A 72,089-nucleotide genomic window follows, 5' to 3' on the forward strand; every position below is an offset into this window, starting at 1 on the left:
CCTTCTCAGCATCTGTGCAACCTGCGGTGGTCAACTCCCTTCCAATACAGCATAGCCAATCATCAGCAACTATAGGCTCGGTGCTACTGGAAAACACCGGCGGCTGCAACCTCAGAAAGCGAGCTAAGTTGTCAACTGGAGGTGGGTTATTGTTGTTGTTGCCTTGGTTCTGGACTAACAATTGCATCAAGGCATTCTGCTGCTGGATTAACTAAGTGAGCTCTAGCGGGAAGGCAAATCTGGTGTCACGTCTCGGAGGCATCTGGCGGGTTTAGAAGGGAGAGATTAGAATAGAAAAGGGGTCTAGTGAGAAAGCACTACCCATATGCACATGAGACAAACACAATCATTTCAATCAATCAATCAAGCAAGGGCATACAAGCGGTCTAGAACTATTGTTAAAGTGCTCAACTACTACTATATGCATGGGGGGAATACTACTAACTATTTGGTGGTCATCTAGAAATTTTGATCGGTAGAGGACTCCATGATGTCTGCTCCAGCTTCGTCTTCAAAGTCATCTTCACTGGGGTCGGAGTCGGTGTCGTCGATGATGATGTAGTTCTCCGGTCAAGTGGGATCGTCATCCTCTCCTCCCGGCGCGGGGTCTCCCATGAATATTCCGATCTTCTTTATCAGGTCGTCATTCTTCTCCAATAGTGTTGCAATTTCCTCCTCATATCCATCACGTGTAGACTTGAGTTCTTCTTCCAGCTCGTTCATCCTTGTCTTCGCCTTCTTTAATTCTAACATGTCTATGCACATCTGATTCTCCTGGCGTCGAATGTGCTGGTTTAACTCCTGGATAAAAGCTGCAATGGATCTGTCCTTTCGGGTGCTAACTATCTCCCATTGTTCATCTCGGCTCCCACATATCTGATAGATAGTATCCTTAAGATCCTTGTTGTATACTTCTCCAATGCGTCCCATGGTAATGTGGGCTGCCATGCTCTTGCCTAGACTCCAGGTTGGTGCATCAAAAGAAAATTCTATGGGCTTAGTGGTTGGCGAGAACGTCCTTCCTGGAACTTGAACTTGAATCATCCAGCGCTCCTCTTCTGGTAAGGTGGTGTTGTAGATCCCGATGAAGCTTGGTATTCCGATGTTCAAGTACCTAGTAACTTCCTTCAAGTGGCATCCAAAGGGTGTGTCTTCATCCGGTTGTGTGAACTTGATCCTTGCATCCGCCATCCTAAAGAGTAGAAAGTAGGAGAGGAGTCAGAAATGAGTAGAGAAGAGTGACCTATGGCTTATCTTAGTGGTCGTGCCCTACACTCAGCGTGTGCTCTGATACCATCTTGTAGCGACCCGACCTCAAACGGTCAAGTCTCTGTGCTTCAGTGTCATCCCTGGATCGGTAATGCTGACACACACAGTACTCGAAGGATTTATAACAGATTAGCAATCACACACTTATTACATCGAATGTCTCAAAAGAGAACTTGTTACAATAAATATGGCTTAAGGCCATCTAATACGATAACAGCGGAAGGCTTGGAAGATAAAGTGAGTCCATCAACTCCAACGGCATAGCTGAGCTGCACGGCAACGACCTAACGAACCTTACTCCTCGTATGAAAAGTCTGCAACATAATACATTGCAGCCCGAAAATGGGTCAGCACATGGAATATGCTAGCAATATAAAACAGTAGAGCAAGAACAAAATAATACTATCACTACATGCATATTTGGCTGGTGGAAAGCTCTATGGTTATAGTTTTTGCGAAAAGCCAATTTTTCCCTACAACAAAGGAATAAATTTTATTTAACTATCATGGTAGTTGAAAGATCATTGAGAAGGTTCCTCCAACTCAATCCCAATTAAAGTAATTATCAACCCAACAATATTAATTAATAGTGATGAGATACTTAGGATACTCCAAGTACTAGATACTCAAGATTGTCCATAACCGGGGACACGGCTAACCATGATTAGTTTGTACACTCTGCAGAGGTTTGCGCAGTTTTCCCCACAAGACTTGATTGCCTCTGTTGGATTTCTCGCACTACATGGTGTTTGAGAAACGGATGACCAAGACATAGTCTTTCAGAAACATTAACTCTTTACTCCGGGCAGACCATACCAAACCTACATCCCTCTACCCTCTGATCCACCTCTTCAAGAGCTCATGTAACTTACTCAACTATGCTAGAGGCCATAATAGCTTGTGGCTGCACACGAAAGTTTCTAGCATCAAAATATCTCAGTTCCCTTTGAGCCTGGGTGGCAGACCTTAGGATGATCACACGGGTACTCTGGGATATCCTAGGGCAACACTGGATTCTCCAGGTGCCCGAGAAGCAATCCACCCAGATGTGTATTTAAGTTGCCACCTTAAGTTGAACCATTAATTAACAATCTCACAAGTGTCATGGATACACTCACCCAATCCACGTCTACGAGCATAGCATAGCAATATAAGCAATACGCAGAAGTAACTCCCAAGGTTTGAATATAATAGGGCAATAGGTTCTACCTCATCAACTACTTCCCAACCCACATGTTAATCACATCCTAATCATGCAATGTTTGAGGATTGGAACAAATGCATAAAAACTGGGTATGAAAGGAGTATGATCAATGTGTTACTTGCCTTGCTGACGATCCATAAAACCTAGGGACTCGTAGTAGCATGCTTCGCACTCTGGGAATTCTATCGCAAACAAACAATATCATACATAAGCAATCAAGCAAAGAAAACGAGTAAATCTCAAATAAGAAGATCTAACCAGAAAGTTCAACTTAAGAACTCCGGTTTACAAAAAGAATCAAATCAAACGGAGTAACGAAACTCAAACTGCGAAAGAAACAAGATCCGTTTACTAATATGGACTAAAGTCAAATGTTACAGTACGAAAATCATGTTCAAGTTGGTTAAATAGAAAGAGGGTTTCGAGACGAAGATCTAGGCGCTTGAATCGCCTGATTTCGATAAACGAGCGAAAAGATAAACTGAAACAAAAATCGGATCAGAAATCGCGATCGAAAATAATCGCGGAAAATCCGAGAAAAAGAAAACTGACGAACAAGCTAACGAACGAACGTTCGTTCTCTGTAACTAACGAGCGAAAACCATTCGTTAAAATGAACGTACGGACGAACGTCCGCTATAAAAACTAAACCAAGAAAACCGGTGAACCGGTCTAAAAAATGAACTAGGGTTTCTAAAAAAACTGGATCGGTTTAAAAAAAACCGAACGACAGCGAGGCGTATACCTCCGGCGAGGCGGGGCGGCTCCGGCAGGGTGGGGATGCGGCGGCAGGGTGCGCGGGGCGGCGACGAGCGGCGGCGCGGCGCGGCAGAGGTGGCGGTGGCGGCGCTGCCGTCGGGGCGGGGCAGGCGGTGGGGTTGGTGGCGGTAGGGTGTCCGATGGCGGGGTATTTAAGGAGGGGGCTGCTTGGAGGAGGGGGCAAGCGGCGCAGGGAGGTGGAGTCCTGGACGGACTCGAGGTCAGGGCGGCGGCAGCCTCCCGGTCTCCTGGAGGGAGACGGCGGCGTGGGGCTAGCGGGCCGGCTCGGCTGGGCTTCGGCCAGTCGGGCGCTGAGATATTTTTTTAAAATCACCGGAACTTAAATAAATCCTAGAAAATAAAATAAAAATATAAAATGCCAAAACAAAATTTTCACCGTCTAAATAAAACATTTAGAACAAGATGAACATTTTCTTGGCCCTAAAATGCAATTTTGAAAAACGTGGAATTTTTCTAATGCAAATAAAATAGCAATAAAATCCGAATAAAATCAAATATTTGATTTTAATATTTTCCTCCAATATTTCAATTATTTTGGAGAAGTCATATTATCTCCTCTCATATAATTTAATATGAAATATTTTCGGAGAGAAAAATGATTTAAACCAAAATCCTTGTTTCAATATTTGATAAAATTCAAATATGAAAACAATGAAATCCCCCACTCTCTCCGAGGGTCCTTGAGTTGCTTAGGATTTCGAGGATCGCGGAACGAAATGCAGTAAAATATGATATGCATGGATGATCTATGTATATCATTCCAAATTGAAAATTTGGGATGTTACAGCAAGAGTGTGCTTGCTTCTTGTCAGGTCCTGGAGCCTATGGGTTATGGTACCTCTCCTCACTTGTAAACCTTGAACCCACCATTCGGGTTCCAACTGATCATTATTTTAACCTCCATCTTAACTCCATCCTTGTTGTACTGTCTCTCTTCCTTCCATTGGTAAAAAACTAAGTTGTAATTACTCAGACTCATCATGGAGTTACAATTGCTCCATATTACCAACATTATACCTCCTTTATATCCAATAGTACTTCATCCCTCCATATTCTTGGGGTATCCCACACATCGAGATAAAACTTGTACTTATTTTCTCTAAAGTCCACTCCGTGGATTATCATTATCTTTTCCAGGGGTCAAGTGTCCTCACAGGGTACTTCCACCCTTGAAATGCAAAATTCTTCCATAGACCATATTTCTCATATCCTCAAAAATGGTCAATATCTTTCTTCATAAAGTAACAACTCATAAAATTCAAAATCAGTACCAGCGATGCTAACTTTATTGATTCTCAAATTATTACAATCTCTTGCATTTTCCATTACATGCCTCAACTCAACACCTTAATAATAAAAATAAATGTTCCCACTACTACTACTATATTTCTTTTTCGGCTCAACTATTAAGCACAAGTCTCCTTCTGATTGGGACAATCTCTGGCAAGGTGCCCTGCTTCATTTCAATGAAAACATATTACTTCTGACAAGTCTCGAGGTTTCCTTGTGATTATATAGCCTCTTTGGGTCCTCGGCTTCCTTTTTGGGCAACTGCTGAAGTAGTGCCCTGAATCTTTGCACCTAAAACATGTTATATGACTCGTGTCCTTCTTTGTAGAAATTGGGTTGTTCCTAGAGTCCAATCTATTTCTCTTCCTGGACTTTTCCGTGCCAATCAGGCCTTCTATTTCCTGTGGGTCATACTCTACTTCCACTGTCAGAAATGCTACTAGATCCCCCTTCAGAAGATTCTGGGAGATGTGTCCTTCATCTCCACATGAATAGCATGACTTGGTGCAGGGTTTAATTGGGTCTTCTTCGGGTGTGTCCTCCACCTCTTTCTTCATCACTGGTTCTTCTAAAATTTCCATGAGGGCTCCTTTTATTGCTTCTTTCTTCTGCTAGATGGTTTTTTGTATCATGGGGTAAATGTGACACTGAGCAAGGTAGTAGGTAGTCCCTTCACACAAGGAACAAGTAATCTGCCTAGCTGGGCATTCTTCATCTGGGTGACTTTCTTCACAATGAGGGCATTCATCCTTGTGTTCTTTATGGTTGTTTCCTATTTCTCCATAGAGCTTGCATGCACAAGGTTTCTTCATATCATTTCCATAATGCTTCAATTTCAGGGACACAAGACGAGACTTTAGCAATGTCAACTTAAATTCTTCCCAAGTGGTTACTCTTTGCCATCCATTGATGGTTTGGTACATCCTCCACCAAGTAGCAGCACCTCTTTCAAAGCACTGAAGAGCATGCTGGGCCATATCCTTTCCGGCTATAGTGTTATTCTTCATGTGACCTTCCATGTTCTGAATCCATCGGTTCGTCTCCAATTGACTCATCGGTCCACAAAATATGAGTTCATCTCCATTCATCCTCTATTGGTTCCAAGGGTTTTGGGGTGAGATAAGAGAGATAGAGAGGGATGCACACAATACAAACAATAGTTTTGAAAAGACAGATTTTAGTTTGTGGCTGTCAGAAAAACATCAAACAAATGACAGCTCACAAACGTCGCATCTAAGGTAAATATATAACAGGGGTTTGGTCTTCTTCTGATTGTGCTTGCTAATCTTCTCAAGTTCCTCTGCCAGGTCATTTTTGTTGACATGAAGTCTCTCGTGGCGTCCTTTAATATTCTGGAGTTGTGTTCCAAACTTCTGGGTTTCAACCTCCTTGGCATGAACCATGGTCCTACTGTCCTTCAGTTCCTGACGAATCTCCGGTATCTCGAGGTTTTGCTCCTCCAACTTGGCTATTTTCAGCTTTTGGGTCCTGAGTTCTTCACGAAATGCTTACTTGTCTAATATGGCTTCCTGAAGGTCCATCTTAAAATTCTTGATGTAATACTCCAGATCCTAGTGATACACCAGCTAAGGTTAAAACTTCATCTTTTGTTGATAGGTGCTCCATTATCCCTTTTGTCATCCAATCCTTCCGAAGAAAATCATGCTTAACTCAGCACGGTGACAATAGTATAAGCGGGTGATAACCTCATGGATAGTCGTGTTTATGCCCATGTCATTGCCATGAGCTATCATTCCATAGTTGATATCTCCTGCCTTAGGGTTTTCTTGACAAAAACTTTGAGTTTTAACACTCCATGCTCCGGTCTTTCTCCGACACACCTTGATCTCAAGTATTAGCAGCTTCAATAGTCTGACAAGTTCCATAAGGGTAGCTTTCCTAGGGCATACCCATCTAGGAATTCTTTAGAGCCTTCAAATTCTCCTAGTCTTTGGAGTCTTCAACCGTTGTAGTTTCCATTAATATAATGCACGGTAAAATCCTCTTCATTCTAAAATGGTCTTAGTTGTCCAATATCTTCTCGGAGTGGTCTTATCAGCTGAATCCTCGTGTGGTCAAAAGGGGAAAGGGTATAGTCTAACTATTTCAGGTGAGAGGAAATATTTGATAAAGAATAGAAAAGATGAGAGTTAAAGAATCCTCTTGAAAAAAAACTTTTAGAGAAATCATCTCCTAAGGGCTTGCCAGTTTCTAGGGGTCATGTCCTACAGTCAACATGTGCTCTGATACCATCTTGTAGCGACCTGACCTGAATGGATCAAAGTCTCTGTGTTTAAGTGTCATCCCTGGATTGGTATGCTGACACACACAGTACTCGAGGATATATAACAGAGGTAAATCACATGTATAAAGTAACTTAAATACTATTACCTCAATCCATATAGCGGAAGAAACAACAAAGTTATGGAGTCCCAACAACACCAACGGCAAAGTTGAGTGTAGACATCTTAACCCTAATGTATCACTTACTCGTCGTAAGATGCCTGCAACATGAGACGTTGCAGTGATAATCCCCAAGTGCAGGGAATCATCGTAGCAATTTCCAAAGATGGAAGTGATAAGTATGGAGTGTCGAACCCACAAGGAGCTAAAGGTAAGATCAAATTCTCTCAAGCCCTATCTTCCACTGATAAGACTCTACGTACACCGAACGTTTGCTTCCAACTAGAAACGAGAAATAAAACTACATTGTGGGTATGAAGTGGATAACTTTGCATGATATCAGAAAGCTTAAATATGAAAGTAGGTGTTGTTATCATAATTTAAAATATATTACTAAATATTATAAATAGAGAGTGTGGAATAAAGGTGGATCAGTGTGCGGAATTGTCCTAGGCAATTGTTAACAAGACCGGTAATCACTATTGTAGTTTCATATGAGGGAGAGCCATAAGCTAACATACTTTCTCTTCTTGGATCATATGCACTTATGATTGGAACTCTAGCAAGCATCCGCAACTACTAAAGATCATTAAGGTAAAACCCAACCATAGCATTCAAGCATCAAGTCCTCTTTATCCCATATGCAACAACCCCCTTACTCGGGTTTGTGTTTCAGTCACTCATGCAACCCACTATAAGCGAAGCATAAACATATTGCAACACCTTACAGTGGGAATCTCTCATGCTTGCGCCACACGGAGGGCACCATAGGACATCACCAAAGTAAAACATACAACTCATACCAATCTAGATCATTAATCAACCCAAAGACAAAGGATATCTAATCAAAACATCATAGGATGGCAACACATCATTGGATCATAATATGTGGAATAAAGCACCATGTTCAAGTAGGGATTACAGCGGGGCGCGGGAGAGTGGACCGCTTAAAAGAGATGAGGATGGTGATGATGATGGTGATGTTGATGAAGACGATCACCGCGGTGATGATTCCCCTCTCGATGGCACTCCAGTGCCACCAAGAGAGAGGAGGAGAGGTTCTCCTCCTTGTGCTTCCTCCTCCATGGCCTCCCCCTGGATGGGGAGAGGTTCCCCCTCTGGTCCTTGGCCTTCATGGTGATGATGGCCCCTCCGGGATCCTCCTCCATGCCCTCCGGTGATGATGGCCCCCTCCAGCAGGGTGCCGGAGGCCTAGATTTGTTTTCAGTGGCTACGGAGGCTTCTGGCGGCGGAACTCCCGATCTAAGTTAATTTCTAGAGGTTTCTGTATTTATAGGAATTTTTGGCATCGGTCTCACGTCAAGGAGGTGCCCGAGTCGTCCACGAGGCACACCCACGCGCCTGGGGGGTGGGCGCGCCCCCACCCTCATGGACGCCCCAGGACTCTTCTGGCCCAAGTCTTTTACTCCGGGGTCTTCTTTTGGTCCATAAAAAATCGTCAAAATTGGCACGTCCATTGGACGCCATTTGATATTCCTTTTATGTAAAAATCAAAAACAAGGAAAAAACAGAAACTGGCACTGGGCTCTAGGTTAATAGGTTAGTCCCAAAAACCATATAAAATAGCATATAAATGCATATAAAACATCCAAGGTTGATAATATAATAGCATGAATACTTCATAAATTATAGATACGTTGGAGACGTATCAGCATCCCCAAGCTTAATTCCTTCTCGTCCTCAAGTAGGTAAATGACAAAAGAAATAATTTATGAAGTGTGAATGCTAGCAAGTGCACAAGTTCCATCAATGATAGTTCCAATCACTTTTTCTAGCATCATTATATATCGTAACAGTAGCTCATTTTCATAAAGCTTTTCATGATCAAGTAACAAGTTATTCACATGTTAAAGTATAGATCATAAACTTTCTTGAAACTAATAAACTATATTCTCAGTCATGAAACAATTGCAATTCATCTTGTTTCCAGGAAGGGTCTATGTTAGAGCTTTGATTTAGCAAACTCCACATACTCAACTATCATTTAATCTTTCACAATTGCTAACACTCACGTGATATTTATGGGTTCAAAGTTTTAATCGGACACAGAGAAAGATAGGGGCTTATAGATTCGCCTCCCAACCTTTTACCTGAAGGGTAATGTCAACAATAATAGTTCATGATAACTTACATCCAATTGGATATATATATATATACAAATCATGATCTTTCCAACACAATGTGCTTGCCAAAGGATAAAATGTAAAAAGGAAAGGTGAAGATCACCATGACTCTTGCATAAGGCTAGAAGATAAAAGTAAAAGATAGGCCCTTCGCAGAGGGAAGCAGAGGTTGTCATGCGCTTTTATGGTTGGATCACAAAATCTTAATGCAAAAGAACATCACTTTATATTGCCACTTGTGATATAGACCTTTATTATGCAGTCCATCGCTTTTATTTCTTCCACATCACAAGATCGTATAAAGCTTATTTTCTCCACACTAATAGATCATACAAATTTAGAAGGCAATTTTTATTGCATGCACCAATGACAACTTACTTGAAGGATCTTACTCAATCCATAGGTAGGTATGGTGTACTCTCATGGCAAAACTGGTTTAAGGAATATTTGGAAGCACAAGTAGTATCTCTACTTGGTGCAAAGAATTTGTCTAGCATGAGGGGGGAAAGCAAACTCAACATGTTGGATGATCCAAGACAATATACTTTATTTCGGATATAAGAAAACATAACCCATTACGTTGTCTTCCTTGTCCGACATCAACCTTTTAGCATGTCATATTTTAATGAGTGCTCACAATTACAAAAGATGTCCAAGATAGTATATTTATATGTGAAATCTCTCTTCCTTCAATATTCTTTCATGAATTGTTCAAGTGACCAATTCTACGTTTGCTAACTTTCAATAAGTTTACTACCTATACTGATTCTATGTGAAGTCATTACTCCCCATGGTATAAGCATATGAAACATATATAAATTCAGATTTATGATATTCAATTTTTCAACCATACTCATAGGATATACGTGAAGCACGTGAGTAAATGACAAACTACTCCAAAATATAATAGTGAAGGACACCGAGTAGTCAAATAATTAACTAGCCATGGGCGGATTCTTTTTCATTTAATAATTCAGATCCAATGATTTTATTCAAACAGCAAGTAAAATTTAAAATATGCTCCAAGCAAAACACATATCATGTGATGAATAAAAATATAGCTCCGAGTAAGGTATACTGGTAGTTTTGAAGACGAAAGAGGGGATGCCTTCCGGGGCATCCCCAAGCTTAAGCGCTTGAGTCTTCCTTGAATATTACCTTGGGGTGCCTTGGGCATCCCCAAGCTTAGGGTCTTTCCACTTCTTATTCTCCTCATATCGATATCTCACCCACAGCTTGAAAACTTCAATCACACAAAACTTAACGGAACTTCGTGAGATAGGTTAGTATGATAAAGAGTAAACCATTCGCTTTGGTACTGTCAAAGACAAGGTTCATAATTGTCCTCACACAATTCCTACTGTACCATATCATTTCTACAATTTATATTGAGTAATATAAGTCATAGAAACTAGAAAACAAGCAAGCTATGCAATGAAAACAGAATCTGTCAGAAACAGAACAGTCTGTAATGATCTGAACACTAACCATACTTCTGCTACTCAAGCAATTATGAAATAAATTTGTGGACGTGAGGAATTTGTCTATTGATCTACTGCAAAAAGAATCAGCACCAAAGTGCTCTTCTGTAAAAAATGGCAGCTAATCTCGTGAGCGCAAAGTTTCTGTTTTTTACAGCAAGATCACATTAACTTTCACCCAAGTCTTCCCAAAGGTCTTACTTGGCACTTTATTGAAACATAAGCTATAAAACATGATTACTACAGTATCTTAACCATGAGAACACACAAAAATAGTAAGGGTAAATATTGGGTTGTCTCCCAACAAGCGCTTTTCTTTAATGCCTTTTAGCTAGGCATGATGATTTCAATGATGCTCACATAAAAGATAAGAATTGAAACATAAAGAGAGCATCATGAAGAATATGACTAGCATATTTAAATCTAACCCACTTCCTATGCCTAGGGATTTTGTGAATACATAATTTATAGGAGCAAGAATCAACTAGCATAGAAAGGCAAAACAAGTATAACTTCAAAACTTTAAGCATATAGAGAGGAAGCTTGATATTATTGCAACTCCTACAAGCATATATCCCTCCCTCATAATAATTTTCAGTAGCATCATGAATTAATACAACAATATAACCATCACATAAAGCATTCTTTTCAAGATCTACAAGCATAGAAAATTTTCTATTCTCCACATAAGCAAAATTCTTCTCATTTGGAAAAGCGGGATCACTAGTTCCTAAAGTTGACACTCTTCCAAACCCGCTTTAGATGATAGTATTATTCATACTCCAAAAGATATAAGTGAAGTTCATGGAGCGTTCTACAATTAATATAGGCTAACCAATATCCAAGCTCAAAATGTATAAGTGAAGCACACGAAGCATTCTATAAAGCCATACTCAAAAGATTTAAGTCAAGCTCAAAGAGCAATTCTATACGATCATACTTAGAAGATATAAGTGAAGCACATGAAGTATTCTATAAATTTATGAAGGGACATCTCATACTAGCATGGTTCTTAAAGAAAAATAAAAACACAAAGGACACAAATCATGTGAACAAAACAAAAACCGAGGTATACCGATAATTGTTGAAGTAGAAAGATGGGATGCCAACCGGGGCATCCCCAAGATTAGATGCTTGAGTATCTTTATAACATTTACTTGGGGTGCCTTCAGAATCCCCAAGCTTGAGCTCTTGCATCTCTTTATTCTTCTCACATCGGTAACTCCTCGTTCTTCCAACACTTCATCCAGACAAAACTTTAACAAAAACTTTGTGAGATCCGTTAGTATAATAAAGCAAATCATTCCCTTTAGGTACTGTTTCAAACTCATTACAATTTCATATTAGAACTATATATATTGTATTACAACTTCTCTATGGTTCATACCCTCCGATACAAGCCATAGATGCATCAAAATAAGCAAACAGCACACGAAAAACAGAATTTGTCTAAAACAGGACAGTCTGTAGTAATCTGGAGGTTTAGTAAACTTCTGTGGCTCCAAAAGTTATGAAATAAAATGTAAAATTTGAAAAAATTTATACATAATTAATGTGCAAAAAGTTTCATACCCATTTGACTTTCCAGTGAAAAATGTAAAATCACGCGCTACAGCCAAAGTTTCTGTTTTTGTTCTGCACAATCCAACAAGCAATGTAAACATCCTAAAGGCAAATCTTGGCACATTATTTTTATAATACAATGGATATATATAAAGGGATAATTATTTACAGAGAAACTTCCATGAAAAATTCTACATTGTTTCCATGAGCATGAACACAAGTGCTCAAGGTCGACCCTCACTTCTTCAATGCATAATTTTCCAATCACTTCTTTTTTTGAAAAACTTTTTAGGCATGAGAGGCAATTAAATTATTATTTTTGGATTTTCATTCTTTTTAAAAAATTGTATGTTTCACCCACAAGTAAACAGAAACAAGAAGGAAAACAAAATCTACTTGGTGTAGAAAGCAAACAAGCACACACGAGAATATCAACCCCACGCTATTGCTCCCCGACAATGGCGCCAGAAAAGAGCTTGATAATCCCCAAGTGCAGGGAATCATCGTAGCAATTTCCAAAGATGGAAGTGATTATATGGAGTGTCGAACCCACAAGGAGCTAAATGTAAGATCAATATTATCTCAAGCCCTATCTCCCACTGATACGACTCTACGTACACCGAATGTTTGCTTCCAACTAGAAATGAGAAATAAAACTACATTGTGGGTATGAAGTAGAAAACTTTGCATGATATCAGAAAGCTAAAATATGAAGGTAGGTGCTGTTATCATAAAGTTAGAATATATTACTAAATATTATAAATAGCAAGTGTGGAATAATGGTGGATCAGTGTGCGGAATTGTCCTAGGCAATTGTTAACAAGACCGGTAATCACTATTGCAGTTCCATGAGGGAGAGGCATAAGATAACATACTTTCTCTTCTTGGATCATATGCACTTATGATTGCAACTCTAGAAAGCATCCGCAACTACTAAAGATCATTAAGGTAAAACCCAACCATCGCATTAAAGCATCAAGTCCTCTTTATCCCATACGCAACAACCCCCTTACTCGGGTTTGTGTTTCAGTCACTCACGCAACCCACTATAAGCGAATCATAAATGTATTGCAACACCCTATAGCGGGAATCCCTCATGCTTGCGCGACATGGAGGGCACCATAGGACAGCACCAAAGTAAAACATACAACTCATACCAATCTAGATCATTAATCAACCCAAAGACAAAGGATATCTACTCAAAACATCATAGGATGGAAACACATCATTGGATCATAATATGTGGCATAAAGCACCATGTTCAAGTAGGGATTACAGCGGGGTGTGGGAGAGTGGACCGCGTAAAAGAGATGAGGATGGTGATGATGATGGTGATGTTAATGAAGATGATCACCGCGACAATGATTCCCCTCTCGATGGCACTCTGATGCCACCAAGAGAGAGGAGGAGAGGTTCTCCCCCTTGTGCTTCCTCCTCCATGGCCTCCCCCTGCATGGGGAGAGGTTCCCCCTCTGGTCCTTGGCCTTCATGGTGATGATGGCCCCTCCGGGATCCTCCTCCATGCCCTCCGGTGATGATGCCCCCTTCCGGTAGGGTGCCGGAGAGGGCCTAGATTGGTTTTCGGTGGCTACGGAGGCTTCTGGCAGTGGAACTCCTGATCTAGCTTAATTTCTTGAGCTTTCTGTATTTATAGGAATTTTTGGCGTCGGTCACATGTCAAGAAGGTGCCCGAGTCGTCCACGAGGCAGGCCCATGTGCCTGGGGGGTGGGCGTGCCCCCCACCCTCGTGGACGCCCCAGGACTCTTCTGGCCCAAGTCTTTTACTCCGGGGTTCTTCTTTTGGTCCATAAAAAATCGTCAAAAATTGGCACGTCAATTGGACTCCGTTTGATATTCCTTTTCTGTAAAACTCAAAAACAAGGAAAAAACAGAAACTGGCACTGGGCTCTAGGTTAATAGGTTAGTCCCAAAAACCATGTAAAATAGCATATAAATGCATATAAAACATCCAAGGTTGATAATATAATAGCATGAATACTTCATAAATTATAGATACGTTGGAGACGTATCATGCAGCCATGTAGGTCAGTACATTGAATGTACTGGCAATTTCACACCATAGAATAATAGTGAGAATATCTATCTCTATATGCATATTTGGCTGGTGGGGGCTCTAAGTTTAATTTTGCATAAAGCTAATTTTTTCCTACAACAAAGGAATAAATTTTAATTACTACTAAGTTAAGTTACCCATATTAAGGGGGTAACCCCAACTCAATACCAAAATTACCAAATCATTAATAACCCAACAAATTCATTAAATAGAATGATGAGATCAACCAATAATTCACTTCCAGATACTCAAAATGTCCATAATCGGGGACACAGCAAATCATGATTTGTTTGTACACTCTGTAGAGGTTTGCGCACTTTTCCCCATAAGACTTGATTTCCTCCGTTGAATTCCTTGCACTTCCTGATGTTTGAGAACCGGATAATCAAGACATAGTCTTTCCGAAGAGGTCCCCTTAACCGAGAGACAGGCCGGTACACCTACAATCCCCCTACATCTGCTAGCCTATTATGGAAAGGTTTCCCATAACTTACTCAACTATGCCAGAGCCCATAATGGCTTGTGGCTGCACACGGAAGTTTCTAGCATGAATAATCTTATGATCCCTTTGAGCCTGGGTGGCATTCCATAGGATGACCACACGGGTACCCCGGGATCTCCTAGGAAAACACTGGATTCCCCAGGTGCCCACAACCAATCCACCCAGATGTGTATTAAAGTAGCCACCTTAAGTTTCCCTTAGTTATTATCTCTCACAACTTGCATGATTCTCACATACCAATCCCCGTCTACGAGCATGGCTAAGCAATTTATGAGCATAACGTATATTCCCAGGGTGATAAAAGGTAAAAGGTTCCTACCTCATCAACTACATAGCAATAACCACATGTTCCCAATCCCACTCATGCAATGTTTGAGGGTGACACTAATGCATAAAAACTAGGTATGAAAAATATGATCTAAGTGTGAACTTTCCTTGTACTATTGATAAAGATTCTTCGCACTCATAACTCCTGATAGTTCTACTCGTCACCCTTCGATCAATCTATTGTGAGCAAGCAATTTTAACCACACATAAGCAATCACCCAAAGATCCAAAAGAACGAAGAAAACACTTCTGAAAACTTAAAAAATCATCAAATAAAGCTTCTAGATAGAAACATATTTTTAATAGCAGCAAAATTATGTGATTTTGATCTAAATAGAAGGTACATGTCAAGAGCTTTGATTTGCAAAAGGAATCAATCAAATCTGAGTTATAAAACTCAAGTTATAGCCGGAACAAGTTTGAATTCAAATCTGATCTAATTCAAATTTTAAAACCACAAAAAGTCGATTTTATATGTTATCTGGATAGAGGAGATTATTGTAGCGACCCGACTTGGTAAGAGTCGAAGTCACTGTGCTTACCATGCTAGTCCCTGGATCGACTTGCTAGCACACACAATACTCGATGAAATAACAGAAATAACACATATCTCCTTATTACATCGATAGTACAGGAGCAATACATTTATTACAAAATAGGGCATAGAGCCAATAAGAAAATACTGCAGAAGAAAAGTAGTAAATGAGTCCAACTCCACGCACAAGGTTGAGTGTAGAACATGGACCTATCGCACCTTAATCCTCGTCAGATATATCTGCAACGTGATAAGTTGCAGCCATATAGGAAAGTACATTGAATGTACTAGCAAGTCACATCATAAGTGTAATGAACCTACTTGTACATGCAATTTGGCTGGTGGAAAGCTCTAAGTTCATTTTTTGCATAAAGTTAGTTTTTCCCTATTAGAAAAGATGTTATTCTACTACTACACATTTGCATAGGATGATTTGGCAAACCCAACTCCATCTGTTCCCAAGTTTCATTTAAACCCAACTGTTTAATTAAAGGTGAGGAGATCTCCCAACATTTCCACTACTAGATGCTCAAGATGTCTATAATCGGGGACACGGCTAATCAATTAGGTTGACACTCTGCAGAGGTTGTGCACTTTTCCCCACAAGACTCGACCACCTCCATGTACGGAAGATTGAGACATAGTGTTGGTGTCAAAACCGGCGGATCTTGGGTAGGGGGTCCCGAACTGTGCGTCTAAGGCGGATGGTAACAGGAGGCAAGGGACACGATGTTTACCCAGGTTCGGGCCCTCTCGATGGAGGTAATACCGTACGTCCTGCTTGATTGATCTTGATGATATGAGTATTACAAGAGTTGATCTACCACAAGATCATAGAGGCTAAACCCTAGAAGCTAGCCTATGATATGATTGTTGTTGTCCTACAGACTAAACCCTCCGGTTTATATAGACATCGGAGGGGGCTAGGGTTACACAGAGTCGGTTACAAGGGAGGAGATCTACATATCCGTATTGCCAAGCTTGCCTTCCACGCCAAGGAGAGTCCCATCCGAACACGGGACGAAGTCTTCAATCTTGTATCTTCATAGTCCAACAGTCTGGCCAAAGGATATAGTCCGGCTGTCCGGAGACCCCCTAATCCAGGACTCCCTCAGTAGCCCCTGAACCAGGCTTCAATGACGATGAGTCTAGCACGCAGATTTGTCCTCGGCATTGCAAGGCGGGTTCTTCCTCCGAATACTCCATAGAAGATCTTGAACACGAGGATAGTGTCCGGCTCTGCAAAATAAGTTCCACATACCACCGTAGAGAGAATAATATTTCCACAAATCTAATCTGCTGACACGTTTAGCAACATGACATCATGTCATGGCCTGGTCATTATTCGAACCGTTTTTCTCAACCAGCACTGCACATATCGCGAGGCGGGTTTCTTGACACGTCTTGTCGAAGCAGAGATTGTGTCCCCTTATCACGGGATTCTCATCAATATGGATGTGGGTAACCCAATCGTGCCCGTTGGTATGACTTCTCGATTTTAGGCAAGTCCCAAACGGCCACGAGGAGGACGCTTGATATTCACCCTCATTATAAAGAGGCCAAGGCATGTCCTTTTTTTCCCTCTCGTACTCAATCGAATCCTTCCCCCGCCTCGAGTTACAACACCCAAGGCTTAGGTCAGGCGCTTCGGACCTTCAACCATGTCCGGATCCAATCTTCAAGGTTGGTGGATGCCTTCCTCTGTCACAGAGGAAGACATCAAGAAGCAAAGAGAGGCCAGGTATTTGACCTTCGAAATCTCGCACAGGCTGCCTGCTCGAGGGCAGGTCATTCCCACTCCCGAACCAGGCGAGAGCGTTGTATTCATCTCCCACTTCCTCCGAGGGCTAGGCCTTGCTCTAGATCCCTTTGTTAGAGGGCTCATGTTCTATTATGGGATGGACTTCCATGGCATGGCCCCGGATTCCATCCTTCACATCTCGTCGTTCATCGTCGTGTGTGAGGCCTTCCTCCGCATTACCCCGCACTTCGGCCTATGGCTCAAAACTTTCAATGTGAAGCCGAAGATGATTGAGGGGCGACACGCAGAGTGCGGAGGTGCCGTAATAAGCAAAGGCACCGATGTTCCGTGGCCAAAGGGTTCCTTCCCGGAGGTGTCCAGTTTATGGCAACGGGAGTGGTTTTATATCACAGCTCCCCGGGGTACCAAGTGGGTGGCCGCATTGCCTTTCGCTCGGCCCCCCACCACAACTGACGTCATGGATCAACAAGGGGCTGGAGTGGGGGCCAGTAAATGATGTGCCAATATTGTAGAGTCGCATCTGAGATCTCCTTGAGAGAGATGTTAGCCTAGTCATGGTAATGCAAGTCATGCTAGTTCGTTGAGTCCCGCCTTGCAAACGTCGACCCCTCCGTATGTGGGAATTCAACCCAGAAGGACCGCGAACTATTCAGCACTTCCTCGGCATGACGCTCGAAGAGATGTACAAATTGTTCTTCGGACCACAAATAAAGTGTCCGTACACCACCGAAGATGCGGGTCTGAGGTGTAATCGCCCAGATACCCAAGTAAGTAATCATGTGGCCGAACACGCTGTCTACCAAGCTATAAGTAAACAAAAAGTACTTGATAGTAAAAATATCCTACATTACTTCTGAAGACAATAACCAAAGCATATATCTTGTAGTTCGGATCGTAGCCCTTCTCGACAGAGTTCGTCTTCGGGGGATCTTCTTCCGGAGATGATGGAGAGCGAAACACCTCCCCATGCCACCGCGCCTTGTGAGGCGGGTGACCCTGAAGTGTCGTCGCGGAGGGTTTCTCCAGATCCGCCAAGGCCAGAGGGTAACCTTCGGCCACCCAAAGTCCTCAGTGTTCGGCTCCTAAAGAGAGCAACAGAAAGAGTCTGGAACCGTCCCGTGTGCGATCGGATGCACTGAAGGATCTTCTGGAGCAAGCGGCCATCTCAGAAGCGCATCGTACGCTAATGGGTACAGTGATTGAGAGGATTTCATCCGCCGAAAGCGGGTTGCATGAAGCTTTTATGAGTCTGCTGAAAGGCTTTGAGGTACGTGAAATAGTGTATGTTTTTGACAGTACCGCACATGTTAGGTGTGCCCTATGCAGATAGTAGCCCCTGAGACTCTAGTTGCCGTCGAAAACGGCGACAAATAGAGGATCATAGTCCTAGGTAATATGCAGGCTGCCTTCATGTGCAGGTGGCTGAAGGTCTGGTGGCTAGTCGGACTGGTGATTTTGCCGAGCTGAAGCGGCAACTCGATGCGGCAGATGCCGACATCGTGCTTGTCAACAAGCGGCTCGACGAGGCACAGGGTATGTAATTTCTCCGGTGATCAACACATAGGAAGAGGAGCATGATGCTAGTATCTTTAATATGTTGTGACAGTAGATGGAGCTGCCGCCGTGGAGACCCTTCGGGCAGAACTTGCCCGAGCCAAGGAACAAGCCAGGAATAGTGATGTGGCCGCTCTAAAGGCGGTCGAAGAGCTGAGGGCCGAACAGGCTGCGCATTGCCAAAGCAAGGAAAAAATAGCCAAGATGGCCGTTGAGTTGAATGATGCCGTCGACCGTTACCAGCTTCTTGAAAAAGAAAGCCGAGCGAATGCGACGGACCTGGAGAAGGCCATGGTAGCAGCCAAGGAAGCCCGCTCTAAAATCAGAGCGGCAAAGGAGGAGCTGCGTCAAGCTGGAGATATCGCGGCTGGTAAGCCCTTTTTGTTGCGGACGAAGTTCGAAGATCCGAAGTATGCCCCTCTTGATCAACTATGGAGTTCTACAGACGCATACGTGGATTTGGCAGCTAGTGCTGCTGATGCGCCCGAGTACTTCCAGGATCAAAAATATCGTGAAGTGGAAAGGCTATTTTGGTCACAGTTCAATGTTCCAGTGCGGCCGCTGCTGTTGAATGAGCGAATGGCCGAGTGGGTCGAGCTCCATAGGTTGTCCGGACTTGCCATGAGGTCTATTGTGGATCATCTGTGGCCGAAAGGGCCAAGGCCGAATAGTTATTTTAGTTTAGTGCAACAATTCCTTGGTGTTGTGCCGCACATCGATGCTATGAAGAGGTCGGCATGCATAAAGGGTGCACGGATGGCACTTGCCCGTGTCAAGACATACTGGGCAGAGATGGAGGCCACCATTATTGCAACCCAGAGTTCGGCCATGGGCCGAGTATCTGCCGAGCACTACTTTGAAGAAGTCCTTGAAGGCGCTCGTTCAATAGAGGCTCAGTGCTCGAAGAATATTATGTTCTAGTGACATGTATTCCCATTGTAAAAAACAATGTTTTATTGAATTGTAAAGGCTGTGTTTATACTTTTGCCTGAAAGTATTATGATAACCTGAAAGTTTGCAGTCGTCGGCTTCAGCCCCCACGCATATAATACGGGGGTGTTCGGAAAAAACATGTATTCACACTTGATCCAATGTCTTGGTCCATTAAGGAGGTGGTAGCGCAGCGAACGAGGCAATCAGACTATATTGCTTTAACACTTTTACTTAGCCATAGGAGTTTGACAGTGGGACTACTATATAGCCCCTGGTACTTCCGCGCTCGTCTGGATACGGGGCACATATGTACATGACCGGGAAACGGCCCTTCGTTAATGCAGAGGAATCCCGAAGATTCCGCTAAGTCATCAAGTGGTTGACCAGTCTCGCACTTTATCATGACAGTCAGCTTTCGGCTTTCTCTAATGAGGTGCTCATCTGGATGAACCAGGGCACAATCGCAGTAGTTCTCCCGATGCCGCCTTAGCCGATAGAGCGGAATGTAAGGTAGCAAAACACGGGAGCCGGGCAAACCCAACATTTGACCAAAGACATGATTCAGAGCTGATGCATATAAGGCCAAACTCGCGACGTCGAACACTCCCTAAGGTATTTGGTCTTTATAACATATGTCGGGTTGAACAATGCCCTTAATAATAAACCCCGAGTGTCCAGGTACGTGCAATATTCTGATGTGGCGAAATGCCAATAACTTCAGCATCCTTCTCGGTTGTATTGAGTATCCGGAGGATGTGAACAACAAGAGACAGTAAAAAAGGTTTACGCAGGGTCTTAATCTGAAACGAAACCATTGAGAAGGTCCCTGCTGCACGTCTGCTCCTGTGTCTCCGTTGTGCCGTGTCCTGGACGGGTGTAGCACGATTGTCATCTGTAAAAGAGAAGAACTTAGGTGAAAGTTGTCGTGCCAAAAAATTGGTTATTCTCGATAAACCATTAAAATTCAAGATAAGTAAAGTTGAGCCGAACTAGCCTTAATTACACGCGGGAAGCCCTTGGTACCGTCTATGAGGGTTTAACCATCAAACCAATCTCAGGTATATCTAGTGATGCGCCGGACTCGTCTAATCGTGTCCGTGGTCTTGACAACCTGTCATTTATTTTTGTTGGTGAGGCCATCTAGTGCTCGGCTGTTAAAGCCGTCGCACGTTCTTCCGTGCGTAGAGAACGCTCAATATTTCCACTAACTATGATGGTGCCACGCGGACCAGGCATCTTAAGCTTAAGAGAAGCGTAATGTGGTACCGCATTAAAACGAGCGAAAGCCGCTCTTCCAAGTAGTGCTTGATAGCCACTTCAGAATGGAGCGATGTAGAAGGTTAACTTTTCGCTTCGGAAGTTGTCTGAGAATCGAATACAACCTCTAGTAATAGAGAGCCCGTGCAGCGGGCCTCTGGGCCTGGTATTACTCCCTTGAAGGTAATATTACTGTGGCTGATTTTTGTCGGGTCTATCCCCATTTTGCGGACTATGTCCTGATATATCAGATTTAGACCACTGTCGCCGTCCATAAGGACTTGTGTGAGATGGTATCCGTTTATTATTGGGTCTAACACCAAGGCAGCCAATCCTTCATGTCGGATGCTTGTCGGGTGATCCTTGCGATCAAAAGTGATCGGGCAGGCCAACCAGGGGTTGAACTTAGGGGTGATGGGCTCTACGGCGCGTATGTCTCGGGGTGCATGTTTGCTTCTCCTCTTCGTCACATGGATCATGTTTACTGTTTTAACCTCTGGAGGGAATTTTTTCTGTTCTCCAGTGCTTTGCTGGCGAGGTTCATCCTCGTCTTTGCTTGGTGTCTCCATACCCTTGTGTTCGGCGTTTAGCTTACCGGCCTGCTTGAAGACCCAGCATTCTCTGTGGGTGTGATTTGCAGGTTTACCGGGGGTGCCATGAATCTGACATAGTTTGTCTAGAATCTTGTTTAGGCTGGACGGTCCATATCTGCTGCCTTCGAAAGGCTTTTTCCGCTGACCTGGTCGAGAGCCCCTGAATCCGGCCTTTACCGCCGTATTATCTGGGATGTCTTCTTTATTTCGACGCTTGCTTTTACTGCATCATGGTTTTCCATTGCCATCCCTGACTCCGGATGTGCTTAGGTCGCTGGTGCTACTGCGGGCTAACCAGCTATCTTCGCTCGCGCAAAAGCGGGTCATGAGGCTTGTTAGGGCTGCCATTGTTCTCGGTTTTTCTTGGCCAAGGTGTCTGATGAGCCATTCGTCTCGGACACTGTGCTTGAAAGGTGCTAAGGCTTCGGCATCCGGGCAGTCGACAATTTGGTTCTTCTTAGTGAGAAACATGTTCCAAAGCTTTCGTGCTGACTCTCCGGGCTGTTGAATTATATGACTTAAATAGTCTGCATCCGGAGGTCGGACATAGGTCCCTTGAAAATTAGCCTGAAAAGCATCCTCGAGCTCCTCCCAACTTCCAATTGAGTTTTCGGGGAGGCTTTTCAGCCAATGCCGAGCTGGTCCTTTAAGCTTGAGGGGCAAGTACTTGATGGAGTGAAGATCGTCTCCGCGAGCCATATGGATATGGAGGATAAAGTCCTCAATCCAGACCCTAGGGTCTGTGGTCCCGTCGTACGCCTCTATGTTCACCGGTTTGAATCCTTATGGAAATTCGTGGTCCAACACCTCATCAGTGTAACATAGGGGGTGTGCGGCACCCCTGTATTCGGATGTATCATGGCGTTCGGACGGTTGTAGTATTCGGTTTTGATTTTGTTCCAGAGCGCGCTTCCTAGATCCATAGATGGATATGGTCATACTAGATTTTTGGCGCAAGTCCTCACGTAGATCATGTGTTGACTTATGTGCGGCCTTGTTAGCCGCTCTATTGCGGTCACAAGGTGGTTGATCCGGCCGGTTGGCCGTTTTATTTTTTGGCTGTGTGGGCTCTAAGGCCTCATCATCGAATTCAGGTAATAGCTTGCGCTTTGGATAGCTCTTTGTGTGGTAATTTCCACCATACTTTTCTTCGTTGTCGAGCACTTTGTTCCACCTGCTGTTGAACGTATTTTGTGCGGCCTTAAGCCTTTGCTTCTGCTTCTTCAGACTCCTTGCTGTGGCAATAAGCCTTCTGCGGAGGTTCTCTTGTTCCAAGTGCGTTTCCGGGATGATGTGTGCATCTTCGTTCGGACTGTTTTCCTCCCCAGAGGGGGGTTGATGAGGTTTATCCTCGGCATCACTGTGTTCGGACATCAGATCCGTACTATGTTCGCCATTTGCAGTTTCATCATGCTCTGCCGCTGGGTCAATGTGGTCGTCATTTCCTCTAGAGTCGACTGGAGTGTTATTTTCTCTTGCGCTGTTATCGCTGTTTTTGCCGACGCGGGATATTGAGGGGCGCCTATGTCGACGCTTTGCTTGCTTCTCGAGGGAGCTATTCTTTGCTGCATCCTGCCGTTCTTCATCATTGTTTTCTTTGGGTGTATCCACCATGTATACGTCATGTGGTGAAGTGGCTGTCCAGCGCCCTGTGGGCACTGGTTCCTGTTCCTCTCCTGCATCATCGTCCATGCCGTCGATGTCTTCGGAGTCGAAATCGAGCATGTCGGTTAAATCATCAACAGAGGCTACTAAGTGGGTGGTGGGTGGGCAGCGAATTTCTTCGTCGTCCGCATCCCATTCTAGCCGGACATAGTTCGGCCAAGGATCTCCTGACAAGGAGAGAGACCTTAGTGAAGTTAGCACGTCGCCGAAAGGTGAGTGCTGAAAGATATCCGCGGAGGTGAACTCCATGATCGACACCCAATCAGATTCGATAGGCACGAACGCAGGCGGCTCGGAGTCCATGGACGGGGACGAATCCAGTGGTTCGGCAACACGGCTCTCGTAAGGGGTGAAGTCAGTATCCGGCTCCATCACCACTGAGAGTGAGGCCTCCATGGCGGGGTCTATCCCCCATCCTTGGATGGCGCAATTTGCTCCGGATTGATGGCCGGAGTAGTTGCAGGTGTGATCTCCCGAACACTGTCCGACGGCAGAGTTATGTCATGCTCGTCGTGATTGTGCGGCGCACCTGACATGGGCTCGAATCCATCGAAGATCAAGTCTCCGTGGATGTCGATAGTGTAGTTTAAGTTTCTGAACCTGACCTGATGGCCAGGAGCGTAGCTCTTGATCTGCTCCAGATGGCCAAGCGAGTTGGCCCGTAGTGCGAAGCTGCCGAATACAAAGATCTGTCTGGTGAGTAAAATCTCACCCTGGACCGCATCGTTACCGATGATCGAAGGAGCCATCAAGCCTTACGGTGACGGCACAATGGAACTCTCAATGAAAGCACCAATGTCGGTGTCAAAACCGGCGGATCTCGGGTAGGGGGTCCCAAACTATGCATCTAAGGCGGATGGTAACAGGAGGCGGGGGACACGATGTTTACCTAGGTTCGGGCCCTATCGATGGAGGCAATATCCTACGTCCTGCTTGATTGATCTTGATGATATGAGTATTACAAGAGTTGATCTACCACGAGATCATAGAGGCTAAACCCTAGAAGCTAGCCTATGGTATGATTGTTGTTGTCCTATGGACTAAACCCTCCAGTTTATATAGACACCGGAGGGGGCTAGGGTTACACAAAGTCGGTTACAAGGGAGGAGATCTACATATCCGTATTGCCAAGCTTGCCTTCCATGCCAAGGAGAGTCCCATCCGGATACGGGACGGAGTCTTCAATCTTGTATCTTCATAGTCCAACAGTCTGGCCAAAGGATATAGCCCGGCTGTCTGGAGACTCCCTAATCCAGGACTCCCTCACATACTCTTTCGAAAATGTTCCCCCTTAACCCATGGATAGGACGGTGCACGTACATCATTCTACATCTGCTAGCCCATCCCGGAAGGGGTCACACTAACTACTCAACTAAGTCACAGCCCATATTGGCTTGTGGCTGCACACGTAAGCTTCTAGACACGAGAATACGATTGATCTGTTTGAGACTGAGCAGATGGACCACTACTTGTGCACCGCCATGGATTTCCCATGCGTGCCCCACTATACTTCGCCACCATTCCAACAAGTTTCTGCCCAGGCAGTTCATTAATTATCTTAGGTCCTATTTACTACATTGTCACTCATACTTTAGAATGATCACTCCCCAATCCACGCCTACTTAGCAAAGCAACATAATGTAAAACGATGACGACAATGTTGTAAGGTCTAGACCTACCTCAATGAACTACTGGGTGTAAGCATAGTCATACGGCATTAATTCCTACCATGCAGTCCTACCGCAAAGAACTAAGTGCATAATAAAAACATAGGTAATGAAACATGATCAAGATGCAACTTGCCTTGGTACTGCTGGTTGAATTCTAAAGACTGGTAATATTCTGCTTCACACTCCGGGCAATCTATCCCAAAGAAGATAAACAAACATAAGCAAACATTTCACAGAAACAAGAAGAAACATGCAAATTAAAATGTCTCGGAAAAACCAAATGAACAAACAACACACTTAACTAGCATGAAAATATTCTAAGTGCAAAACAACACATGCATATGGTTCAAAAAGTGATGCGAACTATAGTGCATACTATGCATACTGGTAAAAATTATTAATGGGCAGATTCTAGTGTGTGAAACATTATTGTGACAAAGTTCCAGTTGATAAGGTTTGGCTACGGTGTCAAAGTGCAAATGGAATCAACTTAATCGGAGCTACGGTTTGGGAGATATGGCCATTTGAAGTTCGAAATTGAATCTGAATACATTCAAATTTGAATCAAACAAAAGTTTACAAAAAGGATACCACTGGATAGATCTAAACATGACGAAGAATTTGCCGTTGGTTTCATCGAGTTTGGATCTACGGTTAAAAAGTTGTGGCTACTCGAAGTTCAGGGACTAAAAAGTGAAACAGAAAATAAACTAAAACTGCGAACAGGCCCTAAATAATTCAAATGAATTAATGAAAACTCCACAATAATTTCTAAAATAACTATACAATATTTAGAGCCTAATTAACATTAACTTAAGCACAGAACATTTTGAAAATATTTTCCTAATGCAATTAATGCACTTTTGCAAATAAAATAAATACCAATAAACTCCAAAACTTCAAATAATATTCAAAATAAAATTTCCCACTTGTTTATATTTTGAGGAAGTCATCTTATCCCCTCTCATTTGTTTTTCTCGAGTGGAAAAATATTATTTGAATATTTTAAAAAATCCAAAATGCAAAGAAATATGATATGCATTGAACGATTCTATTAGCATCCAAATTTAATAAAAAGTGGGATGTTACAAACCTACCCCCCTTAAGATGAATCTCGCCCTCGAGATTTGGGTTGGCCAGCAAAAAGTTGTGGATGGTCCTCCTGAGATCTTCATCTTGTTCCCAAGTAGTTTCCTCCTCGGTGTGGTGACTCCACTGAACTTTACAAAACTTGATGATCTTGGTGCGAGTGATCCTCTATGCAGTCTCAAGAATCTTAACAGGCTTCTCCTCATAAGTCAGATCATTCTCCAACTGAATTGCCTCGAGTGGCACTGTATCTCTCAAAGGAATGTCCGCCATCTCTGCGTGACACTTCTTCAGCTGGGAAACGTGAAACACATCATGAACTCATGATAAAGCCTCTGGTAATTCCAACTGGTATGCAAACTCTCCTCGACGTTCCAGAACTCGAGACGGTCCCACAAATCGCGGTGCTAACTTTCCTTTGACTCCAAATCTCTTCATACCTCGAAGTGGAGATACTCGAAGATATGCTCTATCTCCCACTTCATAGATCACTTTCTTGCGTTTAGCATTGGCATAACTTTTGTGCCTTGACTGAGCTATCTTAAGTCTGTCACAAATCAACATGACCTTCTCCTCAGAATCCCTAATCAAATTAGGTCCAAACAATTTGCAATCTCCAACTCCATCCCACATCAAAGGTGTCCTGCATTTCCTGCCATACAATGCCTCAAAAGGGGCCATCTGCAAACTGGCTTGATAGATGTTGTTGTACGAGAACTCTGCGTAGGGTAAGTTATCATCCCAACTAGACCCATAGTCTAGCGCAAAAGCTCTCAATATGTCCTCTAGAATCTGATTGACTCTCTGTCTGCCCATCAGTCTGCGGATGGAAGGCTGTGCTGAACTCTAGCCTGGTACCCAAAGTTTCGTGTAACTGTTTCCAAAACTTTGAGGTAAACTGTGTTCCTTTATCTGATATGATGCTCCTCGGAACTCCATGCAGACATACGATCCTGCTCATATATATCTTTGCCAGCTTAGCACTTGTATAGGTGGTCTTCACTGGAATGAAGTGAGCAACCTTGGTCAAACGATCAACTATCACCCAAATGGAATCATAACATGAACGAGTCATGGGTAACCCCGTGATAAAGTCCATACCAAGTTTATCCCATTTCCAATCAGGTCGGCAACGACTGAAGTAAACCTGCTGGTTTCTAATGTTCTGCCTTTACTCTCTGACATACATCACATATTGCCACATACTCGGCAATTTCTCTCTTCATACCGGCCCACCAAAAACTTTCCTTTAGGTCCAAATACATCTTGGTGTTGCCTAGGTGTATCGAATATGGTGAGCCATGAGCCTCTTGAAGAATCAACTTCCAAATATCTGGATCATTAGGTACACAAATCCGTTGATCAAACCACATGGTTCCATGTTCATCCTCAGGAATCCTTCTGCTTTCCCTTTGCTCATCATTTCCTGGATATCAGCAATACCTTGGTCCAACTTCTGGGCTTCTCTGATCCTTCCCAACAAGGTGGACTGCACCTCGAGTGCGGCAACATAACCTCTTGGAACTATTTCCAACTAAATTTCTCTAAGCTCATCACATAACTCCTGAGGTAAACCTCCTGTTGTAAGGGTATTAACATAACTCTTACGGCTCAAAGCATCTACCGCAACATTGGCTTTTCCTGGATGATAATGCAGACTCATGTCATAATCCTTTATAAGTTCCAACCATCTCCTTTGCTTGAGATTCAACTCCTTCTGCGTGAAAATATACTTCAAACTCTTGTGATCCGTGTAAACATCACAACGATTCCCAATAAGATAGTGCCTCCATGTATTAAGTGCATGCACTACAGCTGCCAACTCCAAATCATGTGTGACGTAGTTCAACTCATGAGGTCGAAGCTGTCGTGAAGCATAAGCTACAACCATTCCCTCTTGCATAAGAACACCTCCAAGTCCCTGACATGAAGCATCACAATACACCTGAAAGTCCTTGTGTACGTCAGGCAAGATTAGCACTGGGCTGTAACCAAACACTTCTTCAACTATTGAAAGTTGGCTTCACACTATTCATTCCAAACGAACTTGGTGTCCTTCTTTAACAACGCTGCCATGGGCCTTGCAATCTTGGAGAAATTTTCAATAAATCTCTGGTAATATCCTGCAAGTCCAAGGAAACTGCGAATCTCACCAACTGTGGTGGGTGCATTCCATTCTGTGACTGCCTCTACCTTTGTAGGGTCCACTGCAATCCCTTCACCTGACACTACATGTCTAAGAAATCCGACTTCCCTCAGCCAAAACTCACACTTGCTAAACTTGGCATAAAGTTGATGTTCTCTGAGCTTCTCCAAAACTAAGCGCAGATGTTCAACATGTTCCTCCTCATTCTTGGAGTAAACCAATATATCATCAATGAATACCACAACAAACTTGTCCAGGAACTCCATGAACACCTTGTTCATCATGCTCACAAAATAGGCAGGGGCATTAGTCAAACCAAAGGACATGATTGTATACTCATAAAGCCCATACCTTATGGTAAAAGTTGTCTTGAGTATATCCTTCTCACGGATCTTCAACTGGTGATAACTCGATCGAAGATCGGTCCTGGAGAAAACACTAGCTCCTTCTAGCTGGTCAAACAAGTCATTGATCATCAGCAGGGGATACTTGTTCTTGATGGTCACCTCATTCAAAGAGTGGTAATCCACATACATCCTCAAGGTTCCATCCTTCTTCTCCACTAAGAGTACTGGGGCTCCCCAAGGTGATGAACTCGAGTGAATATACCCTTTCTCTAGCAACTCCTTAATATGTTTCTTGACTTCCTCTGAATCATTAGCGGGCATCCGATACGGCCTCTTGGAGATAGGTCTTGTACTTGGCAGCAACTCAATCTCCCGATCTGGCGGCATACCCGGTAACTCCTCCAGAAATACATCGGGATAATCCTTCACCACTGGTACTTCTTCCTGGACAACTCCCGTAAGAGTGTTCACCTGAGTCCTCTTAGGCTTAAGCCTGGATACATACTTGATCCTCTTCTTCTCTAGGGTGGTGAGAAAAATTGATCTACTAGCACAATCAATGTTCCCCTCATACTTGGACATCCAATCCATCCCTAGGATTACATCCAACCCTTGCGACTCTAGTATGATCATATCCGTGGGAAAAACATGACCCCCTATGTTCAAAGGCAACTGGAAACATCCTTGACTAGCCATAGACCTAGCGTGTGGGGAACTCACTAGAATGGGTGACTTAAGAGCTATGGTAGGCAACTTATGTTTATCCACAAATCCCCTTGATATGAATGAATGTGATGCACCAGTGTCAAAAAGAATGAGTGCTGGAAATGAATTAACCAAGAACTTACCAATCATTGCGTCAGTCTACTCATAGACCTCTTCCACATTCACATGATTCACATGCCCCTTAGTGAAAGGATTGGGCTTCTTGCCTCCAGAATTCCCATTTCCATTTCCATTCTACGCCTTAGGACACTCGTTGGAGTAGTGACTTGTCTTCTTACACTTGAAGCAACTGATGTGACTCAGATCCTTCTTCATTGGTGTAGAAGAGTTGAAATGCTGCTGATTGTCATTTCCTCCATTGCAATTGCCATGCTTGTGACCATGGTGGTTGTGTCCATTTCCTCCATTCTGAATGTGGCCTCCATGGTTATGATGATTCCCTCCAAACTTTCTAGTTCCTGATCTAGAACTTCCTGAGTATGGGCTGTAGAGGGGTTTCTATTGAACTACAGAGTTATACTTCCCATGACCGTACTTCCTCTTATGATTCTCCATCTGCTGGTGCTTGCCTTTGAGAATGGTAGCCTTATCAACCAGCTCCTGATAGTTCGCAAAGGTCGCCACAGTCAACTGAACTACCAACTCATCGTTCAGTCCCTCCAGAAACTTCTCCTGCTTGGTTGCATCAGTGGCCACATCATCTAGGGCATAATGGGCCAACCTACTGAACTCATCAACATACTGAGATACCATGCGTCCTCCCTGGCGCAAGCTGCGGAACTCCTTCTTCTTCAGACTCGTGGCTCCAGCTGAGACATGAGTAGTGCGGAACGCCTGCTAGAACTGAGTCCAAGTCACACTCTCCATGGGGTATGTGGTGGTGTAGTTCTCCCACCAAGCCGATGCCGATCCATCCAGCTAGTGGGCGGCAAACCTCACCTTCTCAGCATCGTTGCATCCTGTTGTGGCCAGCTCCCATCCTATCTTGCGGAGCCAGTCATCTGCGTCGATCGGCTCCGTGCTGCTAGAGAACACGGGTGGGTTCAGCCTCAGAAAACGGGTAAGACTGTCAACTGGGGGTGGTGCCGGTGGGTTGTTGTTGTTGTTGTGGTTCTGGTTCTGGTTCTGAATGAGCATCTGCATAAGAGCATTCTGTTGCTGGCTCAATTGGATGAGCTCCGGCAGAAAGTTGAATCCGGGGTCACGTCTTGGAGGGATCTGATGGGTTTAGAGTGGATGAGGAATTAGAATAGAATAAGGCATAGTGAGTAAAATCACACTACCCATATGCACATGATAGCAATAAAACTTCAAATCACTCCAATTCAATTTCAAACAAAGAGGTTCACACGAATAATCAAACCTAAGGTAAGCCATGTCACAAGATTTTACAAGGTCTCACAAATGAAATAAAACTAATTGGATAACGAAATTGAATTTCTAAACTCTCATGGTGGTATAAAATCTAACTCTCATCAAATGAGGACCAGTCAACCATGTAGACATCGGGTGTCCTTGCATCACTCTCCGTGTCGTCATATCCGAGCTCATCATTCTGGTCCCTGTCCTGGCTGACATAGGCACCATACGAGTGATCCTCCTGGATGTTTTCTCCCTCATTCAGCTTCTCCCCGGCCTCCTCAAGATCAAGCTTCAGGTCATCGATCTTCTTGTGTAGTGCGTCCAGCTCTCCCTCGTGCTCGATGCGAGTGTCCTGGAGCTCCTCCTCGAGCTCGGCCTTGCGGGTCATGAGGTTCTTGATGACGAACATGTTGTCAGACAGCTCCAGCTCCATCATGCGAGTGTGCTCCTCCATGTCCTGGATATGGATCGTATCGTCCTCCAAGGTATGCACCACATCTCCATTCGCATCGCGGCGTCTGTACATCACGAAGGACGTATTCTTGAGGTCCTTGTCATACTCCTCCCAAATGCGACTGAGAGCAATGTGAGCAGCGATGCCCCTGCCCAAGCCCCATGTTGCAGTATCCATATGGAAATCAATGGGCTTGGTGCGGTTTCCGAGGATGCATCCGGGGATATGGGCATTGATCCTCCAACGTGTCTCCTCGGGCAGGGTGGCTGTGAAGGTTCTAGTGAATGTGGGAAGCCCAATCTTCAGCTGCTTCACAATCTTCACCAGCTACCATCCAAAGGGCATGGTCTCATTGGGCTGCTCGAACTCAACAATGGCGGACGACATCTACATTTTGAAAGAGAGAAGAAATTAGTACTGAAGTACAGAAGGTACGAGACCAAAGGATATATAGGGAAAGTGAAAAATATAGTTTTTATCCTATGGCTTTTCCATTTTCTACGGGCCGCGTCCTACAGCCAGCGTGTGCTCTAATACCATCTTGTAGAGACCTGACTCGGTAAGAGTCAGAGTCTCTGTGCTTACCGTGCTAGTCCCTGGATCGACTTGCTAGCACACACAGTACTCGATGAAATAACAGAAATAACACACATATCTTTATTACATCGATAGTCCGGGAGAAATAAATTTATTACAAAATAGGGCATAGAGCCAATAAGCAAATACTGCGGAAGCAAAGTAGTAAATGAGTCCAACTCCACTCACAAGGTTGAGTGTAGAACACCGACCTATCGCACTTTAATCCTCGTCGGATATATCTGCAATGTGATAAATTGTAGCCATATAGGTCAGTACATTGAATGTACTGGCAAGTCACATCATAAGTGTAATGAACCTACTTGTACATGCAATCTGGCTGGTGGAAAGCTCTAAGTTTAGTTTTTGCATAAAGCTAGTTTTTCCATATTAGAAAAGATGTTATTCTACTACTACACATTTGCATAGGATGAGTTGGCAAACCCAACTCCATCCGTTCCCAAGTTTCATTTAAACCCAACTGTTTAATTAAAGGTGAGGAGATCTCCCAGCATTTCCACTACTAGATGCTCAAGATGTCTGTAACCGGGGACACGGCTAATCGATTAGGTTGACACTCTGCAGAGGTTGCACACTTTTACCCACAAGATTAGACCACCTCCATGTTCAGAAGATCGAGACATAGTCTTTCAAAAATGTTCCCCCTTAACCCACGGATAGGCCCGTACACCTACATCATTCTTCATCTACTAGCCCATCCCAGAAGGGGTCACACTAACTACTCAACTAAGCCAGAGCCCATATTGGCTTGTGACTTCACACGTAAGCTTCTAAACATGAGAATATGATTGATCTCTTTGAGACTGAGCAGATGGACCACTACTTGTGCACCGCCATGGATTTCCCATGCGTGCCCCACTATACTTCGCCACCATTCCAACAAGTTTCCGCCCAGGCAGTTCATTAATTATCTTAGGTCCTATTTACTACATTGTCACTCATACTTTAGAATGATCACTCCCCAATCCACGTCTACTTAGCAAAGCAACATAATGTAAAACGATGACGACAATGTTGTAAGGTCTAGACCTACCTCAATGAACTACTGGGTGTAAGCATAGTCATACGGCATTAATTCCTACCATGCAGTCCTACCGCAAAGAACTAAGTGCATAATAAAAACATAGGTAATGAAACATGATCAAGATGCAACTTGCCTTGGTACTGCTGGTTGAATTCTAAAGACTGATAATATTTTCCTTCGCACTCCGGGCAATCTATCGCAAAGAAGATAAACAAACATAAGCAAACATTTCACAGAAACAAGAAGAAACATGCAAATCAAAATGTCTCGGAAAAACCAAATGAACAAACAACACACTTAACTAGCATGAAAATATTCTAAGTGCAAAACAACATACGCCTATGGTTCAAAAAGTGATGCGAACTATAGTGCATACTATGCATACTAGTAAAAATTATTAATGGGCGGATTCTAGTGTGTGAAAAATTATTGTGACAAAGGTTTGGCTACGGTGTCAAAGTGCAAAAAGAATCAACTTAATCGGAGCTAGGGTTTGGGAAATATGGCCATTTGAAGTTCGAATTCGAATCTAAAAAAAAATTCAAATTTGAATCAGACAGAAGTTTACGAAAAGGATACCACTGGATAGATCCAAACATGACAAAGAATTTGCCGTTGGTTTCATCAAGTTTGGATCTATGGTTAAAAAGTTGCGGCTACTCGAAGTTCAGGGACTAATCTGCTAATCACAGGGACTAAACAGTGAAACAGAAAATAAACTAAAACTGCGAACAAGCCCTAAATAATTCAAATGAATTAATGAAAACTCCACAATAATTTCTAAAATGACTATACAATATTTAGAGCCTAATGAACATTAACTTAAGCACAGAACATTTTGAAACTATTTTCCTAAAGCAATTAATGCACTTTTTGCAAATAAAATAAATACCAATAAACTCCAAAACTTCAAATAATATTCAAAATAAAATTTCCCACTCTTTTACATTTTGATAAAGTCATCCTATCGCCTCTCATTTGTTTTTCTCGAGTGGAAAAATATTATTTGAATATTTTAAAAACTCCAAAATGCAAAGAAATATGATATGCATTAAAAGATTCAAGTAGCATCCAAATTTAATAAAAATTGGGATGTTACAATTATGATGAAGAATTGGGCGTTGGTTTCATTGAATTTGGACAAACGGTTGAAAAGTTGTGATCGTTTGAAAACTAGGGGTCAATCTGCAAAAGAAAACTAACGAATAGGTCCGTGGCAGAAACTAAAAAGAAAAAGAATAAAACTAACAAACGAACGTTCGCTACAGAACCTAATCCAACGAATCTGTTCACTACTGAACCTAATCTGATGAACGTTCACTAAATTAACTAAACTAAATAATAAACCGGGTTTTAAAAGAAAAACCGAAAAATAAATTGGATTGGTTCAGCGGCGGTTTCTACCGGTCGGCCGTCGGTGTTTCGTCGACGATGACAGCTTCGGACGGCGGCGGCGGCTCCGGCGAACTCCGGAATGGTGGCTCCAGGGTCGGCGGCGACAGGCGGAGATGGTGGCGGTCGCGGCGCGCGGCAGCGGCGGCGGTCATCGGCGAAGCGGCGGGATTCGTGGGCAGCGGCGGCCCGATGCGAGGACGAGAGAGGTGTCCAGGGGACGACTTTTAAAGGCCATGGGAGGGGGCAACGGTGGCTTGGGCAAAGGGCAGGAGGAGGAGTCCTCCTCGGTCACGATGGCGGCGATGCTGTGGCGGCGGCGGAGTCCGCTCGGGGTTGGGGACGAGGCGGTGGGCCGGCTGGGCTGGCTGGCTGGGCCGCGGCCCCGTTTGGTCAGCCGAAAAGATTTTTTTAAACAGAGAATAAAAATAAAATAAAAAGACAAATAATAAAAAATGATATATAGGCATATTATATATCAAAAAAATTAGAAAAAGATTTTCTTCAACATGAACATTTTTGAGCGGCAAATAAATTCACCAAAATTTAAATAAAGCAAAGAGTGCTACTGGTTTATTTAAAAACCAAATAAAACATTTTAAAGTACGAAAATGATTTCATACTCATTTCTCTCCAATTTTCTACTGTAGGGAATCATTTTACCCTATTTTCCATATAATTTATTTTTGGAGAAAAATAATTTGAATAAAAACCAAATAACTCCAAATTGAAAATGATTTTCAAAATACCTTCAAAGGGACTTTAAATTTGACTATTTTGAACTTCCAATTCATTTTTCATATGATTTGAAGAAGTCATTTTATCTTCTCTCATGAAAATCATTGAGTTGCATAAAGTTTCTGAATTTGAAATATATCCAAATGAGATTCAAATCTTATCAAAACCCTTTTCATTTATTTAAATGGAAGAAGTCATATCATCTTCACTCTAGGGTTTTGTGATGAAATTAATTTGAATTCATGGAGATTATAAATGCAAGGTGAACATTTGGGAAAATCCTTTTATTCCCTCTCATTTAACTTTCAAAAAGTTTCAAATTTCACTCAATTTCACACAAGCAACCACACCACAATCAAACAATCTATCAAACTATTTATTTAATATAACATTCCAAAATTTAGAATTTTGGGATGTCATAGACATAATATTTTTGAACAAGTTATTGAGGTGGATAAAGCCAAAGTTGATGCAATTGAGAAAATGCCATGTCCTGGACATATTAAAGGTATCCATAGTTTTCTCGATCATGTTGGTTTCTATAGGAGATTTATTAAAGACTTCTATAAAATTTCTAGGCCTCTTACAAATCTTTTACAAAAGGATGTTCCATTTGTTTTTGATGATGATTGTGTAGAAGCCTTTGAAACACTTAAGAAAACCTTAATTTCTACACATATTGTTCAACCACCTGATTGAAACTTGCCTTTTGAAATTATGTGTGACCCTAGTGATTATGTTGTTGGTGCTATTTTAGGACAAAGAGTTGGTAAGAAATTAAATGTTATTCATTATGCTAGTAAAACTCTAGACAGTGCCCAAAGAAATTATGCTACTACCGAAAAAGAATTATTAGCAGTGGTGTTTACTTGTGATAAATTCAGATCTTACATTGTTGATTCTAAAGTGATTGTTCACACCGATCATGCTGCTATAAAATATCTTATGGAAAAGAAAGATGCTAAACCATGACTCATTAGGTGGGTTCTCTTGCTACAAGAATTTGACTTACATATCTCTGATAGAAAAAAGAGTTGGGAACCCCGTAGCTGATAACTTGTCTAAGGTAGAGAATATTCTTTATGACCCATAACCTATTAATGATAGTTTTCCTGACGAGCAATTAGCTACAATAAATGTTTCTCATAACACTCCTTGGTATGCTGACTATGACAATTATATTGTTGCTAGATATATACCACCTAGCTTCAGTTACCAGCAAAAGAAAAAATTCTTCTATGATTTAAGGTATTACATTTGGGAGGACCCACATCTTTATAAAGGAGTAGATGGTATTATTAGACGTTGTGTACCTGAGCATGAACAGGGACAAATACTAAGGAAATGTCACTCTGAAGCTTATGGAGGGAATCATGCGGGAGACAGAACTGCTCACAAGGTATTGCAATCTGGTTTTTATTGGCCTACTCTCTTCAAGGATGCCCGTAAATTTGGTTTATCATATGATGAATCTCAAAGAATTGGTAATATTGGTAAGCGTCGGGAAATGCCTATGAATTATTCTCTTGATGTTAAACCATTTGATGTTTGGGGTTTTGATTACATGGGACCTTTTCCTTCCTCTAATGGGTATATACATATTTTGGTTGTTGGTGATTATGTTACTAAGTGGGTTGAAGCTATTCCAACTAGTAGTGCTAATCACAACACCTCTATTAAAATTCTTAAGGAGGTTATTTTCCCAAGGTTTGGAGTCCCTAGATATTTAATGACTGATGGTGGTTCACATTTTATTCATGGTGTGTTTTCCGTAAAATGCTTGCTAAGTATGATGTTAACCATAGAATTGCATCCCCCTATCATCCTCAGTCTAGTGGTCAAGTTGAACTTAGCAATACAAAATAAAATTAATTTTACAAAAAACTGTCAGCAGGCCTCGAAAGAATTGGTCTAATAATCCCATGGGTTGTCTCCTTATAAAATGGTTTATGGAAAAGCTTCTCATTTGCCTCTTGAGTTAGAACCTAAAGCATATTGGGCAATTAAAGAACTCAACTATGATTTCAAACTTGCCGGTGAAAAGAGGTTATTTGATATTAGCTCACTAGATGAATGGAGAACCCAAGCTTATGAAAATACCAAATTATTTAAAGAAAAAGTTAAAAGATGGCATGATAAAGAATCAGAAAGTGCAAGTTTAAAGTTGAAGAATATGTTCTTTTGTACAACACTCGTTTCATATTCTTTGCAGGAAAACTTCTCTCTAAATGGGAAGGACCGTATGTTATTGAGGAGGTTTATCGATCTGGAGCTATCAAAATAAATAATGTCGAAGGTACTAACCCGAAGGTTGTCAACGGTCAAATAATAAAACATTATATCTCAGGTATGCCCATTAGTGTTGAAAGCAATATTATCCAAACTATGACACCGGAAGAACACATAAAAGAAACCTTCCGGAACACTCTAGAATCATGAAAAAAGAGGAGGTACGTGATATGGTAAGTAAACGGACTCCGAAAAATCTGCAAAAATATTTTTTGTCAGCTTTGTGATATATTAAAAATTAGAAAAATAAGAAACAACTAGGAAGGCAACCCTGGTGGGCACAAGACACCAGGGTGCATTTGGCTTCCCAAGCGCACCCAAGTGGGTTGTGCCCACCTCGGGTACCTTCTGGACTCCGTTTTTCTCCCATTTGCTTGTTTCCCAAGATAAAAAAAATCTTTATATACCCCCTGAACCTATTGACCACCGTAACGCGGAGAAATCTTCTGTTTTATTTTCTCGCTGTTTTCTATCAGATCCATCAAAGCCAGCATCATGTCTTCTTCCCCCTCCAACAACGTAGAAGAGGATGCTTGGTTGATGAAGATTGAATTAAAGAGAGAAGAGCCCGAAGAATCTTTCAATAAGGATAAGAGCAAGGAAGCTGTTGGAGATCAAGCTCCGGCTGTTGGGGATATTACTACTGGAGGTAAACCGTCCTTATGTAGTCGGGTTGACTCTTTGAAGATTAGAAGCCCATGAAGATGTAAGGATGATGGCGCTTTACGGAAGGCCCAAGGCCCAAAGGTGGGTTACAGCCTGTAAATGTAAACCGACATAGTAGAGACCGAACCAGACATGTTTATGTTCCGACTTCGGGACTCTGTAGCCCGGCGGGCGTCAACCTATGAATATAAAGGGACGACCTGGCCGCGGTTGAGGGATAGACAACAACTCAAGAGTCAGACAAAGCGGATTCGCTCCCTGGCCTTCAAAACCCTAGCAATACCAATCATAACTAGACGTAGGCTTTTACCTTCCTCGAAGGGGCCAAACTAGTATAAAACTCTCTATGTTCCCTTGTCCAGTTTAACCCCTTTAAGCTAACCCGTAGCGATGGCTCCACGACTAAGTCCCTTCACAAGGACACCTGTCGTGACAAACCCACGATAGTTGGTGCCCACCGTGGGGCTATGGCATGATGGTTTTGAGTTCTTGAAGGGCAGCTTTGATGGAATTAAGGGATACGCTGTGGGCCGGATGACGAAGAGTCATCGAGGCAAGCTCTACATCGACAATGCAGGATGGGGTCCCGAGGCCGATTCAATCGAATACGGGTACCGGGTCCCCTTTGGTGGGATTCACGTCTTCATCGGCATGATCGGCGAACCGGCCCCTGAGCCGGACATCTGCACCGACATCATCAAAACGGCTCGGCGTGCAAGTTCTTCGCCGGTTCAGCCCGAGGCAAGGCATGTTTTCGTGGGTGTCATCCATGGATCGAGGTACGAGGACGGGCCGGTGTCTGATGGAGAGACCGTGGTCTGTTCTGATGACGAGTCTTCTGGAGAGACCGAATCACTTTACCAGTTGCAGAACGGTCGAATTGATGGAGGATCCGAGGGCAACAGTATTCTGGATGTCCCTGATCTGCCAAACCGGGCCGCCATCTTCATGGCCGGCACACAATCAGCGCCTCATTCATCTACCGCCGCAGCAATGCTCTCCGGTTCAACAACGGCCACACCAGCAGGGGCAGGAAGCTCAGCGCCGCCTCCAGCCCAAGTCCTGTCTGATTTGTTCGACGCTTTGGCAACGTTGATGGCCATAGAGGTGGATGCAGCAGCCAGGGATCAGCACAACACGGAGATTGCAAAAGTGAAAGATCAGATAGCCCAGGCTAAAGCGGACCTGGCGACAGAGAATGCTAGGATGGCAACAGAGCGGGCTGAATTGGAAGCACGGGCCTACCGGATTAGGCTGGATCAGAATGCTTCAGAGGAAGTCATGAGAAGAAGGTACCGATCGCGTCTCCCGTCGGTTTACGAGCCGCGGAATCTCTTCAACACACCAGGAGCAGGAGCTGGTAACCAACCCATACTAAACCGGGCGGAGGCGCCGGGAACAGGGGCGCCGGTTCAACCGTGCTCGATGGACCCGCCTCGCCAGAACAACGTTGTGCCACAATATGTACCAACACCTCCTGGGCATTATTCCAATCGTTGGACAACATTGTGGCTGCCGCTTCACGCCTAGTGGCCCTCCCAACCAACGGCGAGTCACCAGTTGCAGTGGAAGCACGTCGGGCCAGGGATCTCCTTCAAACAACACTAAATCAACAGCAGGCGTATTCACACAGTCGTGAGAGGATTCATTCCACTCCCTGTCCAAGCCGGAGCTATAGCAGACACATGGAGGACGAACCGGCCGTATCCAGTAGTGCACGTCGCTGAAATTCACCACGAAGAAACAACCCGGCAGGGGGAGGCGCTAATGCACAGGATGTTGTGGACCATGGCCGCACATGTCGGGAGGCAGAGTTGGCAGCTCGACACGGAGCACGACAACATACTCCGGTTCACCCTACGGCCTCAGTGGAGCCAGGTGTGGTGTTCAGTTCCTTAGGGGTGTCATGTCTTACCCCCGCTTTGCGTAATGTGAGACTGCCCAAGGATTTCAAGGGACCTCGTAAGGTACCAAATTACACCGCCGATTTGCAACTAGAGGCGTGGGTGGAGAGCTATGAGATGGCAATGGAGATGTTAGATGTGGATGAGGCAGTGTGTGCTAAATATTTCACCATGATGTTGGAAGGAACAACTCGCACTTGGTTGAAGAGCTTACCAACCAATTCTGTCGGATCATGGGCTGAGTTAAAGCACCGGTTTATCCAGAACTTCAAAGATACTTGTAAGCAGCCGATGTCAATCGTGGATCTGGCCACTTGTGTCCAAGAGGAAGGGGAGTCCATGACCCATTGGGTCAAACGGGTCTCAGCGGTTTTGCATTCATCAGATCGTATCAATGCAAACATTGCAGTGTTAACATTGGAGGGCAATTGTCGTTTCTTACCACTCAAATAGAAGTTGGGAAGACTCAAACGTCACCGCAATGATATGTCAACGCTCATGGCCGCTTTGGTTAAATACGCCAATTCAGATAATACCAAGGACCCGGACTCAGAGGAGGATAAACTGGGGAAAGGTAAGAAGAACGGCAATGCCAAGGGTCAGCATAATCCGGCGGGCCATGGAAACGGCAGTAAGCGCAAGGCCGACAATAGCTTGGACTTTGTTGCTAACACCAATGCACAGGAGAATGGCCAGCGCCGTAAGGGCAAGCAGCCCCAGAGGGGCGGAGGTTCAGGCCCCAATTTGGAGTGCCTATTAAATCATCCCTGTCCAAAGCATGGATCAAAGGAGAAGCCAGCATCACATCTTTGGAAGGACTATTATATCATGCGGGATTTCAAGAATTCCAATATGTTCCAGTATGATAACAACCCGCCCGGCGGTTCAGGAGGAGGTTTCCATAGGCCGGGCTACGAAGGTGGTGGTTCCGGTTTAGGGTTTCCAGGCAACAAAATCGGACACCTCACTCAAGGGCACCAAGGCAACCAGGGAGGTTACAACCATCAGGGGAATCAGCAGCAGCAGCAGCAGTTGGGCTATCAGAGCAATCCCAAACAGCTAAACAGCGGGCAATATCATGTCTTCACTACTAGTTTGTGTAAACGTGATCAGAAGCTTCACAAAAGGGCAGTAAACTCAGTTGAACCAGCAGTACCTCAGTATTTACGCTGGTCTGAGCAACCTATTATGTGGAGTAGAGAGGATCACCCACCTCGGGTTGATAATCCAGGTCACTTGGCCCTGGTGGTAGCCCCTCAAGTTGGGGGATACAAGTTTACCAAAGTACTCATGGATGGGGGAAGTAGTATCATCATTTTATATTATGATACATTCCGCCGTATGGGGTTGAAAGATAAGAATCTTAAACCATCGAATATGGTCTTTCATGGTGTGGTGCCTGGTAAGTCTGCATATCCTGTTGGAAAGAAAGCTTTGGAGGTAGATTTTGGAGATGACTATGATTCAAGGTCAGAAACATTGACATTTGAGGTGGTAAAGATTAAAAGTTCGTACCATGCCTTGTTTGGGTGGACGGCCTATGCTAAATTCATGGCGAGGCCGTGTTATGATTATCTACAGCCTAAAATGCCAGGTCATAAGGGGACTATCATAGTACATGGAAGTAGAAAGATTTCTTTGGAGTGTGAGGAAGGTGATGCGGCTTATGCTGAGTCGGTTTGTGCCACGGAAGAGTTGAAATTCTACAAGGAGCAAGTTGATCCGGTAGACATGACCTCTTTGAAAAAGCCAACTGCAGAATATGATCCGGCGTTGAAGTTCAAATTGGCTACAGATACTAAGATGGTTGACTTAGTTCCTGGCGATTCATCCAAACAGTTCAGCATCAGCGCTAACCTGGATCCCAAATAGGAAAGCACGCTCATCGAGTTCATCCATGAGAACCGGTACATCTTTGCATGGAAACCTTCTGACATGCCAGGTGTACCGAGGGAACTCGTTGAGCACACACTCAATATTGATCCTAAGTTTAAACCGGTCCGGTAGTTCCTCTACCGCTTCAATGAAGAGAGACGGAAGGCTATCGGTGAAGAGGTAGCCCGTCTGTTGGCCGCAGGGTTTATTGTCGAGGTTTTCCATCCAGAGTGGTTAGCTAATCCGGTGCTGGTTCTTAAGAAAAACGGCACTTGGCGCATGTGTGTGGATTACACAGATTTAAACAAGGCTTGCCCTGCAGACCCCTTTGCTCTCCCTTGCATTGATCAGATAATTGATGCTACGGCAGGTTGTGACCGTTTGTATTTTCTGGATGCTTACTCTGGTTATCATCAGATCAAAATGGTGGTTAAGGACCAGGAGAAAACAACTTTCATAACTCCGTTTGGAGCCTTCTGCTATGTCTCCATGCCTTTTGGACTCAAGAGTACCCAGGCAACTTACCAGCGATGTGTTTAGAATTGCCTTCATAAACAAATTGGGCACAATGTTCATGCATATGTGGATGATATTGTGGTAAAATCCAGAAAGGAGGAGACATTGATAGATGATTTAATAGAAACCTTTGACAATCTCCGGATTTATAAGATGATGCTCAATCCGGAGAAGTGTGTCTTCGGTGTCCCGGAAGGCAAGCTCTTAGGTTTTCTGGTGTCAAACAGAGGCATTGAGGCTAATCCAGAAAAAATTGCAGCAATTACGTCCTTGGCTAAACCGGCGTGTATCAACGATGTTCAACGTCTGGCCGGCCGGATTACAGCCTTGAGCCGGTTTATCAGTCGCCTTGGAGAGAAGGCCATCCCCTTATATCAGATGCTCAAGAAAACAGATAACTTTGTCTGGAGTGAGGCAGCTGATAAAGCGTTTGAGGATCTGAAGAGGCAGCTAGCTGACCCGCCCGTGCTCGTAGCACCAATCGATAAAGAGCCGTTATTATTATATGTGGCTGCTAATGCCCGGGCTGTTAGCGTAGCCATTGTAGTAGAGCGCAAGGAGCATGGCAAGGAATATCCGGTTCAACGGCCGGTTTATTATATCAGCGAGGTGCTCATTGAGTCAAAGCAGAGGTATCCGCATTGGCAAAAGCTGGTGTATGGAGTATTTATGGCAAGCCGGAAGCTTAAACATTATTTTCAGGGCCTTCCCATCACAGTGGTCAGCTCAGCTCCTCTGGGCGATATCGTTCAAAACAGAGAAGCAACTGGCCGGATTGCCAAGTGGGCTATTGAGCTTGGGCCTCATGGGCTCAAATATATACCCTGCACAGCGATCAAATCCCAGGCACTCGTGGACTTCATCAATGATTGGATGGAGTTACAGGCACCTGAAGAGAAACTAGATAATACATATTGGACTATTCTTTTTGATGGATCCAGACAGTTGGAGGGCTCGAGGGCTGGAGTCATACTAACTTCCCCACGAGGTGACAAGTTTTGTTATGTCATCCGTTTAATGTTCCCTTGTACTAACAATGCAGCTGAATATGAGACTTTGCTCCATGGTCTTCGGATGGCTAAGGAGATGAATTTGAGCAGGGTTAAGTGCTTCGGCGATTCAGATCTAGTGGCTCAGCAGGTGTCTGGCACTTGGGACTCTAAGGACCCACTCATGGCTGCATATCGGCGAGAGGTGGACGCAGTGGCTAGTCATTTTAAGGGTTATCAGGTGGACCATATAGACCGGCGGAAGAAGGAAGCGGCGGACGCTTTAAGTTGTCTTGGTTTCCAGCGCAAACTGGTCCTGCCTAATGTCTTTCTTGATGTGTTGCATAATCCGTCAGTCAAGGTGCCAATCGAAGAAGATATGGCTATTCCTGATCCGGAGGCTCAGTTGGTGGCAGCTCTGCATGCCATACCGGATTGGACGATCCCATATCTGGCTTACATGAACCGGAGCGAGTTACCAGACGATGAAACGTTGGCTCGATAGATAATCCGACGTTCAAAGTCTATGACCATACTCAACGGGGAGTTACATCGTTACAGTGTTTCAGGAGCAATTCAGCGCTGTGTTTCTCCTCAAGAAGGTTGTGAGATTTTGCGAGAAATCCATGAAGGGGATTGCGGTCACCACGCCGGTTCAAAGTCTTTGGTTGCCAAGGCTTTTCGCCACGGTTTTTACTGGTTGACGGCGCATGCTGATGCGGAGGATTTAGTCAAGAGATGTGATGGATGTCAAAAATTTGCCCGTCGTGCGCACGTTCCCGCTGAAGAGTTGCGGATGATTCCAATTACGTGGCCGTTTGCAACTCGGGGGCTTGATATGGTTGGACCCTTCAAGCACTCTAAGGACAAAAAGACCCACCTGTTAGTAGCAGTTGATAAATTCACTAAATGGGTGGAGGCAGAGCCAGTCAGCAAGTGTGATGCAGCCACGGTGGTTCAATTCATCAAGAAGGTGATATTCCGGTTTGGCTTTCCACACAGCATTATAACAGATAATGGTACTAACTTGTCAAAAAGGGAGATTGAAGAATTTTGTCAACGTGAGCACATCCGGCTCGATCTAGCATCGGTGGCTCACCACCAATCTAATGGTCAAGCAGAGAGGGAAAATCAAGAAATTCTACGAGGTATCAAACCCAGGCTTATGGTTCCCTTAAAGCGGACGCCGGGTTGTTGGGTTGAGGAGCTACCTTCTGTGTTATGGAACATCAACACCACATCCAATAGGTCTATGGGTTATACACCTTTCTTCATGGTCTATGGAGCGGAGGCCGTTCTTCCTAGTGAGATCCGTCACGATTCGCCCCGTGTGACAGCTTATGTTGAAGCTGATAATGAGAAGGCACGTCAGGATTCTCTGGACCTGTTGGATGAAGAGCGTGATCTTGTAGCAGCACGATCGGCGATTTATCAACAAGATCTCCGACGTTATCACAGCCGTCGGGTTAAAACCAAAACCTTTCAAGAAGGCGATTTGGTGCTCCGGCTCATCCAGGATCAGACTGATATGCACAAGTTATCCCCACCTTGGGAAGGACCCTTTGTGGTCAGCAAAAATCTGCACAACGGGTCTTACTACCTCATTGATGTTCGAGAGCATAAAGACTCACGTCAATCGGAGGGAGAGACCAAGCGGCCATGGAACATAGCTCTTCTTCGGCCTTACTATGCTTGAGCCACAGGCTCTTCTTATGTACATATTTATGATAATGTATATATTATATAATAAACCGGAGCCTCCATTAAAGCGTGGTCTCTATTCTTTTTACATCATGTGTGTGCTCACAAGAGTTTCTACTGACAAAGCGAAGTTTTTTGTTAAAGCGGTATCTACAGCCGCACGGATATAAAGAATATCACTAGGGGGCTTGGTCATATCTGAACCATAGCTACACCTCTTGATCGGTTTGAAACGACAAAGGGATATCACTAGGGGGCTTGGTTGTTATCACACCATAGCTACACCTCTTGATAGGCGTTTAGCCAGAAAGGAAATTATGTGGGGCCAAAGAGAGTGTTGCACAAAGCACAAACTCAAACATGGGCACCCATGGAGCACAGCTCACAAAGTTACTTGGGGGCTCTTTGTGCAAGCAACAAAGAGTTTGAAAGGACCCTCGTAATTGGCTATCAAGCCATTGCTTGGAAGCCTGGTGTATTCACCTAAAAACCAGGGTTAACCCGCCTTCATCAAGTAAGCCACTCCTGTCCAGGTAATCCTGGTATGACCCATCGAACGTTTGACATGTCAATCTTTTATAGACCCTGAACTTGTTAAAGTTAAAATGATGATTGGTTAATTGGAGGCCCATCTTAAAAGTCTTTGTTAAATGGTTTAACTCAGAGGCCTGGCAGCCCATGAAAAGCCTAGATTTGGAGCCTGGCAGCTCGTAAAAAGCCTTGCATATTTTCCTGTTTGAGTTTTGTTTGTTGAAATTCATAAGTATTTTTTGATAAACCGGTGTCCTTGACCCGGCTTGCTTCTCAACTACAAGTGGTTGACACATGATCATTTATAAACCGGTGTTTATTGACCCGGTCTGGTTTGACTAAACAACCAGTGTTATAAAGAAAACCCGGTAGTTATCCTGGTCCGGTTTAATATATAAACCAGCAGTATAGAGATGAGGTTATCAACACTCCGGATTGGTATTAACACCTTTGACATATACACAGTTGGTCAACCAATGAGGTATGTTATGTATACTGTTTTTTGTACAAACACTTTGATTATTTCATCCATGTCCTGTACACTTCCTGGATATATTGACCAGTCTAGCGGTAAACCGCTAGACACTTTTAAGTTGTTAAACCCAGGAACACAATTCATCATGGGTTATGCATAAATATATCCCAAAGGGTGGCACAAGTTGTCATGAGGCATTACAAAACATGCTCGATGGCATGGCAAATAAAGGAGTTTTTAGCTATCCTATTACAAGAAGCCTTCAAAACGGCTCTAATGGCATAATTGTTTTTCACAAGATCGGCACACGGTGGACAGTAAACCGGCAACTGGTTTAGGATGCTTCGTCTGGACGGTTTGATGGTTGAGGGTCAATTGGTGTCTGCACTTCTTCATCCCTCCCCAGACGCTGGAAATCAACCGTTGACCAATCGATTCCAGTTAAAGCTTGAAACACTGCTTCTTCATGGATAAGATTGGAGGGGTTAATATCAGGAGCATAAGTGTGCTTACGAATCGGAGGCACAAGTTCTTCAACTTCATGGATGTCGGTCGGCTGCCTCTTCCCCTCCGCATTGTAAAACGGTTGAAAATGGGACAAATCTGTATCATCGGCCAACTTGCTGGCTGATGGCCGCATTTGTTTGGTCAGCCGCCGGAGATCATCATTATCAAAGTTGGAACCATCCTCTTTAACACCTGGGTATCCTTTGATGATGTCTTCCGCTTCAAGATCTGGAATCCAGGCTTTTGCTCGAATAAGTGCAGTTAAAGCTCCGGCTCTGGCAGCTGTTTTCTTCAACTCGGCAATGCGGGCTGGTAACATGGCCAACTTCTCAAGAGTTTCTTTAATCAAAGTGGGAGCCAGTTTGTTATAAGCTGCCGTGCAAATAGCCCGCTGAGACCCAGAGTACAGCTGTTCAATCAATGTGTATGCCGCTTTGAGTTTCCTCCGCATATCTCTGCCAAGATGAGTGATTCGGGTACCTGTCAAAGATTTTATCAACATTTTGGTCAGGTATAAGGTTCATCAACTTATGCAACACACGTAAAGCATGTACTTACCAAAGATAGCAGAGGTCATAGCATTGATTTGGTGTTTCAAACCGGATAGTTCATCTACCACTGGCTTCAGGGCTGCCTCAGCGTCTACAGCTCTTTTGGTTAAACCGGATTTCTCGGTTTCCCAGTCAGCACGATCTTTGTTGAAAGATTCTTTCAACTTTTCCATCACGGCCAGGGCCTGGGTCAGCTCTTCTTTGGTTTTTTCAGCCTCGTCTTGTTGTGACTTCACATTCTCTTGCAAGTCAGAATTTCGAGCATCTTTGCTTCTCAGTTCAGCCTGCCACGTTGAAGGTATGTTAAACAAACAGTATATATATGTTCTAAGTACAAAGCATATAACAAAGTTATGCACTTCATACTTGGGGGCTAATGCCTATTTGCTCTTAAGTACTACACTTTATACAAGTCTCCAGAACAATGCAAGCATTATCCTTGACACTTGGGGGCTAATGTGCGTCTGTTCTAAAACGGATGTGTGGGTTAGAAACCGGATTAAATTGCCAAGTTAAACGGTCCTTTCGGGGCTATGCTGCAGAAAGTTATCTAATTATTTCAAGATGAGTCTTATCTATTGTTAGAGACCTGCCATTGCAAAGATTAATGATGAGATGCTTAAAGTGTTACAAAGACCCGGTTTATGATTAACAATCATAAAACGGCCCTTGGGGGCTACTTGGGATAGTATTTCATCTATAAATCAATAAACAAAGGGAGAGGAATTTACCTCATATCGCTCTTTCATCAAGTTCATCAAACCGGCTTCATAATCCCAGTTTGAGTGCAGACGGTTCAAGAAGCCAGAATGGAGCTCATCAGCGTTAAGATGAGCATAGTTGGATAAATCGCTGGTCCATTTACCTTTCTCCCTGGCAGCTTGCTCTTCTTTGGCACTATGTTGAGCCGAAATGATGGATGGCCAGGAGAGCTGTGGCCCACTCCAGTAATAATAATGTCGTCACCTTGGCCTTCAGGGTTTTTGGTTGATGATATTGGAATTTCAGCATCTTTCACCGGACTCCCGGTTTGGTTCTGCCGGTTCAGCATCAGGCGTGGCAGGATCAGCGTCTATTGGTTCATCCGTATTTTGGCCTTCAAGGGGCGGGTTATCAGAAGCAGCTTCAGGATGAGGGCTTTCTGGTTCACGAGTTTGTTCCGATTCACCTCTTGGTTCTTCTTCTTCGGCGATCAGATCTTCGAGCGGATTGGTGGTCCGAGCTTTCTTACTGGGTCTGGCTTTGGCCCTGCAAACAGAATAAAAGAGGATTAACATCCTATTCAAAGGATTTATGACGCATTGAAAGGAAAGGTTTTTACAACTCACTCGGCCACGGTTTTCAAAGGGGGGAGTTGAGTTGCTGTCGATTCACCAGAAGATGAAGGAGGTGTCACCTGATAATTTGAATCGGACGGATTAAGAGGCTGTCTGAAATAACCTGTCTTGGGGTAAGAATGGTCAGAAGTAGGACAGACCTCAGACCGGCGGTTCCGAACCGGAGTATCAGGTAAACCGGCTGAAGTGACCTGTTGGCCACTGTGCCGGGTTGTCCGGCGAGCTTCATGTTGCTGAGTCTTCAAAATAAATCTTGGATCCAAGTGAGCAAGAGGATAGGAAAAGCTTACTTTCCGGACTGCTTGGCGAGTTTTTTGTGTTGGCATAGAGTCTGAACCGGAGGAAAGGGTAATTACCTCTACATCATCAGCTTGACTAGCTTCTGCGTCCTCTTGAGGAAGATCATTGTTAATGAGATGCATGAAAAGAGAGCCAAGTGAGTCAAGTTCTACCTCAACTTCTGGATCATCGGTATCATCATCAAGCTCCATATTAATCCGGTCAGCTGTTTTCCGTTTTGACGTCCGTTTTACGGCTTTGGTCTTTGGGCGGGATGGCTTGACCACTTTGTCTCCAGTCGGCTTTGCCGCTTTCTCTACGGTTTTCCATTTCTAGAAGGGGTCATCTCCCTATATACAAAGAAGAAGGATTACATGTTGCATAAGCTAAAAATATTAGAGATGAGGGGGAAATATAATGCTTACAGCAGGCGGTTTGTTTTTGGCATAGAAGGGACTCAGACCGGTTTGACTACAGATTAGTTCCAATTCATTCAGAATCTTCTTTACACCTTCAGTGACTTCTTCCTCAGATAATTGGATGTTGCAATGGCATTGAGGGTCCTCATCCTCACCGGTATTTCACACATTAAACCGGGACGCCGGCTTAGCGGCAAGATACTCCAGGATATCCAACAGCGCACAAAGTCCACGCCTGTTAAACTGTTCGCCACAAAGGCCCAGAGTTTGGCGAGTTGAGGAGCGTATTTTGCCCTTTCTGAAGAGCTCAGGCGTTGTGGCATTTGGTGAGTGTTGGATAGTCTGTGATCACGAAAGCCGGGGAGGGGATTTTCATCTTCAGGTGAAGTGTCTCTGCAATAAAACCAAGTTTGGTTCCATTCCTTTGGGTGGCTATGATGTTTGGCATGAGGAAATTCAACTTCTTTCCGCTTTTGAATCGAGACACCACCAAGTTCTGTGTTTGGTCCATTTACAAACTCTGTGCGCCGGTTTAAGTGGAAGAAATCCCTGAACAGTTCTGCAGTTGGTTCTTCCTGTAAATATACTTCACAGAAGACCTGCAAGTTGCATAAATTGGAGATCGAGTTGGGGCTGATATCTTGCGGATGAAGTTGGAAGCTGGCAAGAACATCTCGGTAAAACTTTGATCCTGGCGGTTTGAAGGCACGGCCTATGTGATCAACAAAGACCACCACCTCGCCCTACCTTGGGGTCGGAGGATTTTCTATTTCGGGAACTAGCCATTTGATTTCAGTTTTCTTAGGTAGGGAGCCGATGCTGACCATCTCATTCAACTGAGTCTCAGTAACCCGGGAAGGAGCCCAGTTGCAGGCAGTGAATTGTTTGGCCATTGCGAAACAAACAAGCTGAAAATGAAAGGCCGGTTTATAAATCACGCATGATTATATGCACGATACAATGGAGTAAGATACATACTGATAGAGGACATGGCATAAACCGGAGATCAATGCAATAATGCATAAAAGGTAATACCACGAGAGGGGTACTCAGACACTGTTAAACCGGAATATAATTATGGAGACAAAAGGCTCTTCCGGTTTATCAGAGGGCTAATGGTACAGATTGATTATGCAAAGTTAAACCGCTTATGTTGGTGTGAGGAGAAACATATTTCATAGAGATGTATAAATATTTTGGATCTAAGATAAGACAGAAAAGCAAAATATTTCGACCTAAAAAGGGTAAGACCCGAAACAGTTTATGAAGGACTGCATCAGTTTTCTGTGTATAAGGATTTGTGAGGGTAACAAAAGATTCATCACGGCAAGGGATATGATAAGTATGAAGCATTCATCTACGGGCCAAGGAAGAACAGCGCTATAAGCTCTGACAAACCTCAAGAACAGCGAGGAAACCCTAATGGATCTAGGAAAGAAGGGGGAAAGGATTTACTGCGACCACGGAAGCCGCGGAAAGGGCGCTGTAGAACTCTGGTGCGAACAGGTTGATGCAGCGGCCGACGACGAAGCAGAGGCGAGGTTCGAAGATGACGGCGGCGCTCGAGTGCGGGTCGTCAAGAGGAAGAAGAAGAGATGAATGGGTAGCGGAAAGAAAAGAAAGGGGTCATCTGCCCCTATTTATAAGGCGAAGCAGTAAAACGGCAAGTGCGGGAATCGAGGAGCCCAAAAATGGATAAGTTAATAAAGGTGTCGCCTCGGTGACTGAATACACATTAAATGAAGGTAATCTCCGACGTCGACGGATGGATGATGTCAAGGCGGTTTATCATAATTTGGAAGTATGATGTCACGGTGGTTTACAAGATCAAGGTGAAGATATGAGAGAAGATTTTTTCTAAGTGTAGAAGATTGACATGAACAAGTTCAAACCAATCTGGGGCCTAATGTTGGGAATATTACTACTGGAGGTAAACCGGCCTTATGTAGTCAGGTTGACTCTTTGAAGATTAGAAGCCCATGAAGATGCAAGGATGATGGCGCTTTACGAAAGTCCCAAGGCCCAAAGGTGGGTTACAGCCTGTAAATGTAAACCGACCTAGTCATGTAACTTGTATTGTAAGATGGGAAGATTAGAGACCGAACCGGACACGTTTATGATCTGGCTTCGGGACTCTGTAGCCCGGCGGGCGTCAACCTATGAATATAAAGGGATGACCCGGCCGCGGTTGAGGGACAGACAACAACTCGAGAGTCAGACAAAGCAGATTCGCTCCCTGTCCTTCGAAACCCTAGCAATACCAATCACAACTAGACGTAGGCTTTTACCTTCCTCGAAGGGGTCGAACTAGTATAAAACTCCCCGTGTCCCCTTGTCCAGTTTAACCCCTTTAAGCTAACCCGTAGCTATGGCTCCACGACTAAGTCCCTTCACAAGGACATCTGCCGTGACAAACCCACGACACCAGCAGTAGAGCAGACCTTGCCCATGGAGGAAGAAGAAGATATCCTTCAACCATACTATGAATACATCACTCCCACTGAGATTGAAGCCTTTAAGGTCATTGAAACGGTTCGTGTCCAAAACAAATATCTCACTCGTGAAAATATTTTATTGCAAGAGCACATCATTGCCCTTCGGAGCGTCATCCGAAGATTGGAGTATCTTTTGAGCCTGAAAGAGAAGGACGAACCTGCTACTACCTCATCGCCACCACCTCCTTCTTCATCACCAAAGGAGACTTGAGTATCGAGTATGGGCACTCCCCTTGGCTTGTGCCAAGCTTGGGGGTGGTACCCCGGTATCGTATCACCTCCACTATCTTTTGTCTTTACTTGTCTTAGTTTGATCCTTAGTTTTCTTTCGATTTGGTAGAATAAAAGGTTTAGTTCGATCCTTTCTTTTCAAGTGCTTTCTTAGTGATCTATCCTTGTAATCGTGTGGGAGATATATAATAAAGTTTAGCATGAGTTTTGTTTTCTTTAATTTCATGTTCAATAAAAAGAAAGGAAATAAATGAAAAATATCATATGCTAATCTTATGGTAAGTAATGACATCACATAAGAAATAGTATCAGTAGAAAATTTTATTGGAGATTTACAAACATAGCATTGGTCAATGATGCAATTCATGAAAGAATTAATAAGGGAAGAGAAGATTCACATCCAAATACACTATCTTGGACATATTTTATGATTGTGAGCCCCCATCAAAATATTATATGCCAAAATTGTTGACGTTGGACAAGGAAGACAATGTAATGATTTATGCTTGTTCATATTCACACAGAAGTTATATTGGCATAGATCCTTTAACATGTGGTGCTTGCCCCCCATCTTTGCTAGCCAAAAATTCCGCACTAAGTAAAGATACTACTTGTGCATCCAAAACCCTCAACCCAAATCTTGTTTTGAGAGTCCACTATACCTACCTATGGATTGAGTAAGATCCTTCAAGTAAGTTGTCATGGGTGCAATAAGGCAATCAAGATTGCTTCTAAATGTTTTAGATCATTTAGTGTAAGAGAAAATTGAGCGTTGTATGAACTTGTGATGGCAAAATAATAAAGGCGACAGACTGCATAATAAAGGTTGCTATCATAAGGGGCAATATAACTTGACGTTCTTTTGCACTAAGAGATTGAGCATACAACCAAAAAGCGCATGGCAACCTCTGCTTCCCTCTGCGAAGGGCCTATCTTTTACTTTTATGTATTTACTTCTATGCAAGAGTCAAAGTATCTTTCTCTATTCCTTTGTATTTTTCGCTTTTGGCAAGCACCATGTGGTAAGGAAAGATCTAGGCACATATATCCAGTTGGATATGGGTGGGCATGAGTTATTATTGTTGACATCACCCTTGAGGTGAATACGTTGGGAGGCGAAACTATAGGTCCCTATCTATCTATGTGTCCGGTTGAAACTTTTTGCTCATGTGTATGCGGTGAGTGTTAGCAATCATAGAAGACTATATGATGGTTGAGTATGTGGACTTGCCAAAAGGCTCCGACACGAGACCCTTCCTGAAAAGGTGATGAATTGTAGTTGCAAAGTTAACCGAGAACATAGTTTGTTGATTTTCAACAGAGTTTATGCTTTATACTTCAATGTTGTGATGAATTATTACTTGTTCATGAGAAGTTTATGATAAAAGTTATATGACAAAAGTTCTATGATAAAGTTTGTTGTTGTTATAATAATATACATGATGCTTCTATGTCCGTATTTTGTTTTTATCGACACCTCTCTGTCTCTAAGCATGTGGACATCTCTTTCGATTTTGTTTTTCTCTTGAGGACAAGTGAGGTCTAAGCTTGGGGGAGTTGATACGTCCATTTTGCATCATGTTTTCCTACTATTATTTATGATGTTTTTTATGCATAATAATTCTTTTTGGAGTAATTCTAATGCCTCTTCTCTCATAATATGCAAGGTCCACACAGCGAGGGAGAATACCGGCAGCTCGAATTCTGGACCTGAAAAAGCTATTCAGGCCACCTATTTTGCACAACTCCAAATGAGATGAAACTTCATGGAGAATTTTTATGGAATATTTAATAATTATTGGAGCAAATAACTACTAGAGGGGGCCCACCAGGTGGGCACAACCCACCTGGGTGCGCCCTGGTGGGTTGTGCCCTCCTCGACCCACCTTCGGTGCCCCTCTTCTAGTATATAAGTCATTTTGACCTAGAAAAAAAATAAGGAGAGGACTTTCGGGACGAAGCGGTGCCGTCTCGAGGCGGAACTTGGGCAGGAGCACTTTTGCCCTCCAGCGGAGCGATTCCGCCGGGGGAAATTCCTTCCCGGAGGGGGGAATCATCATCATCATCACCCAACAACTCCCCCATCTTGGGGAGGGCAATCTCCATCAACATCTTCAACAACACCGTCTCCTCTCAAACCCTAGTTCATCTCTTGTGTTCAATCTTTGTACCGGAACCTTAGATTGGTGCTTGTGGGTGACTAGTAGTGTTGATTACATCTTGTAGTTGACTACTATATGGTTTATTTGGGGGAAGATTATATGTTCATATCCATTATGCTATTTAATACCCCTCTGGTCTTAAGCATGATTATCATTTGTGAGTAGTTACTTTTGTTCTTGAGGTCACGGGAGAAATCTTGTTGCAAGTAGTCATGTGAACTTAATATGTGTTCGATATTTTGATGATATGTATGTTGTAATTCCCTTAGTGGTGTCTTGTGAACGTCGACTACATGGCACTTCACCATATTTGGCCCTAAGGGAATGCATTGTGGAGTAGTTATTTGGTGATGGGTTGCGAGAGTGACAGAACCTTAAACCCTTGTTTATGCGCTGCTTCGTAAGGGACTAATTTGGATCCAAAAGTTTAACGCTATAGTTAGATTTTATCTTAATACTTTTCTCGTAGTTGTGGATGCTTGCGAGGGGGTTAATCATAAGTAGGAGGTTTGTTGGAGTAAGAACAACACCTAAGCACCAGTCCACCCACATATCAAATTATCAAAGTAGCGAACACGAATAAAACCAACACGATGAAAGTGACTAGATGAAATTCCCGTGTACCCTCAAGAACGCTTTGCTTATCATAAGAGACTGTTTTGGCCTGTCCTTTGCCACAAAAGGATTGGGCTACCTTGCTGCATATTATTTGTCGTTACCATTACTTGCTCGTTACAAATTATCTTGCTATCAAACTACTTGTTACTTATAATTTTAGTGCTTGCAGAGAATACCTTGCTAAAAACCACTTGTCATTTCCTTCTGCTCCTCGTTGGGTTTGACACCCTTACTTATCGAAAGGACTATGATTGATCCCCTATACTTGTGGGTCATCAGAGACCATGATGGTGGCGTGTGTGGCACGAAGTCTACCTCGAGTAGAATGAGTACTGTACCAGGGACCACTGATACGTCTCCAACATATCCATAATTTTTTATTGTTCCATGCTATTATAGTATAGATCTTGGATGTTTTATATGCAATATTATATCATTTTTTGGGACTAACCTATTAACCTAGTGCCAAGTGTGAGTTGTTGTTTTTTCTTGTTTTTGGTTTTCTAGGAAATCGGTACCAAACGAAGTCCAAATAACATGAAACTTTTGGATGATTTTTTTCCTAAACATAAGCGACCCTAGAAGCTTCGGGAGGAGGCCACAAGGCGAAGGAGTAGGCCACAAGGCACATGGGCGCGCCCAGGGGGGTACACGCACCCACGTACCTTGTGGGCCCCTCGTTCCTCCGTTTGACCTAATTCCATCTTTATAAATTCTGTAACATTGGGAAACCAACAGAGAACCACCCAAAATACTTTTTTCGCCGCAAGTTTCTGTTCTTGCGAGATCCCACCTGGAGGCCTTTTCCTATACTCTGCCGGAGAGGGAACCGATCATGGAGGGCATCTACATCAACCTTGTTGCTCTTCCGATGATGTATGATTACTTTACCACAGACCTACCGGTCCATAGCTAGTAGCTAGATGGCTTCTTCTCTCTCTTTGATCTTCAATAAAATGTTCTCCTCGACGTTCCTGAAGATCTATTTGATGTAATCTTCTTTTGTGATGTGTTTGTTCGGATACGATGAATTGTAGGTTATGACCAGATTATCTAAATGAATATAGTTTGAGTCTTCTCTGAACTCTTTTATGCATGATTATTATAGTTTTGTATTTCTCTCTCATCTATCCGTTTGGTTTGGCCAACTAGATTGATTTATCTTGCAATGGGTTCAATCTTGTGGTACTCTATATCCCAGTGACAGAAAGGGACAAGACACGTATTTGTATTGTTGCCGTTAAGGATAAAACAATGGGTTTATTCATATTGATTGGATTTACTTTGTCTACATCATGTCATCTTGCTTAAAGCGTTACTCCATTCTTTATGGACTTAATACTCTAGATGCATGCTGGATAGCGGTCGATGTGTGGAGTAATAGTAGTACATGCAGGAAGGAGTCGGTCTACTTGTCTCGGACGTGATGCCTACATACATGATCATTGCCTTGGATATCGTCATAACTATGCGCTTTTCTATCAATTGCCCAACAGTACTTTGTTTACCCACCATATGCTTTTTGTTCGAAAGAGAAACCTCTAGTGAAAACTATAGCCCCGGGATCTATCTTCATCATATATTAAAATCAAAAAAATACTTTCCTGTAATTTATTTACTTTTATTTTATTTTGCATTTTTGTTTATCTATCTATCACTATGAGATTTGATCATTGCCATTAACCGCCAAGGGATTGACAACCCCTTATTTGCGTTGGGTGCAAGTATTTGTTATTTTGTGTGTAGGTGTTGTTCATGACGTCTTGCGTGGTTCTCCTACTGGATTGATAACCTTGGTTCTTAACTGAGGGAAATACTTATCTCTAATGTACTACATCATCCTCTCCTCTTGGGGAAATCCCAATGTAGCTCACAAGTAGCAACCGCCCACTTAGGCATATAAAGAGTGGATAGAGGATACGATAGAGAGCATTTTCTCCGCACTAGATGCGTAGGTCATATCTATGGTAATGACTTCGGAGTCCTAGAGAACACTTTACTACTCAAGCACGCCACTAATGTAGTCTATATTTATTTATTGTTTTTATCTCTTTGTTGGTAGTTTAGTTGGTTGCCCTTTTATTCTATTTTTCCTAGCAATGATAGAGTAGAATATTTCCAAACTCCGGTTTGGGTGCATACGTGGGCGTGAAAGTGACAACGCAGTTGCGAGGTTTGTGGTGCCTTCCTATAAGCTCCCTGTGGGTTCAACACTCTACTTATCACAATGAAAGTGCTACAACAACCATGTGCACTTGCAGGACATCACTTCTCAGGGTCGCGCCCAGAAGGAGGAGCTTGTCAAAGCCACCTTCATCTCCTCGGGCCACCTGTTGAAGGCCTGCCCTTGAGAAGGAGGGGATGGTGGAGTCACCTCAGCTCCACCTCCTATGGATGCAGGAATAGGTGTTCCCGGCTACTGTGACGGCTCTGGGGCCGCTGTGGCCAAGGACTTGGGTCGTCCGAGTCCTTCTCCTTCTCTGACCAAAGGGATTCCATCCCCTTGGTCCTCCGCGGCCAAGGCATGAACCTCGGCCATAGGGGCACCAGTGTCGCCCTCTGTGCCGGTAGCAGAAGGGGCCTGGCGCGATGATGCCTCCTCTAGCTCGTCATGGGCAGGGGAGGGAGGGATGTACTCGACGGTCCTGCTCTCTGCCAATACTGGCGGAGGGAGCTGATTCTTTGAGGATTGATCACCGAGGAAGGCTCGCTACGGGCTATAAAAGCATGTGGACGGTCAAGGACGAAAACTGGAAGATTGGTTGTGAAGGTGTGTATCAGACTGCGTACCTCCTCCATGGCTGCAGGAAGTCATCCTATGAGGAATCGGAGAGCACGACCTTGGCGAGGACGGACGGCTGACCGACTGTCTGCAGAGTGTCGGATTTCGGGTTCCGGCAGACACTTGAGGTTCGAACACTGGGGTGCGCGAGGAAATCTCTCCCCTACCGATCTACGTCCGATCCTCTCGTGCGAACTAAGATGAAAATGATGAACAACACAAGGGACACGAGGTTTATACTAGTTCGGGCCACCGTTGTGGTGTAATACCCTACTCTAGTGTGTAGTGTGGTGGATTGCGTATGGGGCTGATGATGGACAGTACAAGGGAAGAACAGCCTCGCGAGGGGTGTTCTTGAGCTGGTGCGGTGTGTTCTACTTAGCCTCTACTGGGTTTTCTCTCTCCTCCTCCTCCTCCTCTCCCTTCTTTCTCTTCTCTCTTCTCCTCCTTCTTTTTTTCCCTCTTTGTGGAGGCTAGCTCTATTTATAGAGGCCCTGGGCCTCTCCCCGAATAATTGAGCGGGAAGGGCGCCAACAATTGGCCATTTTGAAGGGGAACATCTAGTACAAGTTATCCTGACCAAAGGTAGTCTTCGGTTGCCAAAAGCACTGGTGATGACGCCGTCTTGGGCTCCACGGTGACCTCCGTCCGGCCGTCTGGCTGGTCTTCGTCTCGTTGCATCGGAATGGTAACCTTTGCCTGATACCTTGGCTTGTGCTTGCCCCCTTTGCACCAAAGGGGAAACAAGGACCCTGCGCAGGCCAGCGCCCGCCTGGCGCCCACCTGGCCTTGATCGTCATGGCTTGCGTCATGGGATCCTCGCGAGGTACCATTGCATTGATCTCTCTGCCTCCTCGCGAGCCTGTCTGATGAGGCCGCTCTTGAGGAAGCTTCCTGTCGTCCGCCCCGTGAGGCTTGGCCCCTCGCAAGGGTCTTGAGCTTGGGCTGATGAAGATGGGCCGCGCCGGGCCCCCACCTGAGCCATGCCGCAGGCAGGCAAGTCTGGGGACCCCCGTTCCCAGGACACCGATAGTAGCACCTGGGCCCAAGGCACGCGCGGGCTTGGCTTAGCAGAGAAGCGAAGGGGCAAGCACGAAGCGCCGCGGGCCCTAACAGCCTGCGGCCTTGGGCGCCGCGTGGCGGTTGATTGGGCGTGGGCGTTTGCGCTTCCCCATGATGCCTCGGCAACCGCACGACTTGACAAGTTCCTGCATGCAGAGATATGGGTCATGATTACCTGAGGTCTTGGTGCTCGGCAGTTGGCCTTCCCCGGCTATAAGTACGGGGTTGTGTGAGCTTCCTCAATTCATCCCTTTCTGCTACTCCTCCTCTTCTTCTTCCTCATCCTTGCTTCCTCTTGCACCAATGGCACCGATCCGCCGGTTTTCAGCTAAGGAGAAGGGAAAGGCCCCCAGAGAGGGTCCTGACTCCCTCCTGCCGAAGAAACGGCCAATCCTCTATCACCGGGATGAAGGCGCCTGGCAGGTGGTGTCGAGGCCGTGGTACGAGCGGCCGCCACCTGGGTTTCCGCTGCCCTTGTACGCCCGCGTCGTAGGCCCCAGGGGGGAGGGCACCGAGCAACACTGACAGCGTCGCCGCCGACGCCGGCGAGTCAAAGTGGTGCGCGTCGTCCCCCCTGGAGTCCACGCGGAGCGCTCCTCTCGCGAGCTTGTGCTCCACGCCGCCATGCCTCCAAGTTCGTGGATCCGCCTTCCTCCCTCCTTCGCCTTCGAGATGCCGCCGAGCGGGGCCCTGGAGCTTTGGCTGCAGCACGCCGACTGTGGCACCCCTGCAACCGAAGCAGAGGTCGCGGTCGTTGCTCCGGGCAAGGTCTTCATGACCAGGGGCTGGGGTGAGATTGCCCGGGTCTGTCGTGCGGACGGTGCCTTGGTGATCCATCTTGAATACGACGGCGCCTCCTTGGTGTTCTTCAAGGTCTTTGATGCAGAAGGACGCCGGCTGGAATGCTGCCCTAAGGGAAGCGGCAGGGGTGACGAACTGGCGAGGACCAGCCCCGCCCGTTGGTCCTCCTGCAGCTCCTCAGGCAACAACGGAGGGACTGAGGACTTCAGTGGTTCCCCCGAACTCCTCGCGACCCCGGAGACGAGCGACGACAGCTACGAGCCTCCGAGCTCGCGCCGCGCTCGGAGTGGGGCAGCTGCATCGGGCCGCCGACGCCACTGATCTGGATGGGATTGGCGCTGGCGCTGGGCATCCCACTGTTAATGATGGCGTCGCCTGGGGAGGTGCTAGCAAGTAGCGTTCCTTAGGGTTAGCACCTTTTGTTCCCTGCGAGGAATTAGAGCAACACCTCACAGGGGTATGTAAGGCGTCTGCCGTGCCTTTTGTAAATATTGTATCCTTAATATGAATTGGCGTGAGGTGTCCGTTCTGTCCTAGCTAAGCTCCCCCTTTCTATCCTCACGAGGACTTGGCGCTCTACGCTGACAGGTCCCAGTCCCCAGGCAAGCTTCAGCCGTCGCTGGTATGCCAGGTCGCGATGTCGTGGTCAAGGCCAGGAGGTGAGCGGCCCGAGGTCCGGTAAGAGCCCCTGAGTCGCGAAGCTCGGGAGGTCCCCTTTAGCGCTCAAGCAATCCTTGCTGGGCGAGAAAGGAAGGTAGCGTCACCGTGACAGAGTTGCACTGGGCGGGGATTTGGCACTGCGTTGGTCTAGCTTTTGCGAGGGCACGACTTATCTTGTGCGTCTGATGTAGTTCCTCGGAGAGGTGCCCGGCCCGAGAGGCGGTGGCCGAGGTACTGCTGGGTTAGGCCCTCGCGAGCTTCTTCCCACTCCCCCGCACTTTCCTTAGCGCTCTACGTCCTCAGGTCCCGGCCCTCGAGCGAGCTCAGCCGCCGCTGGTATGATAGGTCGCGATGCCGTGGGTCAAGGCCAGGGGGTGAGGGCTGGAGAGCCAGTAAGAGCCCATGAGTCGTGATGCTCAGGTACCCCCTTTTAACGTGCAAGTGGTCCGTGCCGAAGAGGGGGAGATAGAGCTCACGATGCCCCCAACGTTGCTCCTGGAGTAGGTCCTGCACACCAATCATGAGGAGAAACAAGGCTTGTCGTTACGGTCGCTGGCCAACCTATGGTCACTCTGAGGGAGCAGTCAGGGCACTGAGGGCCTGGTGAGGTGACGCTGTGCGGGGTTGCCGCAGCCAGAGCTCGACCACTCAGGTTTATCAATGCTGCAGGGACGGACCCGTGCGCACGCGCCGTGCCAGAGCGAGCGGCTCTTCAGATAGGCGTCGATCAAGCAGGTGATTAGGTCAGGTATGTTAAGCACATAGGAGGAAATCCAATTTCAAGCGAGCACAGGTAAAAGCAACCGCCGCCGGGTCGGGCCCGAGTGGCGTGGGGATGATGCAGCCCGAGGGGCGCCCCCAACAAGGTAAGAAAAGAGCATAACCGAAATGGATACATGCCGCGGGGATGGACCCACACGGCCTGGGAATGGTGCGGCCCTATGGGCTCTCCCAGCTGAAAGTAGAACTCTGAAAGATGTCACCTGGTGCTGTTGAAGATGAAGTGATGCTGAGGAAGTGAGTGATGCACGGTGAAGACGTCAGCCCTCATGAGCCCCCAGGCCCAGGGGCCTCGGGAGGCTCCGGTGGCACGTGCAGGTCTTCAGGGACCATCGCCACCTCCGCCAGGACCGCACGATGCCTGACCTCCTAAGCCTCCAGAATGCTCCTCAACAGGCGCTGATGTGCGGCGACCGCGCTCGGCAGGCCGAAGGGCATGCGAACGTAGCTGTCAGGTGGTCCCTCGCAGCGCCCTACGGCCGAAGGCCATAGGCGCTCCTGGGACGCAGCTCGGTTGAGCCCTGGTACGTCGATGCAGACGCGCAGTCCTCCATCCTCACCTGGATGTGGGTCCACGGCAGGTAAGCGGCGGCTGCCGCGCATGACTCTGGACTCTTGTAGCTCATGGGTGTTCCTTGCGATGAACTCCTGAGGGTTTGCTCTCCTTTGACTCGTACCTTCCCGAGGGAAGCGTGCTTGAAAGCACCCCTCCAAGTGGTGCCCGAGCGCCTCCCCCGCGACCTTGGCAAGGTCGGTAGCTCTCTAAGAGAGAGCCCCCGAGCCCTGCCTGAGGAGGGTGCCGGGTGCGCCTTCCTATGCGTTAGAGGGTGGCGCCCCCTGACCGGGCGCGAATCCTGACGCAATACCTCCGAAGGTGCCTGCCTCCTTATGGCTCAGGCCAGGTGAGGTCTTCTTCTTCTTGAGGGTCGCCTTGGGAGGCCTCCCGCTCCTGTGATCTGGGTCTTCGATCATTGCGGCTTGGAACGCACGCTCAAGCGAGCACAGTGCATCCCTTTCTTCACAGGGTACGGTGATGACTCCACCGCTTGCTGGCATCTTGAGGACATTGTAACCATGGTGAGTCACTGCCATAAACTTAGCTAGGGTTGGGTACCTGAGATGGCGTTGTACGGCAAGCGGATGTGAGCGACGTCGAAGTCGATGAGCTCGGTGCGGTAGTTGTTGCGTTGCCCGAAGGTGACCGGAAGGCGAACCTGCCCAATTGGAACAGTGGAACCATCGGTGGCTCCTGAGAAAGGCTTGGTCGGCTGAAGCTGGTCATACGGCACTTGGAGATTGTCGAACGTCTCAATGGATAGGACGTTGAGTCCTGCCCCGCCATCGATGAGGGTCCTCGTGACCTGCATGTTGCTGATGATTGGGGAGCAAAGCATCGGGAGGATTCCGGCCGTTGCCGCACACTTGAGCTGGTCTGCGGAACTGAATGTGATCGCGCACGTAGACCACCTGAGAGGGCGCGTGGCCTCAAGCTTGGGAAGGACTGCATTCACCTCGCGAGCAAACTGCTTGAAGATGCGTTGTGAGGCTGGGGCCTGGGCGCCACCCAAGATGCAAGAAATTGCATGCGGCTCTTGGAAGCCCCCAGCCCCATCGTCTTGGTGTTGGTCTTCGTTCCTCCTTGGTGGAGGCGGCAGAGGAGGGAGGCTTGTGTTGCCGTGCGGGTGGCCCTCATGAGGCTGGTCCCTCCAGCCTCCCTCGCGAGGCTGGTCCTGCCAATGGTCCTCGCGAGGGCGGTCACGCCATCCCTGGCGAAGGCCACGGTCTTCCCATCGTCCGCCACCCCTTCCTCCTCCTCGGCCATAGCCCCTATCGTTGTGCTCTGGGCGTCAGCCGATTCACCCATCTCGCACGGCTCTGAGCTCTTGACATTCATTGGTGTTGTGGGTGTGGAGGTCATGGTACACGCAGTATCGTCCGCCCTTGGATGACTCAGGCTGATCCCCGCCTTGCTTGGTGTCCGGTTCCGCTGCTAGCACGGCAGCCCCCTTGCGCTTCACGTCTTTGGCCCTGGCGCACTTGGTCGCCAAGTTGAACAGCTCCAGGGATGTGCACAGGTCTTCATGGATTGCTAGCTCTTCCTTCATCTTAACATCGCGCACGCCATCGGAGAAGGCTGAGATGATAGCTTCTTCAGTTACCTTGGGGATCTTGAGGCGAGCGTAGTTGAAGCGCTGGATGTACTTCTGCAGGGTTTCTCCTGGCTGTTGCTTGATGCGGCGCAGGTCACTCACGGCCGGGGGCCGGTCGCGAGTGCCCTGGAAGTTGGCGATGAAGCGGGTGCGCATCTCGCTCCAGGAGGAGATCGTGCCGGGAGCCAGGTGCGGGCGCCGTCCTTGAGTGCCATGGGGAACCAATTCGCCATGACCTTCTCGTCTCCATTGGCGGCTACGATGCCTAGCTCGTAGAGCTGCAGGAACTCCACAGGGTCCACTGTGCCATCGTAGCGGGGAGGGTGGTCAGGCTTGAACTTGCCTGACCATGTGACACCGCGCAGCTCGGGGGTGAAGGCGAGGCAGCCCGCCGTGGCCATCGGCGCCCTTTGCTGGTGCTGGACTCGTTCTTGCAGGTCACCATGCGCCGCCACTGGGAGCAGCGCGGGGTCTTGTCGTGGAGGCGCTGGGGCGCGATCTTGGCGCGCCGGCGCTGGGAGCGCGCGAGCACCTTCCCGGGGACGTGGGATCTCTTGGCAGCTCCCTTCTTGCTGCGCAGGCGCCAGACGTGGAGGGTCCCGCCCTGGGGCTGCGCGCCATGGAGCCAAGGCAGCTTCTTGGGGAGGAGGCGGCGAAGGCGCCTCCTGATCCTCGCCCCCTGCACGGGACGGAGGGCGAGGCATCGAGAGCGACCGCAAGGTTGAGCCCCCTGCAGCACTGACGAGCTCGGTGATGCGGGCGAGCCAGTCCTCGTAAAGGTCGTCGACGGGGCGATAGTGTAGGAGCTCCCGCGCCAAGAGCAGTGAGGCGTGCGCATCCATGGGTGCGCGACGGGCGTGGGACGACGAGCCAGCTGGAGTCTGCAACAGGGTGGCGGTGCGGCCATCCCGCCGCACCGAAGGATGCTGGGACGAGGCCTGCTGCTCATTCCCCGCCGGGCCGGTGGCGGCGTTGGCGGCGGGCGATGGGGAACGACGAGGGGGGCCGCAGACGGGCGCCGTCTGGGCGACGCGAGTGGCGTGAGCAGCCTGGCGCTCAGCGCGAGCCCGACGAGCGTCAGCCATGGACATGACAGAAGATCACACGCGAACAGCGGAAGAAAGATTCCGGCGCACCCCTACCTGGCGCGCCAAATGTCGGATTTTGGGTTCCGGCAGACCCTTGAGGTTCGAACACTGGGGTGCGCACGGAGATCTCTCCCCTACCGATCTACGTCCGATCCTCTCGTGCGAACTAAGATGAAAATGATGAACAACACAAGAGACACGAGGTTTATACTGGTTCGGGCCACCGTTGTGGTGTAATACCCTACTCCAGTGTGTAGTGTGGTGGATTGCCTCTGGGGCTGATGATGGACAGTACAAGGGAAGAACAGCCTCGCGAGGGGTGTTCTTGAGCTGGTGCGGTGTGTTCTACTTAGCCTCTACTGGGTTTTCTCTCTCTCTCCTCCTCCTCTCCCTTCTTTCTCTTCTATCTTCTCCTCCTTTTTCCCTCTTTGTGGAGGCTAGCTCTATTCATAGAGGCCCTGGGCCTCTCCCCAAATAATTGAGTGAGAAGAGCACCAACAATTGGCCATTTTGAAGGGGAACATCTAGTACAAGTTATCCTGACCAAAGGTGGTCTTCGGCTGCCAAAAGCACTGGTGATGATGCCGTCTTGGGCTCCACGGTGACCTCCGTCCGGCCGTCCGGCTGGTCTTGGTCTCGTTGCACCGGAATGGTAACCTTTGCCTGATACCTTGGCCTGTGCTTGCCCCCTTTGCAACAAAGGGGAAACAAGGACCCTGTGCAGGCCGGCGCCCGCCTGGCGCCCGCCTGGCCTTGATCGTCATGGCTTGCGTCATGGGATCCTCGCGAGGTACCCTTGCATTGATCTCTCCGCCTCCTCGCGAGCCTGCCTGATGAGGCCGCTCTTGAGGAAGCTTCCTGTTGTCCGCCCCGTGAGGCTTGGACCCTCGCGAGGGTCTTGATTTTGGGCTGATGAAGATGGGCCGCGCTAGGCCCCCACCCGAGCCACGCCGCAGGCCACGGGCGGGCAAGTCTGGGGACACCCGTTCCCAGAACGCCAACACAGAGGCTTACCGACACCTCCTGTGGGCCTGAGGAGGGCCATCCTCCTCCGCGTCCTCGGATGCCGCCCTCTTCCTTTTCGGGGAAGGTTATCTTCCCCCCTCATTCTCCTCCTCCTTCTCCTCTTCCTCCTCATTAACGAAGGAGGCCTGAGTGTCTTCGGATCTGGCCTCCGAAGGATCTTGGAGGCGCAGACCTTCCCTCCTCTTCGGCACCTTCTTCTCCTTGGCCGGGACATTGTATGGTGCCTCGATGTAAGTGCATCTAGTGCCACCACTAGTTGGTTTTGGAGTATTGACGACAAACATGGTTGAGGGACTAATGTGTTTGTGAGAATTGCGGGATAACACAGGTAGTAGTCCCTCATTGATTCGGATTACCTACCAGAGATGACCCCTAAAAATGTATGAAGACAATGGTGGTTCGTGAAGACATTCACGTTGAAGATAATGACCTGTGAAGACATTGACTTGAAGACTATGGAGTGCGAAGACATAGTTTGTTTCGTAGTTTCCTTTTATTATTTATTGAGTCATAGGAACCATCGTACTGTTAAGTGGGTCCAAGTGAACAAAGTCAGATGACTGAAGTGATGCTCAGCCAAAATCCTATGTCTTCGAGCGAAGACAATGAGAGCAAATCTTATCCAGAGTTGGATGAGTCAGCTTTGCTTGTAGCCCAAGCCAAGCTGCCGCGTGTGTTTGAAATTCGACTGTTGGACACATGTCGGTTCCTTAGTGACCCAGGGTCGTTTCAGACATATCATGTCGGGTGGCCTCGTGGCTATAAATAGCCCACCCCCTACACCATAAATTGGTGGCTTCTTAGAATTAGTGCACGGCTTTGTCATTTGAGAGCAACCCACCTCCGAAGCCTATGAGAGAGAGATCCTTGCAAGCACAAAGCCCAAAACACCCAAATCCAAAGAGTGTTAGGCGTCACTAAAGTCTTTCTGTCCGCGTGACCTGAAGACTTGTTACACTTGAGGATTGTGCATCCTCCAGCCGGTTAGGCGTCACGTTCTGAGGATCTAAGAGTCATTGTGCATCGCCAGTGAACAGAGTATGTGAAGGTTTGGAAGTCTACCTTGAATACTTACCTAAGTGATTGGGCGAGGACTGTGTGTCCTTAGCTCAAGAGGAATAAGGTGAAGACATAGTCTTCTGAGTTCAGTCATAGCCTTACTAACCAAATGTATAGTGGTCATAGAAACTGGAACTGGTCTACCAAATCCTTGTCTTTACAAAGCAACTGGTTCCATCCCCTACTTCCTTTACATTTTAGTTTGTCTTCATGAAGTCATTGATTGCTTGCCTGATCTGTTTGACTTCATTGTGAAGACTATTATCTGTTTGGCTTCATATTGTCTTCCATTCTGATCCATACTACTTGGCTGCTGTTAGTCTTCGTGCTTTCACTATACTACTTACTTGACTACGGCTTATCTAGTGTAGTTCATCTTCCGCTGCATATCATATAGGTTCATTTCAACAGTTTGTCTTCAAAGACCTCGTGTTGTGAGAACTTTCATAAAAATCGCCTATTCACCCCCTCTAGTCGATAACTAGCACTTTCAATTGGTATTAGAGAAAGGTGCTCCCTTGTTCTATGTGATTCGGCTTAACCACCTGGAGTTTTAGCTATGTCGACTGCAGGGATAATCAAGGTCTCCGTTGCGTGCCCAGTCTTCGATGGCACTGATTACCCCTACTGGAAGAATAAGATGTGCATGCATCGTGAAGCCATTGACATTGACCTCTGGTATGTCGCCAAGACAAGCGTTCCCAAGGTTGGTGAAGGTGTCACTGCTGTTGATATCAGGAGGTTCGCACAATTGGACTCAACCACCAAGAACATCATCTGTGGTCATCTAACCAAGGGACGGTATGGTCGTGTGAGCGCACTGGAAACTGCGAAGCTAGTCTGGGACTGGATGTCCAAGGTCAACGGAGGCGTCGTTGGGGAACGTAGTAATTTCAAAAAAATCCTACGCACACGCAAGATCATGGTGATGCATAGCAACGAGAGGGGAGAGTGTCGTCTATGTACCCTCGTAGACCGTAAGCGGAAGCGTTATGACAACGCGGTTGATGCTACCTCTTGAGCACTGCATCGGATTTCCTTGAAGAGGAAAGGATGATGCAACAAAGTAGCATAAGTATTTCCCTTAGTTTTTGAGAACCAAGGTATCAATCCAGTAGGAGGCTACATGTGAGTCCCTCGTACCTGCACAAAACAAATAACTCCTTGCAACCAACACGATAAGGGGTTGTCAATCCCTTCACGGTCACTTACGAGAGTGAGATCTCATAGATATGATAGAATAATATTTTTGGTATTTTTGTGATAAAGATGCAAAGTAAAATAAAAGCAAAGTAAAAAAGCAAAGGAAATAACTAAGTATTGGAAGATTAATATGATGAAGATAGACCGGGGGCCATAGGTTTCACTAGTGGCTTCTCTCAAGAGCATAAGTATTTTACGGTGGGTGAACGAATTACTGTTGAGCAATTGAGAGAATTAAACATAGTTATGAGAATATCTAGGTATGATCATGTGTATAGGCATCACGTCCGAGACAAGTAGACTGACTCCTGCCTGCATCTACTACTATTACTCCACTCATCGACCGCTATCCAGCATGTATCTAGAGTATTAAGTTCATGAAAATAGAGTAACGCCTTAAGCAAGATGACATGATGTAGAGGGATAAATTCATGCAATATGATAAAAATCCCATCTTGTTATCCTCGATGGCAACAATACAATACGTGACTTGCTGCCCCTACTGTCACTGGGAAAGGACACCACAAGATTGAACCCAAAGCTAAGCACTTCTCCCATTGCAAGAAAGATCAATCTAGTAGGCCAAACCAAACTGATAATTCAAAGAGACTTGCAAAGATAGTCAATCATACATAAAAGAATTCAGAGAAGATTCAAATATTGTTCATAGATAATCTTGATCATAAACCCACAATTCATCGGTCTCAACAAACACACCACAAAAAGAAGATTACATTGAATAGATCTCCACAAGAGAGGGGGAGAACATTGTATAGAGATCCAAAAAGAGAGAAGAAGCCATCTAGCTAATAACTATGGACCCGAAGGTCTGAGGTAAACTACTCACACTTCATCGGAGAGGCTATGGTGTTGATGTAGAAGCCCTCCGTGATGGATGCCCCCTCCGGCGGAGCTCCAGAACAGGCCCCAAGATGGGATCTCGTGGATACAGAAAGTTACGGCGGTGGAATTAGGGTTTTGGCTCCGTATCTGATCGTTTGGGGGTACGTAGGTATATATAGGAGGAAGGAGTACGTCGTTGGAGCAACAGGGGGCGCACGAGGGTGGAGGGCGCGCCTGGGGGGGAGGGGGTAGGCGCGCCCCCCTACCTCGTGGCCTCCCTGTTGGTTGCTTGACGTAGGGTCCAAGTCTCCTGGGTCTTGTTCATTCCAAAAATCACATTCCCGAAGGTTTCATTCCGTTTGGACTCCGTTTGATATTCCTTTTCTTCGAAACCCTAAAATAGGCAAAAAAACAGCAATTCTGGGCTGGGCCTTCGGTTAATAGGTTAGTCCCAAAAATAATATAAAAGTGGATAATAAAGCCCAATAATGTCCAAAACAGTAGATAATATAGCATGGAGCAATCTAAAATTATAGATACGTTGGAGACGTATCAGTTGATGTAGTTGCACGTCTTCACGATCAACCGATCCTCAGTACCGAACATATGGCACCTCCGCGTTCAGCACACGTTCAGCTCGGTGACGTCCCGCGAACTCACGATCCAGTAGAGCTTCGGGGAAGAACTTCGTCAGCATGAAGGCGTGGTGACGGTGTTGATGAAGCTACCGACGCAGGGCTTCGCCTAAGCACCGCTACGATATGACCGAGGTGGATTATGGTGGAAGGGGGCACCACACGCGGCTAAGAGATCAATGATCAATTGTTTTGTCTCCAAGCGTTGCCCCCTCCCCGTATATAAAGGATTGGAGGAGGTGGAGGGGGGCGGCCTCCTATGGCGCGCCCCATGAGGAGTCCTACTCCCACCGGGAGTAGGATTCCCCCTTCCAAGTAGGAGTAGGAGAGGAGAAGGAAGGGAGAGGAGAGAAGGAAAGGCCCCCCTCTCCTTGTCCAATTCAGACTAGAGGGGGAGGGGGCGCGCGGATGCCCTGGCCGCCCCTCCTCTTCTCCCACTAAGGCCCATTAGGCCCAATATACTCCCCGGGGGGTTCCGGTAACCCCCCCCCCCCCCCGGTACTCCGGTATATGTCCGAAACCCCCCGAAACACTTCATGTGTCCAAACATAGTCATCCAATATATCAATCTTTATGTCTCGACCATTTCAAGACTCCTCGTCATGTCCGTGATCATATCCGGGGCTCCGAACTACCTTTGGTACATCAAAACATAAAAACTCATAATACCGATCGTCACAGAACTTTAAGCGTGCGGACCCTACGGGTTCGAGAACTATGTAGACATGACCGAGAAACGTTTCTGGTCAATAACCAATAGCGGAACCTAGATGCTCATATTGGTTCCTACATATTCTACGAAGATCTTTATCGGTCAAACCGCATAACAACATATGTTGTTCCCTTTGTCATCGGTATGTTACTTGCCCGAGATTCGATCGTCGGTATCTCAGTACCTAGTTCAATCTCGTTACCGGCAAGTCTCCTTACTCGTTCTGCAATGCATCATCCCGTAACTAACTCATTAGTCACATTGCTTGCAAGGCTTATAGTGATGTGCATTACCGAGAGGGCCCAGAGATACCTCTCCGACAATCGGAGTGACAAATCCTATTCTTGATCTATGCCAACTCAATGAACACCATCAGAGACACCTGTAGAGCACCTTTATAATCACCCAGTTACGTTGTGATGTTTGGTAGCACACAAAGTGTTCTTCCGGTAATCGGGAGTTGCATAATCTCATAGTCATAGGAACATGTATAAGTCATGAAGAAAGCAATAGCAGTAAACTAAACGATCAAGTGCTAAGCTAACGGAATGGGTCATTGCTATGTCTTGAGCTTGCATTGGTTTTCCCCAAAGAGGAAGGGATGATGCAGCAGAGTAGCGTAAGTATTTCCGTCAGTTTTTGAGAACCAAGGTATCAATCCAGTAGGAGGCCACGCTCAAGTCCCTCGTACCTGCACAAAATGATAGCTACTCGCAACCAACGCGATTAGGGGTTGTCAATCCCTTCACGGTCACTTACGAGAGTGAGATCTGATAGATATAATATTTTTTGGTATTTTTGGTATAAAGATGCAAAGTAAAAAAGTAAAAGCAAAGTAAAAAAGCAAAGCAAGATTAAAGTGATGGAGATTGATATGATGAGAATAGACCCGGGTGCCATAGGTTACACTAGTGGCTTCTCTCAAGAGCATAAGTATTCTACGGTGGGTGAACAAATTACTGTTGAGCAATTGACAGAATTGAGCATAGTTATGAGAATATCTAGGCATGATCATGTATATAGGCATCACGTCCGTGACAAGTAGATCGAAACGATTCTGCATCTGCTACTATTACTCCACTCATCGACCGCTATCCAGCATGCATCTAGAGTATTAAGTTAAAAACAGAGTAACGCCTTAAGCAAGATGACATGATGTAGAGAGATAAATTCATGCAATATGAAATAAACCCCATCTTGTTATCCTCGATGGCAACGATACAATACATGCCTTGCTGCCCCTTCTGTCACTAGGTAAGGACACCGCAAGATCGAACGCAAAGCTAAGCACTTCTCCCATGTCAAGAACTACCAATCTAGTTGGCCAAACCAAACGGATAATTCGAAGAGACTTGCAAAGATAACCAATCATACATAAAAGAATTTAGAGAAGCTTCAAATATTATTCATAGATAGACTTGATCATAAACCCACAATTCATCGATCTCAACAAACACACCACAAAAAGAAGATTACATTGAATAGATCTCCACAAGAGAGGGGGAGAACTTTGTATTGAGATTCAAAGGGAGAGAAGAATCCATCTAGCTACTAACTATCGACCCGAAGCTCTAAGGTAAACTACTCACACTTCATCGGAGGGGCTAGGATGATGTAGAAGCCCTCCGTGATGACGGACCTCTTCCGGCGGAGCTCCGGAACAGGCCCCAAGATGGGATCTCGTGGATACAGAAAGTTTTTTTTGAGGAATTGGACAGTGGGAGAGGCTCCCACTGTGTTTGTATTACTCAAAAGCAGGGTACAATGTACATGGCGTTTTTACCTGGCGCCTTACCTCCACCTGTGGAGGCTAGGGCTACTACTACTTTATATGGTGGGGGCAATCAAGGGGGTTCTAAGCTAATTACAAAGGAGAGAATAAAGTCTCTCACATCTTCTTTGGTTCTATGTTGGAGCAGGGCAAAGTCATGTTTGAAACGTTGGAGCCATCATAGAATAGTTGGTGGGATGCTGCTGAAATGTTTGTTATTCCTCTCTTTCCAAATGCTCCAAGCCGCTTGAAGGAAAACATCCATGAACATGGGACTGCTCCAATCATGAGCTGCCATGCTGATCCACCGAAGCCTTGAACCAGTTTGCTGCCAAGTTATCCCTAGAATGGACCAACATCGTTGGCTAAAGGGGCACTGGAAGATCATGTGTTCGACAGTCTCTTCAATTTGCTGATCACAAAGAAGGCAGGTGTAATCGTCCCCAATATTGTAGTGTCTCCTCTTTAGCATGTTACGTGTGTTTAAGCGGTCAGAGAGAAGAAGCCACCCAAAGACCTTAATTTTGAGCGTTGACCTGGCCGCCCAGAGCCACTTGTATGATTGATGTGCATGCACCTCTCGAAAATAGAATTTGTAGTATTTGATGGCCTTAAAATCCACTGAGCCCCAACAATAAGTCCAGTTATCGTGTGGGGTCGGATCAGTAGCGTTGCCAACATGCCTCACCTCTTGCTGAAGATCACGGATTTCTTGCATTGCTTGGACTGATAGTGGGAGGTGAAACATTTCATGCAAAGATGTGGATCCTAGGAAATCCTTAACCGAAATATCTTCATTTTTTGCAAAGGAGAAGGCGCGCTGGTACTTTTCATCGAGAGTGGCATCGAGCCACAGGTCTTTCCACATGAGCACTGTAGCTCCATCATGCACAATGGCTTTAGAAATCCCTCTGTAAATCAGGGTGAGCTTGAGAACATCTCTCCACCAGAATGATCCGCATGGTTCCATGGCATGGGGGATTTTGTTTGTATAGTATGTGGACCACACAAGCTCCACCCAAGGTACATCGTGCTTGTTGTAGAATTTATGCAGATATTTGAGAAGGAGGGCATCGCTTTGTACGCGTAGG

This window comes from Triticum aestivum, chromosome 2A (genome assembly GCF_018294505.1).
Source record: "Triticum aestivum cultivar Chinese Spring chromosome 2A, IWGSC CS RefSeq v2.1, whole genome shotgun sequence".
Taxonomy (NCBI): domain Eukaryota; kingdom Viridiplantae; phylum Streptophyta; class Magnoliopsida; order Poales; family Poaceae; genus Triticum; species Triticum aestivum.